At 42.4% G+C, this 70,929-nt stretch overlaps 4 protein-coding genes across 6 annotated transcripts; 2 read left to right on the top strand and 2 right to left on the bottom strand.

The window, feature by feature from the left end:
• The first annotated feature begins 14,111 nt into the window (after positions 1–14,111).
• pif1 (PIF1 5'-to-3' DNA helicase homolog (S. cerevisiae)) lies at positions 14,112–33,290 on the top strand. Of its 3 annotated transcripts, XM_028593183.1 has the most exons (13): positions 14,112–14,243; positions 14,512–15,101; positions 17,097–17,220; positions 17,521–17,646; positions 18,233–18,386; positions 20,699–20,813; positions 21,155–21,261; positions 21,496–21,635; positions 22,265–22,371; positions 22,541–22,628; positions 26,573–26,718; positions 32,549–32,718; positions 32,993–33,290. In XM_028593183.1, exons 2-13 carry the CDS (start codon positions 14,550–14,552, stop codon positions 33,132–33,134), a joined length of 1,971 nt encoding a protein of 656 aa, XP_028448984.1. In that variant the 5' UTR covers positions 14,112–14,243; positions 14,512–14,549; the 3' UTR covers positions 33,135–33,290. The 3 variants fall into 3 exon arrangements, with proteins under 3 accessions (XP_028448984.1, XP_028448983.1, XP_028448986.1); XM_028593182.1 differs by having other exon boundaries at positions 14,112–15,101; XM_028593185.1 differs by having other exon boundaries at positions 14,112–15,101; positions 32,549–32,740; positions 32,993–33,124.
• Positions 33,291–33,909: 619 nt separating this feature from the next.
• LOC114565203 (cytochrome b-c1 complex subunit 6, mitochondrial) lies at positions 33,910–35,928 on the bottom strand. Its single transcript, XM_028593107.1, has 4 exons — positions 35,761–35,928; positions 35,460–35,510; positions 34,464–34,625; positions 33,910–34,303 (listed from the first exon to the last, which is right to left on the bottom strand). The coding sequence occupies exons 1-4, from the start codon at positions 35,806–35,808 to the stop codon at positions 34,271–34,273; spliced, it is 294 nt and encodes a 97-aa protein (XP_028448908.1). The 5' UTR covers positions 35,809–35,928; the 3' UTR covers positions 33,910–34,270.
• An 80-nt stretch (positions 35,929–36,008) lies between these two features.
• On the top strand, positions 36,009–41,338 carry nsun4 (NOP2/Sun RNA methyltransferase 4). The gene is made up of 8 exons (XM_028593105.1): positions 36,009–36,189; positions 37,034–37,253; positions 37,749–37,914; positions 38,671–38,825; positions 38,931–39,091; positions 39,193–39,317; positions 40,078–40,210; positions 40,850–41,338. Exons 1-8 carry the CDS (start codon positions 36,097–36,099, stop codon positions 40,991–40,993), a joined length of 1,197 nt encoding a protein of 398 aa, XP_028448906.1. The 5' UTR covers positions 36,009–36,096; the 3' UTR covers positions 40,994–41,338.
• Positions 41,339–53,957: 12,619 nt separating this feature from the next.
• Positions 53,958–63,678, bottom strand: dmbx1a (diencephalon/mesencephalon homeobox 1a). Its single transcript, XM_028593757.1, has 5 exons — positions 63,448–63,678; positions 59,383–59,552; positions 58,832–59,010; positions 57,037–57,430; positions 53,958–56,146 (listed from the first exon to the last, which is right to left on the bottom strand). The coding sequence occupies exons 2-5, from the start codon at positions 59,534–59,536 to the stop codon at positions 55,689–55,691; spliced, it is 1,185 nt and encodes a 394-aa protein (XP_028449558.1). The 5' UTR covers positions 59,537–59,552; positions 63,448–63,678; the 3' UTR covers positions 53,958–55,688.
• Positions 63,679–70,929: the final 7,251 nt, after the last annotated feature.

The raw sequence follows: 70,929 nt of genomic DNA, 5'->3' as shown, positions 1-70,929 counted from the left end.
ATTCTTTGTTGATGACTTTGTAATATCTGTCCAGGTATGCTACCACAGATAATTAACAGAAAATAGTCAAACTCTGGTGCTTTTAAAGCAACGCTTATGAATGTGCACTGTCCCAAAATAACCAATTACTTTTGCAGTTGAGGGATGTCATTTTTCCGTTTTTTTTCCAGCGATATATGAGTAATTGATTAGATTTTTTTCAAGTTACAACCCAACACTGCTCCACAGCTGATGAACTCTGGGATGATTTCATCAACATTTCAGTGCAAAGACTCAAACATGAAGTAGGCTAGTCTCAAAAGAAAATCACAGAAGAAAGGAAAAAATGAGTTCATTAGAAAGTGTTCTTATCCACATATTGAAAAGTTCAAGGCAGGTAATGACGTGAACAATAGTCAGGCAACAACACAGTTTTCTTTTTACCTTGATAGTCTCAGACAATGAGACTGTCTGAAACCTACAATAGCCTTCACAAATGCACAATACAAAAGTCTGAAATGTGTGACTGTGTCTTGGGTATGATAAGGAGTTGTTCTTGGAAACTTAAGTTAGTTGACTGCAGCTTTTCCTCTTCATACACACAGAGAGGACCGCCCACTGCTCACTCGGGTATTATCAAAGTGACAATCATTGGTATCATTAACAGTCATCGCATCGTCTTTCATTGTGGAATCCCCAAACAACATTAACTCTACCTCCACAGTCCAGTCTGCAATTTACAGGCATTTAATGTTAAGCCGTCGTAAAGGATCCGTTTCAAACTAGTGAGCCAGTGAGAGGAAGAAATCACATTATCCACAGAATTGTGACAAGTTCGATGAAACTAGATGGTTTAATAAAACTGCCACATGAGTAGTGAGTGTTAGATTTCATATCTCTGTAATATGGCAAGTGGAAAACAGTCACATCATCTTTCACGGTGTGTAATGAAAACAAGATGATATTTGATATTTGTAAGGGCATATCGACACTATGGAGGTTATTGCTAAAATATATGTACAAACCAAATACAAAACACACACACACACACTAGGGGTGTTGAAATTAATCATTGCATCGATGCATCGTGATGCGGACGCCGGCGATTCTGCATCGATGCAGTGACAGACCATAATCGATTATTTCCTACAGGTGTTGCTGGTTGATTTTCCGCTCGCTGCTTTTTTTAGTTTTTGCCTTTTGTCCGTTGTCTGCAGTGTTCCGACTCCTATTCATTCAGGAAGTGGCTTTTTTTAAATGTAAGAGCAGCAGAGACTGCTTGAATTTGTTGTTGAAAACCATATGCTGTGGGGGGGCGCCCTCTAGCTCACCCAGTAAGAGCGTTCGCCCCAGGGTGGCTTTGCAGCGGCCCGGGTTCGAATCCGACCTGCAGCCTTTCGCTACGTGTCATCCCCGATCTCTCATTGGATCAAATCATGAGACCAGTAAATAATTCACACTAAGGCATGGATACCCGACCCGAGGCCGACGGGTCCTGACGGTACCCGACGGGCCAGGCCGGGTTCGGACAGATATTTAGAAATTATGGTCGGGGTCGGGTCGGGCTCGGTCACATCAGCGCGATAAGGCAACAGCTTATTAACGTGCGCTTGTTGCCCCGTGTCGGCCGACCTCGGACAGAAAAATTCGGCCCGATCCGGACTCTAATTCACACCTGTTACACCATCCTCACAGTTTACTGTAAAAAAGGTTAAGTTACATACACAGGAAGTGTGTGGGATGTCAGCATTAATAGGTACAACATCCAACGTTCAATGAAAAACAGACTTGGAGGCTGCAAGAGTTGAACTTTTGAACAAAAGATTTGTGAAGGTGTGTGTGTAGGATTACAATGTAAAACAGAATCTGGCAGCTCCAAAAAAGACGCTAAGTGTGAACATGGCCTTAGGCAGTGTCCTCATTCAGAATCCTAGCCTGAGGGTAGAAGCTCCCCCTGAGCCTCTCAGTGCTGGCCTGCTAGTACAGTAGTTGGTTTTTGTACGTTAGTCACATCTCTCCCTGTGGTGGCCTCTCACCTTCTCTCTATCCATCCTAATTAAGCACCTGTCATCCCTTTCAGCTTTCCCTCAGAGGATCTAATTGCCAGAGATGGTCTGAGATGTAAAGGATTGGGTAGTTACTAAAATGTCACAGTCTGCATTTGCTCAGATATAGCAGGGTGAGTCATTAGCCAAATTGTTCTTGTTCTAAAATAATGAGCCACTATTCTTCTTCTATTTGTTTCACCCAGTTTCCATTCTTTATGCTAAGCTACGGTAACAGGCTGCTGGCTCCAGCTACATTTGTAACATACAGTCATGCCAGTGGTTTCAATTTTTGAACTCTCGTCAACAAATCCCTGACAAAGCAGCAACCATCACGTCATACCCAAACTAAGGCATGGATACCCGACCCGAGGCCGACGGGTCCCGACGGGTCCCGACGGGTCCCGACGGTACCCGACGGGCCAGGCCAGGTTCGGACAGATATTTAGAAATTATGGTCGGGGTCGGGTCGGGCTCGGTCACATCAGCGCTATAAGGCAACAGCTTATTAACGTGCGCTTGTTGCCCCGTGTGCGCTGATGCGCTCATCTGTTGACATTTCCAAATGCCTTCCTAAAGCTGCTTAATAAAAGCGAGCTTTCCACACAAACCAACGTAGCCTACATGTGTCATTAGTATGAGGAAAAAAAATTAGATTTTAGCTGTGTCGGGCTCGGGCCGGGCTCGGACACAAATTTCTTAATACCTGTCGGGCTAATTTTTCTGTCTGAGGCCGGCCCGCGTCTGACAGAGCCTTGACCGAACGCGGGCCGGCCTCGGACAGAAAAATTCGGCCCGATCCGGACTCTAACCCAAACGCCCGAATAGGTCAATTGTCAAGACTCCCAAAAACAACATACAGTATATGACTGTTAGCAGCTCATATCCATCCATCCATCCATCTTCGTCCGCTTATCCGGTGTCGGGTCGCGGGGGGAGCAGCTCATAACGACCCATAATTGCGTTTCTTGTTAGGCGGCGAGCTCTCGTATTGTGAGAGCAAATGAGGCCCCTCTGCGTTTTTAAACATGTGACCGTAACACGTGACCGGAGTGGGCATTTTAATCATGTGACTATCCTATTTTACATAACGAGTGCAGTGTCAAACATGTAGTTAACGTTGTAGTTAAGTTTAGGCAACAAAAGTCTTTGACTTAAAATGAGTCATGTAAAAGCTACTAAAATGATGCAAACCTGGCATCACAAACGTCATTGCATCACAGACTAATGTCCGTAAAACTCAGGACGGTCTGGCTGCAGCATACGTAATTTGTTAGAGGGAGAAGGATTTGGCCAAACTTCATTATCAATGCCTTCACAGACTAGATCACAGACGGGCTCTTGTCCCCCCTTATACTATTCAGTAGATATACATTATGTCTTGAAGGTATTTAACGGACTCCCTAATTGCAAGGAAGAGATGTGAGCTGCAATTAAAAGCAGTTTGAGACATCCATTAAACGGAGAGAGTAGCGGCAGAGCGATGGTGCTACATGCAAACCAATTAATTGATAGAAGGATGAGTTGCTTATCTGCATTCATTATCTTGGCCATGAAAGTGCCTTTTCACTCCACTAATTGAAATATTTCAACCGAGACACAAACCACAGACGCTGCAGTTGTGTATTGACTTCTATTTTCTGCGGGTTGGTTACTATCATTGTCTTGCTGCCGCAGTTGAGCAGAATATAATGCCTATATATTCCTAAAATGGTTTTAAATGTCTCGTCACCATTGTTCTCCAGTAGTTTTTCTGCCTGAGTGCTTGACAACTTGTCTTATTACTGCAGACAGACTGTCAGCTCTCTGGCAGCACCTGACGTCCTACTGGCTGCTGAACATGTGATGTCACTGCAGTCATTGTTCATTAAGGGAAAAGAAATCACTCCTTAATGCTGTCGCAACACTTAAGAAGTTCAATAAAGTGATCTGAATTCCCAGTTTTGAGGTAATGAACATGACGCAAAATGAGAAAAACTGAGCTGGTATGCAATTTATACTAAAATGATATCACTGAAATACAATTTCACAAACTGTAGTATGTTATTTACCTGTAGAGAATAAGTCATATTTTTTATATGTGGAATATAAAGAAACGTTATCCTTCTGTTAAGTACAGTACTTTGTATTAGGCTATATCTTGCAGATTTTTAAATTAAGCCCTGCAAGTATAAATTGCCAAATGAAAAGAGCTGCTATTATCACACTGGATGTGACTATTCCCTGGCAATCTTTTAAATGAATTGTTTTTAAAGATAGAGTTCCTTTGTGAGACATAATTATCAGGGACAGACTGGTAGGACTTAATAGCAAGACTGGAACACAGTAGTTTGAAATCAAAGTCTTGACTTGTAGGCGGGGTTCGATGCAAGGGTAAGAAGTCCAAAATCTGGTTTCCAAAAACACTAGTCGCAATCTAAAGATACAAAGGAATGGTCTAATAACCACTAGAAAAACACAAGGAACTTAAAGCATAACTCTCACCAAAATGCAAACTAGGGTCTTTTTGTGAATGTACCCGAGTCAAACTTTAGTTTAAAAGCATAATTAGGACGGAAACATCACTTTTAAGATTGACCGTATTCTCGTTTTTCGGTCAAATGGCCTTTTGAATGGGAGTGGGGGGGCACTAATATGATCGCATCAAAATCACTATTCACACTAGTATCACCAGGGGCTCTAGTCTAGTCACAAGTCCAGAGAATAGCGTCTCGAGTCCTGGACTACACAGTGTACTACATTTAAATGTACTCACGGAAGTATCTGAATCGAGAGACACCTAAAGATGAGTGCCAAAGAAAACAGGACACACTAGGAAAACCATCACCTTGTAGAAGAGCGGAAGTGACAAAATGAAGAAATAATAATATAAAAGCAGATTATTATTGACATGTTCCCAATGGAGATTTGAAATTGGTTCATGAAGTCAGGGATTAATACATTTTAACAAACCCCAGAGGAATATGAACGTTTCATACTGACCTTGGGTTGACACAAAAAAATCTTAACTCGAGGTCCACTTACTTGTTTTAACTTGAAACTGAGTCGAGATTTTTCTTGTCAAATAAAGGCACACTTTCATTTTTAATTACAGTTCTATCTGAATCCAAAACTGGAGGTGCAAGGTTCTCACATATATCTTGTACAATATGACCTTTAAAATCACAGTCTGTCCACAATTATATGGACAAGAGGTGGGAGGGGAAATCGGATGTATGTATCATGATTTTCTTTTCTTTTCCACCTTTCATTGATAGGACAGCAAGGTGAGAAAGGGGATAGAGAGGGTGAAGACATGCTGGAAATCGTCACAGGTCGGACTCAAAACCCTGGACCTCTGCGTTGAGGCATAAGCCTCTCAGTATATGTACACCTGCTCTACCCACTGAGCCAACCCGGCCACGTATCATGATTTAGTTTTTTATTTCTTTGATTCTTTTCCCAAGAGTTTTTCTTTTTCTTTTTATGTTACCAATGATTCACCCAAATATTTCATGTTTACACGGTACCACCGACGGCGACTACAGACCAAAGCAGAAAATGTGGAAAACACATGTTATGTACGTCTTAACAAATTTATGAAATGTCTCGAAAGAGAAATGCCTCATGATATATTGTCCCCAGAAGTGTATTATTCAACTTTTGTTTTAGTGAAGAAAATCGCAATACTCAATACTATCGAATCACAATACTTACTAAAATTGCAATAATTGTAAATCGCGATACAAATCGAATCGGCGCCCTTGTCTCGTGAAAGAATTGACTCGGGACAAAAAGCATGTCATCCCAGCCCTCACATGTACTGTCAATTTAAGCGTTTACTGAACATATCTGGTGCTCTCGGTCTTTGCTATTCTTTGTTGATATTTTTGGATTCTTTACCCAAACGTTTGAACCTCCTGCAGCCACTTCATTGGCATGTCAGCGTGAATGAGAACCCGTCCCACCCATAGGCTGTTAATATTAATGGACAACGCATCCAGTTCGGCAAAGTGCTGCAAATGCGGAAGTGCCTTAAACCTGCATTCTATCTGAATTCCAGCAGAGGGCGACACGTGCAGTTTCTGTAGAAGTCTATGAGAAAGTGACCCACTTCTCACTTGATTTATTACCTCAGTAAACATTTTCATAATGAATTTATGGTCTCTCACCTGCAACACAGAATGATGTTAATTTTTTTAATTATGGTCGATGATAAAGCACCCACACATGCAGCCTTGTCTTCAAAAACAAAGTGGTTGGGGATCATTTGTTTTACTTAATTAAATTCACATGGTTCATTTTGGTTTCAGTCTGGTCTGGACCCCATTTCTTTTACTTTTTGCCCTTAGTCACATCGCTCTCTCTCTGGTGGCCTCTCATCCTTAATATCTCTATCCATCCTAATGTACGTACCTTCCATCCATTTCAAGATACAGCCCTTCCCTCGGAGGATCTAATTGCCAGAGATGGTCTGACATGTTTAAGTAAAGGATTGGGTTATTACTGCTCCAGGCTCAATGTCACAGTCTGCATACTCAGCAGGGTGAGTCATATGCCATAATGTTCCTGTCCTGAATATAATGAGCCACTATTCTTCGGAAGAAGATTCTTCTTCAGGGCCCTACTATATATGCTTTAATATATTGTAGCAGCAGGACAAAACGTGAATTAATATTACAATCAATGTTGTACTATTTTTTATAAAAGCTAAGATATTTGACTTCTATTTATTCAGACTGTATCAATGCTATTTGGGATATTATTTAAGCCATCAACACTTTATGATAACCGTGAGCAGTCCTCCAGCAATCGGAGGGTTGGTGGTTCGATCCCTGGCCCCTGCAGTCTAAATGTCGAAGTGTCCTGGGGCAAGATACTGAACCCCAAATTGTGTGAGTAAATGTTTATTGCCTTGTGTGTGAATGGTTGTTGTGTTTAAAGCGCTTTGAGTCGGATGTTTTAGTGTCAGGAGAAAGGTTGCAGATCGTGTCTGAATACAGATATTTGGGGGTATCAATTGATTCTAAGTTGTCATTTACATCACATGTTAAACAGGTCTGTAATCGAATCAAATTCAACCTCAGTAATTTTAGATACATTCGCCATCAAATGTCTACACAGGCAGCAAAAATGTACATGCACTCGATGATCTTGTCACATATCACTTACTGTTTACCCATTTGGTCACAAGCTAGTGTAACATCTCTGAAACCTCTGCAATCACTTTACAAACAAACTGTTAAAATCCTGGACAAAAAAACAAGCATTTCTCATCATTGTCCAATATTACAAAAATACAGATTACTTAAAGGTGCAATATGTAATATTGTGTATAATACACACCCTCCTCCCCAGACTCGAAGTTCACGGAGGTTGCCAGGCTGAGACCGCAGCATTCACAACAATGTTGATAGACGCTTTTCTCACATATCCAGACATTACTCCACAGCACAGCGGAGTAGCTAACGGTAGATGCTGGCTATATTGACAGTCATAAAAGCCCGTGCTCACGCGGAGCTCTGTAACCAACTGACAGACACACTTTTTCGGCTTAAAATTACAGTATGAACCGCTAAAGACACAACAACCTCACCGGCCTCTTCACACGCCAGTCAGGCACACTTCCTTGGCTTAGAATTACAATACGAAACGCTAAAAGTACCACTACCTTGCCGACGGAACACACTTCATTGGCTTAGAATTACGGCAACAATCGCTAAACACACTGCAAACTCACAGTCCTCTCTTTCCGATTTACAGCCCCCCTCTCGTGGCTTAAAATAACTCACCGTTGTCGGCTCCAGCCGCTGAAGAGGCTACACGCTGTAAACAGCCATGGGCTGCTTGCCTGGTCCTCCCAGTAACGTTAACAGTTAGCAGGGTTAGCATGGCGGTGTTAGCCAGGACCAGTCGGGATCACTTTACTGGCTATGTCTCAATTGTTTTTGCGAGTAACCAACTCGGGTACTGTAGCTATATAATTCAATGTGAGTACACAAATGTTGAAATGACAAAAAATGCCCGTCCCTAGTAGCTGTGATAAATTAGCATGAAGCTAATGCTTACCTGTTCAGAAGAAAATAAGCCAACTCTGCGTCCTTTTGGGATCTAAGCTGTCTCCATCACCAATACATCTCCAATATTTACCAGGGGGTTGTTACGTCTCTGGTCACGCAACTGTTAGAAACATGCTGTTTTCTTTTTTTTAATGTCATGTAGAATCTATCTCCGATGATCCTGTTCGTTTGTTTGCTGCTTTCATGGCTGTACTACCGTGACAGCTGTAGCGTGCTGGGTTTACGTTTTTACCGGCCTGCCTGTCAAACATAAATTCCGTCACGGAATGTAAATTTCAAAAAGAAAAAATACTGACATTATCATTGTTGTCAGAAAAGATAGTATTTCAGTTTAACATGTTTCCTTAATTTCTGATGAGGCATTGGTGTCATTTTTGGATTTATTACAGTACAAATATTACATATTGGACCTTTAACTGGGAAAATATGGTTAAATATTCAAAACTATGTCTTGTCTATAAAATTATTCACGGTTTATCATCCCCTCCTCTCCACCAGTTTGTCAACATCAGAACAGCCGATCACAGCAGAACCAGAGGTGCAGCGAGGGGAGATTGTATTATTCCATTTAGGAAAAGTGTATTTGGCCATACTTCCTTCTCTGTTCGAGCTGCTACAGAGTGGAACCTTACCCCCATAACCATCAGAAATCTAAACACTTACAGTACATTCAAGATCCAGTTAAAGAAATGGCTCACTGATAATCAGAACTGTCAACATTACCATTAACTCCTTGACCTGCTCACGCTGCCCCCTGTTGGCTTTTTGACCCTGTGTATGTATATGTGTTTGTGTCTTTGTCTAATGTTTGTCTGATTGTGGTCTGTTGTGCTCCTATTGTACATTTTTGCCTTAATAGTACCTTTTATCAAATGTATTTAAAATTTTATACTGTTATGTAAATGCGTAATTTTACATTCTTTTAGGGTGACTTTTTTACCATCTGTCTAGAGACAGATGAAAAATAGCCTTCTGGCTAACTCTGGCATATTGACAGAAATGTTTATTAATATGCACTGTCTCTGTAATAAACTAAATAAAATAAATAAATAAATAAAAAAAAGTAGAAAAGCACTATAGCTTTATCTTTATTTTATTTGGCAGGGACAGTGCAAAATAATAAACATTTCTGTAAATATGTCAGATTTAGACAAAATGCTACTTTACTGTATATTAAAGTGAAGTGAAGGATTTTACTGCATACAGAAAAAGATCCTGCTTCATGTTCAGAAATAGCAAAGTCTTGCATGCATAGGCAAAGTGGACGTCCAGGGTGGACTGTATTAAATATGCAGAACCCAGTTGAATTTTCATTTTCTGGGTTATGCAACACTTTGTCTGCAAATTGGAAAATGCAGAGTCCTTTCACATTTAGTCTCATTTTAGATTATGCTAAAATTATACAATACATTTTAATAAGATGGGAAATGGAAATGGGAAAGAAAATGTTTTATTTAATTGTGAACTTGTCAAACATTTGAGGAAATGGGTTTTCAATTTGACTTAATGACTTCATCTTAGTATAGACAAACCTTCCATAATGCATTATGCCTTATTGATAAACGCTCAGGTTCTAATACTGAAGCCACCAGACTCCATTGACAAAATCAATCGTTTGCCTCTCGGGAACACAGGAGTTGCTGGTCTAGCGCTGCCTTATTCAGTTAGTTAGTTTGTGTTATTGTTTGACTTTGGTCTTTTAATGGGTTAGTGACAAACAAATCTAATAAGCAAACTAACCAATCGAGCCAGCAGTAGACCAACAATTCCTGTGTTCTGTGGGGTAAAATGAATGTTTTTTCGTCAATACAGTATGGTGGTTTTGAAGAGCACAAAGATACCGGCTTCAGTTCCTTCACCCTAAAGTTAGGACTTCTGACGGCAAGGTAAAGTGTGGAAAATATTCTAAATATCGTTTTTACTTTTTCATGTATTTGCTGGTATGCTTCTCTTAGTTTAAAACAGAAGAACACATTAGCAATGGTAAATAAAGTTAAATGAACTGTACTGAAAAACATGTCTTGTAGTCCTCACCCCCTGCAGGCAGAATTTAAGATGTTGCCTTCTGGTTCCCGCCTTAATCAGCCATACGTCAAAACAAATAGATATACATTTTCCTTTGTATATCCTGCATATCTCTTTGATAAATTCTGAAAAAAGAGGTAACATCTGCACTGAACTGAAATTTGAATTGAAATGTTAGTGGTATTAATAAATCAATTTGTCAGATGTGTATTGTAAATTTTAATGATGTTGAATGTTTTTGTTGTCATGTATTGTTTGGGTACTACTTTGCTACTGCAGCAAAATTAATTGCCCCTCGGGGACAAATAAAGGTCTTGACTGAAATATTGCGTACAGTTAAACCAAGCCTGCCCAATTTGGGGCCCGCGGGCCAAGTTTGGCCCGTGCTCCCTCTGTTTTGGCCCGCCATGGTATTTGACATGCTTATTCTCCTCGTATTTTGAACATGCTGTAAAATCCTAACTGTAAAGGTTACTAAGCGTACGTTTTGTGCAGCTAAAAAGTACTTAAACGGTAATGTAAAGCACGGTGCTGTTAAACTTTCCCTATTAAATTACGTATGTGAGTTTTATTTACAACGAATTGCAGTATTCTTTATCTTTCCCGCTCCCCCTAACGTGCTGTGCATCTTATGTCACGCGTTATTATTTAAAAATTTTATTTTACATTTAGAATGTTTCTATAAAATATAATACATTTTAATGTAATGCAATTTCACATGACCTTGAAACGCGGACTCAAATTTCACAATTTATTTTTGGTCCTCCACCTGAAAGAATGGGCACTGGTTTATTGGCATTTCTTTAAACCAATCACAATCGTCTTGGGCGGACGGAGTGATGGTGCCGCTGCCAAACAGCCTCGGGAAGGAACTTCTTTTGGTGGAATGTGTGTACGTTCAAAAGTTGTTTTAGTCGTGCAACAGAAAACTCAAGATTGGACAGATAGTCTAGCTAGCTGTCTGGATTTACCCTGGAGGGATCTGAGGAGCAGTTAACCATAGTCCTCAGAAATCCACCGGAGTTTAGAATGCCAACACAAAGAAAGCGGAAGTTGACGGACATCTGGCCAAAAATGAGGGACATCTGGCGGATCTTCCAGTGGCATGGGAGCAATCATCAAAATGAAACGTCATCGACATAGACTATTCTTCTCTTTACGCTCTTCTGGAACATGAAGGGTTTGCTAAGATGAGCTGTGTAACAGTTAGCTCACAACTTGTTTCTCCTGATCCCATCCCTCTGCATAAATTATTAAAAATAAATCAACCACACACACACACACACACACACACACACACACATTACCCACCTTAGAGTGCATATTAAAGAGTGGCACATAATTAACAGCTGGGAAGCAGCTCTGCAGCCATAGTCAGCGGCCATGTGTGTGGGTGGATGGATAGGTATTTACCTATCCATATACCTATCCATCCACCCACACACATGGCCTTGGGTGAGTTGGGTGGATGTGCCCTTTCATTCAACAGGGTTTACAAAAGGTGTTTCTGTCTGTAGCTCTGCAAAGAAACACATCATGGAACAGGCACTGCGAGAGAGATGAAGAGAAGGAAAGACAAAAGCAAAGAAGAAAACTAAAGAAAGGTAATAATGTAAATGTTGCTCTCGTATGTCACCCTCGCAGCACCCCTGCTCTGTGTTTTATGTGTTCAGGGCCACAATGAAACCTTCATTAGCTTATGCCAGATGGGTCACCAGAGTTACTCACACTGTGTGAAATTGCATTCAGCCTCAGAATTATGTCAAGATCAGCGCAATATTTAGAAAACACACATTTATCTTGTGATTTCCCTCAGGTCATCAATAAGGTGGCTGTAAAGGATGTAGGAGGCGAAAGACACCAACATTCACCATTCATCCACATGATGATGAGAGTGTTAAAGGGCAGGGGAAAAAATTGCAAAATAGTGTTCTTCTGTGCCATCTTGCTATCTAAAAACACTCAATACACAACCCTAATGAAAATGTATTTGCATATTACTGCTGAGAGGCTTGTTAGCTCCACGTGCATTTAAAAGATCATGGTGCACTTATCACTTAAAGCTTTCAAATATCCCTGTAATGCACTAGATTAATCTTTTCAGGTTCCCATAATGCTGGGAAATCTATGTTGCTGCTGTGTGATGTGTTGCGCTTACCGCATGGTCCGGAGTATCTGCGGTAACATCAGAGGCTAGTGTTTACTATAAATGTACCTTCTGTTCAGTTTACACAAGCAACTTGAAACCACAGCCCGCAGAGGAACAAACCACCTCAGATTACAACTCACTTGTTAACCAATTGAACTGTTGACGACGGCAGCCTGATGCAGAATGGGTTGCTTTTCATAACAGTGAAATAATCCTCACGAATTGTCTTCAAGATGGAACAATTTTAATGTCACAGTTTTATATAAAAGGTGCTACATGCGATTTAGAGTCCATACCGGGATTGCCTTCACACGGCAAACATGGAGGTGGCTGAGCTAAAATGGTGGCAGCTAGCAGTGCTTGCTGCGTTAATGATGCTAACAGCAGTAACAATGGCAACAGTGCTGACAGAGCTAACAGTGTTAATGGAGGTTAACTCACACTCATCGAGTCGACCGGGTGAGTGTGTATATATAATAGCATATGTAGCCCCTTTCAAATAGAGGAACACGGACTGATTCTACATGGCTGCTTGAGCTGACAAGCTCGGAATGTGGCGTCTAATTAGGAAATTACTCATGACTGCATGTCACCCACCGAAACCTTTATAAATATCAAAGTAGTGACGATATTTTAAAAAGTATAAAGTGTGAGGTAGGTCGTGATGACATTTTGCTTTATATATCAACTTGCCCCATTACCTCTTCTTCCTCCTCACCTTTTGGATTCAAGAGACATCTGCTAGAACCTAGCAGATGATTAATGTGTATCAGTGTGAGACTCATTTCTCCAGACTGTCACTGATCAAACGCCCTCACCCTGCCCCCCTCAGCTGAAAGATCGGGGTGTTTAGTCACTTTAAAATGTTTTGGGTTTAGTCAACCTTGTCTAATGACAGAGACTCGACTGTGAACGTACGTTCTCCCCTCTCGTCAAGCTCAGGGAAGCTTCACACAGTCACACAGAAAGTAGCTTGAAATATGTGAAAATGATAAATGGTTTGTTGCTTTTGTAACAGTGTAAAGAATCCCACCCTATGTGGGATGCATTTGGGTATTATTGTATGATTAAAAGATAATTAGGGCATCATAACTTCTAGAATTGATAGATAAAAGAGCTGGATAGTTCCTTTCTTTGATGTTCAGTATTTTTTTTAAGGATTTACTGCAACTGCACCACTAATTACAAATGATTGACGACCAGAGCCGGTTTGATTTTTCAAACCATTATAATGTATAATATTATCATCTCCCTCCATCAGCCATCCATTGGTTCTTTCCACATGGGTAGATTACTACTCTGACTTCTCAGTTATTAAACCATTCACTCATCCTGTGTTTTATACATAACATGTCCACCAGTTCAAATCACAATCCAGTATATTGAACAATAAGCAGTTTCACAGTGAGGACATGACTCACATTTGTTCAGACAATAGAGAAAATAAAATAGTGTCTGTATTTCATATTGAAAATTGAAGACGTTCTCAGTGTGTATATGCACTACAAAACGAACTTTCTATGCTAAAAAAAAAAGGTATAAAAAGGTCAATAGCGCCTAAGCCAGGAAACTATGTATTGTACACTATGTCTGAATGTAACTGTTTCTATGGTCATCATTCACTGACGTGTTATTTTCAATAGTGGATACTTATGAACATTGTTAAAATGAAAATATTCTGTTTAGAAGGAAAAAAAAACATTTTTATTTCTGGATAGCCATGTGTATTTCACACAAATATCATAGCCAGTCATAACAACACCGATTGGTCGGTGCAGCCAGGGGGCGTCCCTTCTCTTTCTTTCATTGGCTGCTTTGTTAAACCCCCTCTTCCTGATTGGTCCACAGCGTCGCTCGGCTATTGGCTGAATTCACGCAGCGACAATTTGAAAATCGGTGCTCGCGTTCCCGGAGTGGGGCAGCAGCTGCACGGAAAAACGGAACGGAGACAAAGATTCTAAACTGTTCTAAAAAACAAAAACAAAGGTAAGAGCTGAAGTAAAAGTCTTCCCGTGACTACATTTTTAGTTGATTTCGATCACTCGGTTATGTTTAAATGCAATGATGAAGCGAGGTCACGAGGCTTGATGTTTGAATTGATTGAACGGAGCACAACAGCTGCGACGACATTACATTGTTGCAGACTTTTAAAACCCCAAAACATGGTTCTGTTTCATTCACCATGGTGAAATCTTTACCTAAAACTACCTGAGCAAACTGTTCAGTAACAGCCTTTACACGTGAACTCTCGTAGCTTATTTGACAAACAAAAAAAAAAAAAAAGTTGCTGCGATGTTCTCCGGGGAGGACGGCGGCCAGCTGCAGTGCTGTGTGACGGTGGAGCAGCTCAACGCCTCCGGCCAGGCCACCCGGAGGCAGCTCATCCGGAAAGCCTCGGTCATCCTGGGCCGGAATGAGTTCCACGAGATTATCCTCCGCGTCCACGACGGGAAAGTGCCGCAAAATTACCATTTGAAAGAATTCAAACTTTTCACCAAGTTCGCCAGAGAAGGGAAGTGCACCGTCAAACTGCTGCCCGAAAACACGCAGGTGCTCATCTCCAACTGCCCCCCAGACCGGCTCAACCTCTTCCTCAAAACCCTGAGCATCAAACACCAGGCCCGGCAGAGCAGCAAGCCTCTGAGCGGCCGAGAGAAGCTCAAAGCCGGTCTGCCCCGCAGCTTCGAGGCCATCAGCCCCCTGCAGCAAAAGGACATCCAGAAGGTGAATGAGCTGAGGGGTAAAGTGGCCCCCACAGGGCTGGCGGAGCGCACCAATAAGATGACCCGAGCAGGAACAGGACAGCAGGTCAAAAGGTCCAGGAGTGACACGAACTTCAGCCCAGTGAGTTGAACACGCACGGAACACTTCATTAAATCAGAATCCGTTTTATTGGCAAAGTATACTTGCATACACAAGGAATTTGACTTCGGTAGGTGTTACATTCAGCAAATAGACATGTAGACAATATAGACACATACTGTACAATACAGACAACCATATGCACATATCAACATAATATACAAAAATACAAATAAGACATATCAAGATGAGTACACATGTAAAGTGCAAAAGGTAATGGTGCCAAGTAGTGTGCAAGATGCATATTTGAATGATAAGTATGTGATTATTAGTAGAAGACTACCAGGGGTAATAAGTGCATTTACTCAAGTACTGTGCTTAAGTTCAAATGTGAAGTACTTGAGACTTTTTCTTTTCTTTTTTTTTCATGCCACTTTTTTCTTTTACTCCTACATTCCAGAGGAAAGTATTGTACTTTTTACTCTAGTACATTAATCTGACAGCTTTGGTTACTTTACAAATTAAGATTTTTGCACACAAAACGCATGCAGCTTATAATATACCATGTTTTATTACAACTTGAACTACCTACTAATGTCCTACAAGTCCAGCTGAAATGATTAGACCATTAAACACTTGGTTGATTGTAGTCCATTTTCCTGATTATACCTACAAACTTTTACTTTAACATTTTCAATGCAGTACTTCTACTTGTAAAAGACTATTCTAACAGTGTGGTATTAGTACTTTTTATTAAGTAAAGCATCTGAATACTTCCACCACTGTCAAAGCAGACTACTGCACCAACATTTTCCCCTTCTGGATATCATCATCATCATCATCATCCTCATCAACTTTATTGCCAGACTCCAGGTCCATTCAGAAGAAACAGACATGACATACAATATATGTTAAAAAGACAAAGAAACATATACAGAAAAATAAAAACAAAAGAAACTACAATACTGCATTTCAGTAAAAGACACTTGTACCAGTGTTTCCATAGTGATGATTGGTATCGTATGGCACTAAACCTAGGATTTTGCCAGCAGCAGAACAATGCTGTTCTGGGAGACGTTCAGGCGACAAATTTATTTTGTAGACCTGACTCCTCAATAATGCCTGGAAGGTGCTTACCCCTGCATTACAAAACAGGTCACTTGCACTAGAGCACCTGGGTAGGGCTGTCCTCGACTAAAGAAGTTCTTAGTCGACTAACACTTGTTGACTAATCGATTAGTTGATTTTAATTGACAGAGCTGTGCGCCTTGAGAGGTGGTTAAGACTAGAAAAGCACAATATAAATGTAGTTAATTAACCATCTGTAAAACTGAGTTTCTCTACAATTAATCCTGCAAAAGCACCACTTTAAATCTTGTGTTTACCATAAAAGTGCTCAGAAGTTTCTTGGAAGTAAGTAATTAAGCATGAATAAGCATAACAAATGACTAATCGACTAAAGAAATCTTAGTCGACTAAGACCAAAACGACCGATTAGTCGACTAATCGACTAAGAGGTGGCAGCCCTACACCTGGGTTTGTTGAGCATTATCCTCTTACAGTCATAAGCAACCTTAAAGGTCCCATGACATGCTGCTTTTTGGATGCTTTTATATAGGCCTCAGTGGTCCCCTAATACTGTATCTGAAGTTTCTTTTATATAGACCTTAGTGGTCCCCTAATACTGTATCTGAAGTTTCTTTTATATAGACCTTAGTGGTCCCCTAATACTGTATCTGAAGTTTCTTTTATATAGACCTCAGTGGTCCCCTAATACTGTATCTGAAGTTTCTTTTATATAGACCTCAGTGGTCCCCTAATACTGTATCTGAAGTTTCTTTCCCGAAGCTTCTGCATGCTTGCCTTTTTGGCTTGGCCCATAAGGGAGCAGTAGACAAAGGAGTGCAATATGCTTTAAACGGGATGATTTTGATCTGTGGATAAGATTTTTTTTTTTTTTTTTTTTTTTTTTTTTTTTTTTTTTTATAAAAACATGCTCTTATATTTTCTGTAAAATGTGCATGTTGATTGTTTCAGGTAAAGGCCAACCCGAGCAAGAAGCCCATCCTGTCTCTGCCAACACGTAAGCTGAATAAAGAACAGGCGGCTGTCCTCGGTGCAGTGCTGAGTGGCAAGAACATCTTCTTCACTGGAAGTGCAGGTGTGTGTGAGACAACACATTTTAAATTCCATTGTCACAAGTTTGTCATAACTAGATGTCTAGAATAAAAAAAGAAAAGGGTATGCATGTTACATTCTGCATAATGGTCTTACTGAATGACATTGTCTTACTGATTATGCCTGTTAGTAACAAGTTTTAGGCATTTTGGCTTTGACATTTCCGCAAGAGAATCGGATGTAAATCTCCTTTCATGACCCATTTATGGTGTTTTTCTTTTGGCAATTTTAAAGAATAGTGTTTTTGTTTTTTTTAAGCTCTTTTTGAATGTTTGATTTTCAGGTACAGGAAAGTCGTTCCTCCTGAAGAGAATCATGGGCTCTCTTCCTCCAAAGAGCACATTTGCCACAGCCAGCACAGGAGTGGCTGCATGCCACATTGGAGGAACAACCTTACACAACTTTGCTGGTGAGTCGTCGTGTCTCTGGGGGCCAATGAACTTGATTTAAAGACTGTCTCTGGAAATAACACATTAGTGGGGAGAGATGCGCAGAGTTTAGTTCCCCCACCACCACCACCATCAACACCTTACTGTTTATTGCATGTTATCCAAATAATTGTTCATTTTGCTGGTATCAATGAAAGGCCTATCCTGAATTTACGCTGTACTATTAATGGGCACAAGGCAGACTCCTTATTAATATAAACTATAACAAAAAAATTGATTTAATTGGCTGATTATCTTGATTTATCATTTAGTAACATTTAACTTTCAGCACTACTTATCAGTGTCTTCTGTCCCTCTTAATATAAAGACAAAAGGTCTTTACATCTATTTCTTTTGTGCTAGTAAAGCTGCAGCCTTTGACTCCATTACAATGTCTGTGTGAAGGCGCCTGTCGGACTATAAATCTTGAATATAATCGAGGAGGGGGTGTCGGATGTCTCTCCACGTTAACGGATGCTTCTAATTAAATCTCAATATACAGCAGGCAGTGTGAATGGAGCATTTGCACTGTTATTCATTTGCGTCTGACCACCTGTCTCCGTCCAGGCATCGGCTCCGGCTCGGCCCCGCTGGAGCAGTGCATCGAGCTGGCTCAGAGGCCCGGCGTGCTGCAGCACTGGACCAGCTGTCGACACCTCATCATCGACGAGATCTCCATGGTGGAGGCCCAGTTCTTTGACAAGCTCGAGGCGGTGGCAAGGTGAGACGTCTGCCTTAAAGAAACAATCTCCTTATGATGCCACAGCAAATCGTTATAGACATCTTTTAGTAAAGATGTTTTCTGTTGGTAGAGCTTTCACGTGTTCACCCGCTATACGTCATTCAAGGCAGGTGCTCATTTGCTTCCTAAGTGGCTGCTGCAGCTGTCAAATTACATTTACATATTTGAGATGTACAGTAGTGTAGACATAACTCATAGACTGTCCAAAACCATGAATTATGGTAATATTCTTTTAAGTAAAGCTTTCCTGAAAGTGTTTGATATCACGTTCAGGATACTGTGCTATAATTGGCTCCAATTACCCCCCCCCCCCCTCCCCCCCACAGTAGAGCTGTCAGTCTTCCTCTATAATACCATTCAAATTTGTTTTTTAAATATTAGAATATTTAATGCTCAAATGCAGCCTGTTATATGTACTACACTACTCAGGCTTATACCTTGTCAATGCCACTGTAAGCATGTGGATGTTGTTACACTTTATGTCCACTAGAGGGACTTCCAACATCAGCCTGGCCTTGAAGGGGATCTACGACATGGCGCGTTGCATTTCTGGCACGCCGCTCTCTGTTTGCATTATATTCACCACGCACACAGCGATAAAACACAAATCAACAGCGAACACTGTAATGAAACATTATCTAACAAGTGTAGTGAAGCGGCTCTGTTGTTAAGGCTAACGGTGCTCTGTTAGCACAATGACATCATGTTGGAAAGCCCAGCCTAAACGATTTGTCGTAAAATAACACTTGTTTTAGTCACGATGCTAACGACCTTAATAACTAACTGTGCTGCCACTACTATTTTAGTGATTTATAAGCAACCTGTTTCTTGCAGGTTGTCACGTTACTGAGAATCCAGCTGTTAGAAGGTAATATATGAAGTCGAAGCTAACGCTGACAGCTGTAGGGCAGCTAACATTAACTTCAGCTGTCTCCATGAAGTGCCCAGCTAAGCTGCTATAACTCGCGACGCAGTTGGAGAACAAGAATAAGCTAACTATTGATAACACTATTGATTACCATTGATTCACTTTGGCTCGGTGGATGTCGATTTTTAAAGGCATGTTAAAACTATTTCCCATCTTCCGATTTCCAGCCGCAACCTGTCACTCCTAGCCTCGTGAGACTGTCCTGATCTCGTAAACTCCAGTTTTCTACTCTGAGATCAGTCTGGCATCTTGAGATAGAGAAAATTTGGAGCCGTTTGCCAAACGACCGACCAATCAGCGTTGGTTTTAAGGCGGGTTTAGGTGTGACGCAACGAGAAGCGACGGTTAGTCTAAACAACATGGCAGCGTCCACGGATGAGATGAGCGTAGCTATCGCGCAAGTTTTATCCAAAAGAAAGTATTCCTTCATTTTAAAGAAGAGCAAGAAACGTCACTGGAGGCTTTTCTCGGAGGAAAAGATGGGTTTGCTCTTCTCCCGACTGGTTTCGGCAAGAGTTTGATCTGATTGGTTGATTTGGCCTGTCTATCACCAACATAGGTGGTGATAGAAAGATGGTTTATCCAATCAGCTAACCAGTATTTTCGCCCCTTCCCAAAAGTTCTCCAAATCCTGTACTATACTCGGTACGTAACGTAAGCTCACAATGAGAACATGAGAAGAGGGAGATTAGCTAACGTTAGTTAACCTATTTATAAAAATAATCCCATTAGAATGGTATTGATTTTTTTTTTTTTTTTTACTATTTGACTTTTTGAATTCGTTCCAACAGCCCTAACCCACAGTGCTCAGTGATGCATTTGACTAATTTGAATCATCCTTGACAACTTTACACAAATTGTACAAATGGAACGACTTGGTCACCAGTAAATGATAGGACTTCATTAAAGCTTTTTCACACAGGCAGCATTTATAATTCATAAAACTGAAACTTTTGTTTTGAAAGGTGAAAATTATTAAATGTCTGTAATAACCCAAGTCATACTCCTAATGTTTACCGTTTTTGTAAATTTCAATTTCAATTCCCTTTTTCCTAACACACCTTGGGGACACTTTTAGATTTTACACTCCTTTCAGAGACTTATATCTCCCCTCTCCTCCTTCACATTATGGTGTTCCTCAGAGTTTTGCTGACAGTATTTGAGCAGCAGACTTTTTGTCTCTATGGTTGCAGTTAGATCAGATCATTCCCTAGGTTTTAAACGTTAGCAGCACTCTGATGTGAGCAATACTGTGTGATGCATTGCAAGTTTGATGTGAGATAGTGTGTGAGATCCTGCATCCATATAGAAGATGGAATCACTGATCTTCAGTGACGCTCAACTTCTCGCTACACTCTTGTAGGTCGGTGCGGAGGTCTACGGCGCCGTTTGGAGGCATCCAGCTGATCGTGTGTGGCGACTTCCTCCAGCTGCCTCCTGTTTCCAAGGGAAAGGAAAGAGCCAGCTTCTGCTTCCAGGTCAGACCACCGTGGGTCTTACAACTATCACCAGACCACAGGGCGAAACCACGTTGCAGGGCGAAATCAAATGGCCGGCCAATCTGTCCAGTTGCATCCCACTTCCATCAAATTACACCCCCAGCTCCTCCACTTGCTTTCCTTCCTCGCGTCTTAAGTCTGATTTATGGTTGTGCATAGACTTTCGATACAGTATTAGGGGACCACTCGGGTCTATATAAAAGCATCCAAAGAGCACCATGTCATGGGACCTTTTAATTAGCATAGTCATACAGAATAACTGCTTACTTCCTGAAAAGCATGCATGGATATTTAAAAACAAACCTTTTCCCTTCCTGCAGGCCAGGAGTTGGCGTAAGGTCATCCAGGTGAATATGGAGCTAATGGAGGTGCGGAGGCAAACTGACCAGTCCTTCATCTCCCTCCTGCAGTCTGTGCGGGTCGGGAGGTAAAGTCACGGGCACGTTTTTTTTTTTTTTTTTTTTTTTTTTTTTTTTTTTTTTTTTTTTTTCCCAAGCAATTTATTGCCAGAATGGGTTTATTATTTTATATACAGTTAATGTGGGCTATGTAAGTGCATTACATGCATGCAATTAGCGCTGTGGCAGGTCATTTTGTGTTCTACAGAACATTTGTGCTATGCTGCAAAAATTGTCTTTCTGTCTTAATAAACCCCATCCAGGGTGACAGAGGACGTCACCGCGACGCTGTTGGGAAGCGCCTACCATCACATCGAGAGGGATGGTATCCTAGCGACCAGGCTGTGCACACACAAGGACGACGTGGAGCTCACAAACGACAAGAAACTCCAGCAGCTGCCTGGTCTGAAGTGTTCATTAGATGTTTGTTTTTCCAGCTTGAAACGGGTGTTTCTTTGGTTGGCTTGTGTGGGGGTGAAAATGACAAAGGAGATGGCTTGAGTCATGTTCTGGGAACTTGTTGAAACCGGTTTCCTCCAGATATTTTCAGTCTCAGCCAGACGCCACTTTATTTTCTGTTGTATCCAATTTTTAAAGCCATTTTCTTGTTCATGGTTTCATACTTTTAGGGCTGCTCGATTATGGACAAAATCATAATCGCAATTATTTTGGTCAATATTGAAATCCTGATTATCTAACACGATTACTCAGTGACTTGTGGGAAGATGTGGCATTTATTGAACTTCAAAAGACAGTGAAAACAACTTTTAATTAAATACTTTTCTCGTTGACCTTTCAGTTCCCCTTAAAATAAATAATATATTCAAATATTGGCTGAGTAGAGTTATTGTTTTTTCTTGATTGTTAGGAGCTGAAATCATGATCCAAATTTGATTAGTTGCCCAGCCCTACATACTCTTATATCTTTAGGTTCTTTACACGACTGTTTGGCCGTGTCCCATCATATTTTCTATATAAAACTCCCTTTTTATTTTTATTATCCTATGTAATGAATGTCTCCTGGTCCCTTAGGGTCAGTGCGTGTGTTCGAGGCTCTGGACAGCGACCCAGCCCTGGTGAACGCCATCGATGCTCACAGCCCCGTCAGCAAAGTGATCCACCTCAAAGTGGGGGCTCAGGTGAGCGTGTGTGTGCAGCGTGTGTGTGTGTGCAGCGTGTGCTCTTTATGCTCCATACCCTCAGCAATTTGGCGCACAACATTGTACTTTTGATATGTGTCGAGGATACGGCGCTCGGTTTTGAGTCGAGGCGACTCTCTGTGATGTAATGCCGCTTGTTCTTTTAAAGGTCATGCTGACGAAGAACCAGGATGTCTCTCGAGGTCTGGTGAACGGAGCGCGGGGGGTTGTCGTGGCCTTTGAGTCTGGAAAAAATGGTATGTGATTTTATTTATTCCCCTTGAAACGTATTGCGGAAATATTTTCTCCGAAAAGCCAGAGTTTGATTACCTCATCTCTATATTTTAGTTGTAATTATACTCTTGGTGGCAATTATGGACTTTAAGGAATAGTCACTGGAGGATATCTAAACAGAAGAACGATAGTTACGTTATTGTAACTCCAGATTCTATGAGTATAGGCGTAGCCCTCTAAGCCACGCTATGGGTTTATCCCTTCGCGCATGCGTAGTCGTGAATATTTTCTTTCCCGCCCTTGCGTGCCGTGCGGGCTTCAGCTACGTCCGCAATTACTGTATAACAACAGGGCGGACCCGTTGCGCTGCTCCCAACATCAGCTTTTTCTTCAGCTAATGCAATAGGAGCAGGTGGCCCGAATCTTAGAGGGCTACGCCTATACTCATAGAATCTGGAGTTACAACAACGTAACTATCGTTCTATTTCGTATAGGCTTCGCCCTCTAAGCCACGATATGGGTTAGGGCGAAGCTGATGTAGTCAATGCCACCTGCGACAGATCCCACAAGTGGAACATAGACTGTTTTCCCTTACTGTCACTTTATGTGCCGCCATGGCAACGACCTGTTAGCTGGCTGAAAGCCCAAGCTGAGAATGCAGGCGTGCATGATTGATGAGGGAAATACATGATTGATAATTATGGGACGCCCGAGTTCCTCCCAGACACCCAGAGTAGGGGGGAGGGGAGGGGGCAAGATGCCCAAGAGGCCGCAGCACAGATTTCGGCCACTGACATGCCTCTGAACAGGGCTGTCGATGTAGACCGAGCCCGTGTAGAATGTGCCCGAATGCCCTGGGGGGGCACCGCCCCCTCCGCGTTATAGGCCTGGGTGATAGCCTCGCACAGCCAGTGGGACAGGCGTTGTTTCGACAGGGCCGCCCCTTGGGAGTGTTCCCTGTAGTGAACAAACAGCTGCTGTGTCCGCCTTATGTCCGCCGTGCGTAAAACATACTGTGATAACGCACGCACCGGGCACAATATGTGAGAGGCCTCCTCCGCGTCGTTGTTATGAGGTGGGGGGAAAAAACCCTGGAGGGAAAAAACCGAAAGGAATTTGTTAAACTTTTTGGTGTGAAGGAAGGATTGGGCTGTAGGGTGGCTGCGCTCCCGTCCCCTTTGATTGAGAGACAGGACGGCGAGACTGACAGCGCAATTGCCAGGGGGGAGCCGCCAGCAGCTGGACCAGCGTCGGGAACCAGGATGCGTTTGTGCGCTCCGGATGACCATGGCGTCTGCTCCCGCTGTCATGTTTGTGCTTGTGTGGGGAACATCGGTCATATCATCAGCGTAATGTTCAGTGGGAACAAGGGCTGCTAGGTTGAGGGAACCTGCTCTATAGAAAGACTTGAGCGGCCCTTAAAAGGGCCGTTGTGTTTCCGATTCTCAACCGTGGAGGGACAGACGTTCCCCTCGCCCCGTCATTGCCATTGCCCCGCCTCTTCGGCTGCCTGGTGGAGGTGGGATGTGGGATGTGGCTGTCTGTAGACGAGGTCCGAATAGTCAATCGGGAGCTATGGGACCGTACAGAAGCTCGCGCCTGACCTCCGTGGGTAGCTGTGACCTCCGTGGGTAGCTGTGACCTCTGTGGGTAGCTGTGACATGTGGAGCCAGATATTTCGCTGGGCCACAGTCTGCCACGCCTGGATCCTCGACAACGCCACCGTGGTCGCCGTGCTGAGGGTGAGGATGGTGGTCATAGCCTTGCCGATCTCCGTAGCTAGCTCCGGAGGAAGCGCCTCCGGGTTGGTGGCCATGGCGGAGACGGCGGAGGCTAGCAAGGATATGTTGTTTTGCGCCGCTAAGCCCTGGGCCGCACACTGGTGAGACCGGTCAGTGACTTGGACGCAAACCTGGTCCTGGGGGGACGGGGGGGGGACGGCTTCCGGTGATCGAAGAAGGTAGCCTTCGGAAGCAGAATCGACGCCAGGCTCTGCTCCAGAGGGGGGACCGAAGGAAAACCTGCCTCTGTGTCGCCATGAACCCGTGTGAACGGGGCATAGCGCGAAACTGGCGCCCTCAGTTTCCCTGGCTGAGAGGGAGCCTCCTCCACGAACGGCCGAAGCTCCGTGAAGCGCGGCCAGAGTGGGGCTCGTTTGGACGGCGGCTCCTGAGAGTAGATGTCACCGCTCGAGAGGGGGCTGGAGGCTCCGCTGGAAGCGCTATGCCCCTCTGGTCCGCCGCCCTTTTTATGATCTCCGGCAGGTCCATAAAAAGAGCCTTGGTGGTGGAGGGTAGAGCCACCTGCGGCAGAGGGGAAGACCGCTGAGGCGGTGCCCCTGGCCGTTCTGGAGACGGGGAGAGCCGTAGCGGAAAGGCATCGATCCCTGTCTCCAGATCCAGTCCTCCCAGTGGTGAGCGAGTCGTTCGGGGGAGACGAGTCATCGGACTCGTGCCCGTCGGCGACGCCCTCTTCCAGCGGTTCCAGGGCGTCGACGCTGTCGCCGTCCCCCTCTCCGTCGACCTCAAAGGCCAGAAAAGCGTCCGCCCGCCGTTTGCGCCAGCTCTTTAGAAGGCAAGCGGGCGCAGAACGGGCAGGAGGCGTCGGAGGTGGGAGCCTTGCCGGCATGAGAGGCGCCGAGGCAGGTCTCGCAGCGGGGGTGGAGGTCCGGCGAGAAGATGTAGCCGGCCTCGCAGGAGGGGCAGAGGCGGACGCCGCTGGAGCTGGTAGTTTTCGTTACCTTCTTCATAACTGCCCTTGCTTGAAGAAAAAGTGGGAGCAGAGCAACGGGTCCGCCCTGTTTTTATACAGTAATTGCGGACGTAGCTGAAGCCCGTGCGGCACGCAAGGGCGGGAAAGAAAATCTTCACGACTGCGCATGCGCGAAGGGATAAACCCATATCGTGGCTTAGAGGGCGAAGCCTATACGAAATAGAACTTAAAGGGACAGTTTGGATACTTTCGAATTATGTACTTTTCCATAGTCGGTGTATTAGCTACAAAAACGGCCCGGTTAAAAAAAATCATTTTTAAGTGTAAGATACAGTATATTAAGAATATTTTCACCGCTTTATCTTGCCATCAGACAGTCCTTTCCTATAGAGAACTGAGGCCCTTCTATCATCTCTACTCAGTTCAAAGCCACCAGAAACCCCTTGACAAAAAAACCTTTTGACCTCCCAGAACACGGGAGTTGCTTGTCTACCGCTGCCTCATTCGTAGAGTTTGTGTTATTGTGTGACTTTGGTGAATCCAAAACTAAGCCACCGAAGTCACACTAACTCAGACTAACCCATCAAGGCAACCGTAGACAAGCAACTCCTGTGTTCTGTGAGGTAAAATCACCGTTTCTGTCAAAGGAGTCTGGTGGCGTTGAAGAGAGCCAAGAGGGCTGTTTTGTTGGCAAGGTAGAGCGGTGAATACATTCCAAATATTGTGTGGACATAAACCCATATTGACTATGTAGGCCTCTTATTTTAGGTGGCTGAAATACGTCTTGCTGCTGCCACGTCCGTTAGCTTAGCCTCTGTGTCGGTACGCCTTTCCGGTTCTCCAAACTGGGGGCGTGCTGACCGCCATCTACTGTAGAGAAGTACCTCCATATAACCCCGCTTAAAAAAACATCCCAACTAGAAAGCCTTAGGTCCTTCATGTTGTATCAGCAGGTCAGGCATTAGTGAAATGAAAATACCACATTGTGTATTTTTTTTTTTTTTTATATTAAAAGGCATCTTTTGTTTCTTCTGTGATAATATGATATTGTAAAGTAGGGGCAGCACTATCTTTCTGCCTGCTCCCTCTCTAACTCATCCTTTTGTTTTTTTGATGGAAATCTGATTGATTTAGTTTTTATCTTTTTGTTTTGTGTTTTTATCATACATATTAAACAGTGTTGATTGTTTGAAAAAAAAATCCATATTTTAGATTCTCATCCTTCCATGTGCTGAATCTTTGCCGGTCTCCTCAGGACTCCCACATGTGCGTTTCCTGTGTGGCGTCACAGAGGTGCTGAAGCCGGAGCGCTGGGTGTTTAAGTCCGGCGGGGGGGTCCACCTGAGTCGACAGCAGCTGCCCCTCAAACTGGCCTGGGCCATCTCCATCCACAAGAGCCAGGTCTGTACGCGCTCAGACATCACAAACATGCACACACATCCTGAGGCAAATGCTCACCAAATCATTAGCATGGCATTACTTTCTATTCGAGGAAGCTACTGTTCGGTGTTGCCATGGAACACCAGTCTTTTGTGTGTTTTATTTTGAATGCGTGACTCACTTGATGGATGGCAATTCAAACTCAATTAGCCTGAAAGAAGTTTTTATCTTTTTTTTGTATTGCATTTGGTATTATTGCTAGAGTGCTAGAAATAGCTCAAGGTTTGATTGCGGTGTGTGAACCGGCCTCGGAGCTCAATCATTGTACAGATTGTGTCATTAAGGTCGACAATCCATTCATCAGGTGATGGATGTTGAAAGCGATCTCAGAAATATAGATTTTGTTCAGATGAAAAGAAAACGGCTCTTTTATAACGTCTTACAAAAGGAAACTTTTCTATGAATTCACTACTAGTAGTTCATTATCAGTCTTTTATTTCTAGCAGAGTAGTGGAGAACATTTAAAAACTTGCAGCGCTAGGTAACTCTTCATCTTTTAGCTTTTGTCATGAAACTGACAATGGCTAGACATGATCACTGCACACTTTTTGTATAGACGTTCATGATGCACAGAGAGTACATCCTCAATTAGTTTTTTAAACCTTTTTCTCGGCCCCAGCAGCCCCGAGTTTCCCGGTGTCCAGTGAAATATCCCAACATCCTCCGGATAGACTGGCACAAAATGTAGCACTGCCGTTATTGGTCGTGATGGCCAAATGAAGCTTCGGGAAGCCTTTTTCTTTATGTTCTGAGGCCACTCGACAGCGCTCTCTGGTCAACAAAGGGTTGAAAGCACACTGACTAGCCATTCCTTGAGCCTTTTTTCTTTAGACAAAGAGCGCCATTTAGTGAGATTTAAAAAGTAAAATGCTTAATTAAGCTTAATTTGGCCATAACTAGATATCGGTTCCCAGATGATGAATCTGTGAGTTTGATTCCTGACTATTCCAGCGATGTTAAGGGATTTTGAGTGAAATGTGTGAACAACTAGGGCGGTGTGGTGGTGCAGTGGTTGGCACAGTCTCCCCACAGGCCGCCTGTGGTCCTTTTTTTTTTTTTTTTTTTTTTTTTTTTTTTAAGGGTTTTCCAATTAGTATGATACAAAGATTAGGAGTAACAAATATGCCAATATGAAAAGAAAAGAGATGAGGAAAAAAAAAAACTTGGGCGTATTACTTTTTTTTTTTTTTTTTTTTTTTTTTAAGATACCATATCGAATGTTCTCCATATGTAATACAGAGCTAAGTTCTGTTAGCCACGTCTTGAAGAGTGGCGCCTGCGGCCCTTCTGTGTAGAGTTTGCATGTTCTCCCCGTGTCAGCCTCTGTCTCCCTCCCGCAGTCCAAAGACTGGTTAGGCAGGTTAGGTTAGCTGGTTATCTATATCCACTATAATCCACATCCACTATAATCCACTTCCTGGATAGCTATGTTGCCACCTGAAATTCCGCCGGATGTCACTGTTTTCAGCCGGATGTCCGTTACTTTCCTCTTTTTGTGATGTCATTTTAAACTCCGGTGGATTTCTGAGGACTATGGTTAACTCGAGGTGGTAAGCTTTGCTTCAGAACTCGAGCCATCATGGCGCCATTTTGTTGCTAACTGGCCATCACCTCCTGTTAGCATTCCGCTGACCGCCATTTTTTTTTTTACGTCACTTGACTGCGAATAACTTCACATCTGAAGCGTTTAAAGACTCTATTTGTCCGTTGTTTAGTTCCAAAGAAACACGACAATGTATAAAAGACTTCATTACCTTGTACCTCACGTTATGGCTCCGTAGCAGACGTTTTTGTAAAAATAAGCTAACGATTGTGTCATAACCAAGTGACTTACTGTCGCATAGTAGAGGAATTACCGTATAGTACAGGAGAAGCTCGCAGGCAGTTTCGACTTACATGAGATGTTTAGGTTTAATTACTAATGTTAACTAGCATGTTGGTGATCAATAATTAGCCTGTGCCCATGTTATCTCCTTACATACACCTACAGTCTCCGTATCTGTAAGATTGGGAATGATTGAGATTTCTCTTGGCACAGCTACCAGAAGACTTACAACTTTCAGACACGTTGCTCACGTCTTATTCTCTCAGTTGGAGGCTGCGCAGTAAAGCTGGCCATCACTGGAAAAGTGCTTCTAATAGCCTTCACTGGTCTCCGTTCAGAGCAACGGGGTCTATTGGTCCATTATATACTGTCTATGGGTTAACTGCTCCTCAGATCTCTGCAGGGTAAATCCAGACAGCTAGCTAGACTATCTGTCCAATCTGAGTTTTCTGTCGCACGACTAATTTTGACGACTTTTGAATGTACACGTGTTCCACCAAAACGAGTTCCTTCCCGAGGCTGTTTTGCAGCGGCTCCGTCCAGCGTTTAGCACCGCCCAAGACAATTGTGATTGGTTTAAAGAAATACCAATAAACCAGAGCACGTTTTACTCCCATCCCGAAATGCTGTGTGGACTCACCAGACCCTCCACCGCAGAGCTGTGGAGGAAGGTCTGGCAATGCGAGACTACAGTGAGAGTAGACCAATAATTCTGTTCACTCATCTAACAACATTGGCAAATCCCCAAACAGTGTGGCCTGGAGGAAGGTCTGGCAATATGAGACAAATTAATTGGTGACTCTCAGTTGCCCGTAGGTGTGAATGGGAGCATCAATGGTTGTCTCTCAGCCCCTTGATTGACTGGAAAGACGGGGTGTACCCCAGCTCTCGCACAATTTCAGCTGGGATCTGGTTCAGTCCCCCTCTTTAAGCTTTTTATCTAGCGCCATCATCAGCCAACATTTTTAAATGGGTTTTTGTACCTGCAAAACTGACATTTCTATCTGCTTCACCTGTACTTTCTTTAGTGCTAATTGGCAAATGCTAGCATGCTAATGCCACGTTCACGTCATATGTGATGGATGGTAAAGATCTCCATATTCATTCAGTTTGGTGGTGAAACTGATTTCACCACCAAACTGATTCAGAATACTTTGTTGATCCCCCTCAGGGAAATCTAATTAAAAGCTCATAGTGAGAAATAAGAGTAAGGAAAAAAGGCCAATGGGTAAGTAACACGGCTAAAAGTGCAAGAAATCAAAACTTATGTTAAGGTAAGTTGAGGTTAAAAGGAGAAATGTTGCTATACAATGGATTGTATAAATGCTATTGGAGTACAGTGTAAACATGATTGGCTGTAGATTTCCAAAATTGCTGTTAGTTTGACATCTGTCATACGTTGTATCATTTTCTCTCACTAGTATGTTTGGTGATTTTCCGTGATATTATTATTTTTTTTTTTTTTCTTTCTGTATACTAATTGCTAAAATGGTTTCCTATGCCAAGTAGGTATGTAGTGTAAACACTGTATAGAACTGGTATGCTTCAGTCTAGTTTCAACTAGGGCTGCACGATATGTGGAAAATGTCAAATTGCAATTATTTTTGACTGATGTTGCGATATGATTAACGATATTGGAGGGACGGATACATTTTTTGGATCATCATTTTCATTGACATACAAATTCTTGCAAAACGATTTTTGCAACAATCTGTACCAAACAAAGATGTTTTCTGTAGTCTGTAGGATAGGATCTGTAGGCCCAGGATGTCTCTGCAGCACCACAATACTACACAAGTACTATTTTAGAATGGTTTGACACATATTTTGCCTTTTAACATTTTAAATATATTTACTATATTTATCTGGATAAATAAAGGTTAAAAAAACAAAATGATGAGGCAGCGTGCTCTGATGAGAATGAGACTGTTGGGGCTTGTTGTTGTCTCCCAACCACCTGCAGATTCTGTACTCTCGGTCTCCAAGAGTGGACACGTTGCCTTCCAAAAATGGAAAGTTGTTCTAGTCCCTCTGCCCACATTGAAGTGTATGGGGACAGTTGGAAAGACTTGGATATGATCCACTGTATCAGGAGTGTCAAAAGTCCAAAGGTGAAGAAACGGCAAGCCTTTGGAATAGGGCAGAAACTAACGACTATCGTGATAATCCACAATCCACTCTACTAGACACATTCAGTTTACTGTCACAGAGGAGTGAAGAAACTAAAAAATTTTCATATTCAAGAAGCTGTAATCCAAATTTTTACATGAAGTGACTCAAACCGATGAATCGATTTATCAAAATAGTTTGCATTTTGATTTAATAGTTGACAACTAATCGATTAATCTTTGCAGCGCTACTTTTGAATGCTGCCACTGGAAGTGCATTGTATTCCGCCACCATGTTTCTGAAGACCTTCCCGGTTTTCTCCTGTGTCATACACTTTATAGTATTTTAGCAATACCGGATTTATGGGACAAGTGGGTGCAGCGATTACCCTCTCTTTACAGTTGCATTGCGTTGGGACTGTCCCTTCAGGCAATACACACCAGACAAACGGACAAATACGGTATCAAAATATGGGCAGCATGCACAGTCCAGCTATGCCAAAGAGTATGCAGGTGTACACTGGGAAAGCATCTAAAGAGAATCAGGGCTCGAGGGCGATCCTAGACATGGCAGCAGGACTAAATGGTCCATAGAATAACTAGACTATATTGCGTTTACTGTGCTTTTTTTTTTTTTTTTTTTTTTTTTTTTTTTTTTTTTTTTTTTTTTAGAATTTCAGTAAATGGATCTGCATTCAAATTTCAGTAAGTAGTTAATTTCATTTCTAAAATGGTATGTTTTTGTCGAGTTGTTATTACACGATACTTTTTCTGAACTTTTTGAATCTTGCCCCTGACAAATGACCCATATTACAAAAAAAACTAAAACTAAGCATTTTCAAAAAATAAACTAAACTAGCAAGCTCTCTTTTAAAACTAAATTTGAAAACAAAGTCAAAATGAAAAAAAATAAAAGTGCAAATAAAAATATAAATAAATATAACCTTGCGTATGAAGCCAATAAAAAGCACCAAAATAGGGTTATGTTTTATCAAGGACATTTAGGTAGTCAAAGACTTTTTTTTTTTTTTTTTTTTTTTTTGTTGAGGTTTAAATTGCTGGGTTCAAATTGACCCCAGGAAAAAAGAAGGTCAATTTGGGGAAATGGTTCATCTGTTCAGTATGCACACTATTTATACCACTATTTATACTTATCACTGTGATGGATGGAAGGACAGACAGTCACTCACTGTGCCATATAGCGATTAAATAACAGTGGCACAATTATGCTCTGAGCATGAAATTGGAGCTGTATGCTGTATTTCTTTTATTAAACTTGGCTCGCTCTCAAAATCTTATCGGAAGTTCCTACTCTCGGTTTCCAAAGGACTCTGCAGGCAGAGAGAGAAACTGTTTAGGCGAGTGAGCCCTGACACAACAATGCCATTTCATGTGGGAAATTGCTACAGCGTGGTCAGACACCCTGAACACCGACCCAGTATTACTGCTCCCCACAAATGAGCTGTAACTGTGTAATCGTCAATCCCCACCAGGCCTCCGCAGCAAACTCATATCCTCGCCTCGCGCTCTGAAATTGGCTGGAGGGGAAAAAGGGTCCCTCTGGGTAATTGAGTTCATTGGTCACGACCAACGTGTCACCGATGTTTGATCTACAGCAGAGGGGCTAAAGCATGGTGGGAAATGATGGAAATCCCACACCTGCGTATCCCTTCAAATAGAAAATATTGGAAACGAAAGCAATCCAATCCCTGAGAATCAGTGTTGGGGGCGGAGATGTTGCCCATGATGCTCTTTAAATCTTGTATTTTGACACCTTTTTATTTCAAATACTGGAATATCTATCTAATCAATGCTAATTTTTTTTTTCTGACCTGTAACCAATGTTTTTTTGTTTTAGGGAATGACCCTTGACTGTGTGGAGATCTCGCTGGCGCGCGTGTTTGAGAGCGGCCAGGCCTACGTGGCGTTGTCTCGGGCTCGGAGCCTGCAGGGTCTGAGGGTCATGGACTTTGACCCCCGTGTGGTCAGGGCAGATCCAGACGTTCTGGTCTTCTACAAGAAACTGAGGAAAGAGAGGCTGCTCATGCAGGTGCGTGTAGACCTTGTCCTCATTACCTGTAGACGGTGTTGACTGATGGCTCAGCTTTTCATTAAATAAAATACAATTCCTGTAGTAGTGTCACAGTAATAACCAGTAGAAACACGATTGAGGTATAACACCATATTATATTTAGTATCAGTCGCATTACACTGGAGTGCTGCACAACATCTCTTTTAAAATATGTTTTCACCCACTGTTCAAGCTTGTAAAATAATTTCCTGTCTCCACTGCCCTCTGCAGGCCTCCATGGATGACTTTTTCGGCAACCACAACAAAGAAAACTCTTGAAGATGACTTCATCTTCATCCTCTGTGACATTATGCACCGTGTGCATGAGTTAGAATCCTGTTTTATTTCTCTTGGGACAATTTGCTTTTCTTAATGACTGCAACCAGACAACCTCACGGTTTCTTTTAACCGGCAGCACTTACTGCCACCTTCTGGTCATCTTATTTTTAAGAGCTTATTTTTATGCTTTATTTTTAATTTATTATCATGATTGTTGGTATGTTTCCAATAAAGTTCTAGTCAACCTATATCTCTGCATGGAGCCTTCTTAGTGCCCTGCCATTAGGACTTAGTCATAAGGTAATAGGTGTTTTTTTTTTTTTTTTTTTATCAAATGGGTCTAATTCTGCAAATATTTTTCAGTTATACACTACCGGTCGAAAGTTTGGGGTCACTTAGAATGGTCCACTCCATTACAGACCTATTACCAGCTGAGATCAGTTGCAGTTTTTTTTTTTTTTTAATCCGCAGCAGTTTCCGGATGACATTATGTGCTTAAATAAATGCAAAAGGTTTGTCGACTGTTGTAGAAACTGTTGATCTTTTAATGCAATATCTACATTGCCCATGATCGGCAACCACTCAGCCAATGTTCCAAAGGCACATTCTGTTTACTAATCTGATATTTTAAAAGGCTAACTGAGAAAACATTGGAGAACCCTTTTGCAATTATGTAAGCACAATGTAATCTGAAAACTGCTGGTATTCTGTCTGTAATGGAGTGGAATGGAAATTTGAGCGACTCCAAACTTTTGACCGGTAGTGTACATCAAACCCACAAGAGCCTTCAGAGCTTAATAAATGCTTGTACTGAATATACAGTTAGACAATCCCATTCAATTGTAACACAGAAGAATCCAATGCACTGGAACTGACCACCAAAAACACATTTATTTTCAAGTTAGTGATGAGTCCATGACCAAACCTGAGGTAAACTGCATTGCCAGAGCAGCATGTTTGCTCTTGCTTATTAACTGACCAGTGAGAATTGATAGTTTGATTCCCTTCGTTGCACATCCTTTAACATTGACTCATATTCTACATACTGCTCCTGACCCAGTCAACACAAGTATGCACAGTATACAGGAAAAGTGGCATGTATTTAGTCAAGGAACCCAATACACTTAATTTACACTAATACACAGAAGAACAGAATAGTCCTGATTATTTTACAATTTTAGCAGTTAAATAGAGTCTACAGCTGCAAGTGGAGGGAGCTGAGCAGGCAGGTTATTTCACATGGTGGAACAGCTTGTGCGCAACCTATGAAGAGAAGCAGAAAACAATTAGCATCTTTACTGGAAGACAAAGGCACAGAAGAAGAGCTTTCAAAAATCAAGTCACACAGTCTGGTTTCGTATGCCATTTGGGCACTGAAAGGGAAAGACCCCTCCATATTGTCTACACTTTCATACACACTCACACAATGGTCCCGTGCATGCAGGAAGTCAAAGAGTTCTTCCGTGCATTCTTCAGCAGTGTTGGATCGGGAGCCGACTCGGGCTTCACATGTTTCCAGACGCTCCTTGGTGTGCACACAGTGTTCAGTCTGCTCACACTTGGCTCGTATTGTTTCTAGAGGGTCCTGAGAGGGACAAAAAGCAAATGTGCTATATCAAGAAAACAAAAGACTGTTACAATACATTAACTATCAAATCAACTTAATCACATAACTGGTAATTTCCACGTATGTGTTAAATGCTACAGCCGGCAACATTGCACCGACATAATTCCTTGTCTCCACCTTTGATATCAAAGCCCGATTCTTCAGATTGACACTAAACATTGAACCACTGACAAATTAAAAACAATGCTCAAACTGATGCATTGAAGCATGGTAGTATTGATGGATTACTTTACTAACTTTTACATTACTTTACATACTATTGGGTAGCTTGTGAATTTCCCATGACGACAAATAAAGTCCTATCTAAACCTATGCATCATAATTTGTTGATTATATTAATCTGCAAAGTAACTAGAAACTGAAGCTTTCAAATGAACGTAGCGGTGTAAAAAGTACAATGTTCGGATCTTAACTGTAGAAGTATTCATGGAAAATTGCTGACTTTGTACGGTCTCGTAATTGTATCCAAACCAAATTAATGTGGCCTCATAACCTTGGCCTTTTTTCTGTTTTTTAGGTCTGTCCTTTATATCTTTTTAAAATATTTTTTATTGTTTTTATTGATTCCCATTGGGGAAATTGCAATGTATACTCTGTTAGAAATCACACAGGCCTGAAATACATACACATGCTCAGGACCTATTCATGCACTAATGGGCTGCTAGTGGGGGGGTATGGTGCCTCCTGGTGCCACTTTGGCAGTGCCCAGTAGGTGAACTGGCCTCTCTCCAGCTGACAATCCACACTCCGTACTTTGGTCCGTATGGGGACTTGAACCAGCAACAAACTCACCACCATGTCTTGCTCTTCTTCTTCCTCCTCTTCCTCCTCAGCATTTTCCTCCTGGTCAATGACAATAATAAAAGTGAATTACTTTGGCCTGAAAATTATAACTTTTTAAAAAGTTGGGTTGTATTAAAACTTCAGCTCAAACCAATACCAGCGGGCACTCAAGTCACAGTACATTAACGTTGCACCGCTTAACTGACCAGCAGAGTAGGGCTACTACGCTGCATGAGTTGGGTAACGTTAACTTGGCCAAACACACGTTCAAAAAGCGACTAAAAAGACAAATATTGGTATTTTTCAGTACCTCCTCTTCGGGGTCGTCGTACGTGATCATCTTCCTCTCGAAAACCATGATTGCGGCTCTGAAAATTGCCCAAACACCCGCACAGAGGACAGAAGTCCAAGCTCCTCAGCAGCACTGCTTTTTCGAGGACGTGAGGTCGTTCACGCGCAGGAAACGACGAGAAGTTTCACAGGATAACGTTTCCTATTGGTTAAAAGTGATGACTGAAGTTGCTCTGGTCCAATCATTGACTTAGATTTGGCGTGCAAGTTCCGCCCATACAAATGATGCGTGCGGAACTTTTGTTTTTTTGCTGTCGGGGAAGACGGACCGACAAACTGTCGCACGGCAGCAGTGATGGCGCTGCTCTTGGATTCTAGGATTATACTCAGAAAAGTTAAAGATTTAAGGTGTTTAACGCCAAGGAGAAACCGAGTGAAGGAAAAATGGGTATGTTGCCAATGCATAAATAAATAAAGCCGTTGATAATGGTCGTTATCTGTAAAACAATGTGCTCCCTCAGAGATGTAACATATATTTGTGTTTGCAGATGTCCAGCATAACTAGCCACATAGATTAGCCTACATAAAAGATTTTTTTGACAAAAACTATGTATACCTTGGCGAATTTAACCAATGAGAGTTATGTTAGCTCCTGAATTTAAAAAGTGATTTAAATAGAGCCAATATATTATCAGTTATGACTTCTGTAGCTACAGTAATCAATGAAATTGTCTAGTAAGACATACATTAACTTAATGATGATTCTGTTCTCTCATAAAGTGTAATGCAATGTATATCCTTTTAATTAGATTTTCATTGAAGAATAAGTGTACACTAGATTAGGGCTGGGTAATATCACAATATTTTTGACCAAATACCTCGATATCGATCCCGCAGCGATATTGTAGGTTTGACTATTGGTGCTTTCACAAAATATTTACACAATGAGATTTTAGATAAATAATCATCAGTAATGTGGATATAATGTCTAAGTGGGTAAAGGCAAATAATAGAACAGTTACAACAGTCTGGTAAGTTCAGAAAATGACATCACTTTACTGTAATGCAGCCTTTAAAACCAAGAAAAGACAACACTTATGCCATATTACGATATCCAAAATCCAAGACGACATCTAGTCTCATATCACGATATCCATATAATATCGATATATATTGCCCAGCTTTACACTAGATGGTCTTCCAGTTACCCATGCCCTTTAAAATGTTACATAGCAAAAAGAGAACATCAGAGGAAGTTAACGTTTGAAATGTGTGTTTCTGCTCTCTGATAGGCTGTCACACGTACCAAGCACCCTCCCACCAGTCTGGCCCTGCAGCACTTTGACGCCACCTACAGTGTCCAGCTGGGTCAGCTGTGGCCATCAGTCCGGGCCGCTTTGCTGTCCGAGAGGAAATACGGAGCCCTGCTCAATCATTTCTCCCACGATGCTGTTCTGGCAGACCTCGAAGCCCAGGGATGCAGGGACTTCCTCGGTGTCACAGCTACAGAAAGTAGGTGTGCATTTCCCAAGGCTTACTCTACTTTCCAATTCCGATTCTTATCTATTCTCCATTCCGATTCTTTTGAGGGGTGGAGTTGAAACGGATCACATGCTTTTTTCATAGATATGAGGAACATTTTATTTAGATTAAATCATTTTTTAGCTTTAGCCAAATTTTGGACCGCTGCTTACTGTGCTCCACGGCTGAAACACAAGAAGCGCCTGGAAGTATGGTGGCCGCTATGGAAACTAAAACTTTTGCGTGTTAAATTTGGAACTGATGAACCGATTCGAAACCAAATTTTTCCAAACGATTTCAAATAAAAAAACCATTCCATTGGAATAGTCATTTGTGAAACGATTCCAAGTTGGAACCGGTCCTCGACGCCCAATCCTACTTCTCTGAAAGCCTTAATATTGAACTCCCTTTTTTTTTCATCTCATTAAAAAGCACAATCTCTCTGCTCCATATGATCAAAATCTGCATTCTTCATCGTTTCTGCAGCTCAGCCATGCTTGGAGCAAAAACCCGAGGTTGCAACGGAGGAGGAATCCGTTTCTATGAAGAAATGTGACGGCGATAGTGAGCAGCTACCTCCTCTACAGCTCAGTCCTAACATCAAGTGTCTAGTGTTTCCTAGAGGGGATATCACGAGATTCAAGCCTGCTAGGTGAGCCTAGATATGTTACTTATCGGACAATAATTTGAGTCAAAGTGGTTGAACATTTAGACTCGAGGACCATTTTCTCTTCCAAATGAACCAAGAATGTGGCCATTATTAACAGAATTTCTAGAGTTTTTACTAGAGCCCGACCGATGAAGGATTTTTTTAGGCCGATATGGATACAAATATTTGGTGATTTAGAAATCTGATATATCGGCCGATGTATATAATAATAATAATTTTTTTAAATCCAGAAACGCGTAACAAAACATAAACAGATGAGTCTAAAATATGATAATGTAGTTTAAAAATAAACGTGTTTGTTTTATTGTCACAACAGAACACCGGAACATCAAAATATATTAAAGTTCTGATAAAGTGTGTAAAAATACAAACTTAAGATATGAAACTTAAAGTCCTTTTGAACAAAAACACATAAAAAAATCAAAAATCAAAGCGTATCTATGGTTGCCAACAGGGACATTGTAGTGGTGGACAAACTATGCAACGCCAACACTTATAACATGGTTGAAGGGTGTTTCGTCCAATTTTTAAATATTCATTTATCACAATCATTTATTTGTCATTATGAATTATTCAGATGAATTAATTTTTTTTTTTTTTTAAAAAGGGGGGAAAAAAATTTATTTATCGGCCATTATAAACGCTGATACCCATAGTTTGGAAAATGACTAATATCGGCCGATAATATCTAATTTTCGAAGTGCAGTCTGATATCGCCTTGTCCTTTGTCCTCTAAAGACCAGACATGTGTGGCTTGTTGGGTTACTATCTGATGGACGCAGCGTCTGTGTTGCCGTGTCTCGCGCTGGACGTCCAAGAAGGACACAATGTGCTCGACCTGTGTGCCGCTCCCGGAGGCAAGACCCTGGCTTTACTTCAGAGCCAGGCTATAGGTAAGAGGAGCGCGCTCATCTCTTTGTTTTTTTTCCCTCACTCAGTGCTGTCGTCATGTCTGTCGGTTCAGTTGCAGTTAACCCCGCCAATCGTCTGCGTTAAAGGTTTTTTGTGCGTAAACGACGCCTCGGTGTCTCGGACGCTGCGACTGAGGAAAGTCCTCCACAACTACGTTCCTAAGCCGCTTTTGACGGACGAGAAGCTGCGCATCACCTCTTTTGATGGCACCAAGTGGGGGGAAATCGAAAGGAACACATTCGACAGAGTAAGGCATTGTCATGTAATCGTGTTTCCAGCGACCCAAATTAGTTGCACGTTCATCCAAATACCACCACTTTGTCAACCTCCCCTTTTTTCTTTCTTCAGGTCCTTGTTGACGTCCCCTGCAACACAGACAGACATTCGCTCGTGGAGGACGACAACAATATATTCAGTAAGAGCAGGACCGGTGAGAGACGGAAGCTGCCAGAGCTGCAGCTGGAGCTGCTGCTGTAAGTTTTGGTGAAAACGTAAAGATAATGTGCTCATAATGTGGTTAAAACATTAGTTAGGATCGACGACCGTTCACTCCCAGAATAATTGGTGATGTGCGTTGCCGTTGTCTAACCCCGTTCTCTTCGGGAGACAACAACAAACTTCGAGCTAGCAACCTACACGCTGAAAATGGCAAGTTTTGAGGAAAATTTGGATCGTGCAACAAGGCAGGCCTGCCTGGTTTTTTGGGGAATGATTGTAAAGATTTACAAAAAATTTTTTTTTACGACATTTCCTCTCTAACTGGGAAGTTTTGAGACCGACTGGTGGTATTGCTGTGGACGAAGTACACACGGCGATACACTGGTGAGAGTAAATTAGGTTTAACCTTGTATCCATCTAATTGAAATAGCTCCTGTTACTGTATTGTGTGAACAGTTAACTTCATTTAATATTGTATGGGGCGTTTTTTTTTTTTTTTTTTTTTGGGGGCAAAAAACCAAAACAAGTTCCTTCCAGAGACTATTCTGCAGAGCCACCGTCGCTGCCTCCGGAGCTTAGCGCCGCCCAAGTCGATTGTGACTGGTTTAAAGAAATGCAAACAACCCAGACTGTTTTTTTTTTTTTTTTTTTTTTTTTTTACTCCTATCCCAGAATGTATATGTGGTGTAGCCAGACCTTACTCCACAGTGCTGTGGAGATAGGTCTGGCAATGCAAAACCAGGCGGGACGTGATTATTTTATATGAAGTAAACAAAGCCTCTCTCCGTCCTGCAGGGCGGGAATCGAAGCAGCTTGTCCAGGTGGGGAGATCCTTTACTCCACCTGCACACTCTCTCAAATCCAGAACCTGGGTGTGGTGGAACAGGCCGTCTACTTGGCTCAAGAGAACCACGGCATCCAGCTTCAGGTCAGTCAAACACACTCCCACTCACTCAGTGTCAGTGTCAACAAAAAACTGTATACTAGAGATTCAATGGGCCTTTCCCAATTCCCAAATTTGTACCTCCTCAATCCTCTGGCTTGTGACCCGCGCCATGTTGAAGGACGTCCCAATTCCCAAAATGCACATCAAAGAGTGAGGATCGAGGATGCACGTTCAATTAAAACTAAATATAGAAGTTGCCATCGACGTGTTGCTCATGTGACAGAGATCATAAAATACAGCGTATGACTAGCATGGAACAGCTGATGCAGCCCTTGCTGCACGTAATATTTAATTGAAGTCACTTTTAAATGACTGCTGCGAGGCGAAGATGTCTCATGTTTGTTAAATGCCTTGTCTCCTCGGCTCCTATCTCCTATGGGCGGGACTAAGACGCAAAGGAAAGGAATTGAGGAGAGGAATCGGGGATGCACAAACTGTGAATTGGGAAAGGGCTAATGACGCAACTCAGAAATAGTGGAAGATAAGCTATCATTAGGGTTTGGATTGTCAGGACTTCCTGATTTATGAAAACCGGAACCAAATCACAACAAATAATTTGACCTTTTTTTTTTTTTTTTTTTTTTTTTTTTCTCTCCTTGTCCTGATCATATCTACATTCAGGTTGTCGATCTGCGACCCCTCACACACATGTTTAGGAAAACCTTTCACTTTGTGCCCGACCTCCCCCTGGGTGAGATGGTCCTCCCACACTTAGCCGCTAACTTTGGCCCCATCTACATGTGCAAGCTGCGGCGGCTCACATAGACGGTGGAGCGGTGCTGAAGCTCGCGGACGTTTGAACGACGGCGTTGCAGCTTTCATGGACTGACGAGATGACCCTCTCTCCACCGCAGCTGTTGGAGCACAGCTGAAGGAGAGCTTTTAATCGCGGTGGTGGAGTGCCGAATCACTGGACAGAAAACGCAAAGAATCCAGTTCAAGGACCTGGAACGTGACGTTAATGGGGACGTATCCCCACGGTATTTTGCGGAGGCCAACCCACCTCCGCAAAAAATAACAAACTCCAACTGTTTCCTTAATGATTTTTATTTAAAAGTCCCATGGCATGAAAATTTCACTTTTATGAGTTTTTTTTAACATTAATATGAGTTCCCCCAGCCTGCCTATGGTCCCCCAGTGGCTAGAAATGGCAATAGGTGTAAACCGAGCCCTGGGTATCCTGCTCTGCCTTTGAGAAAATGAAAGCTCAGATGGGCCAATCTGGAATCTTCTCCTTATGAGGTCATAAGGATGGCACATCCTAAGGAAAGCTCATTGTGGGACTGGCTCTAGTGGCTGTAATTCTGCACCAAGGCTGAATTTCGGGAAAGAGACTTCGGATACAGTATTAGGGGACCACTAAGGTCTATATAAAAGAGACTTCAGATACAGTATTAGGGGACCACTAAGGTCTATATAAAAGAGACTTCAGATACAGTATTAGGGGACCACTAAGGTCTATATAAAAGAGACTTCAGATACAGTATTAGGGGACCACTAAGGTCTATATAAAAGCATCCAAAGAGGACCATGTCATGGGACCTTTAAATACTGTAGAGCAGGGATCTTCAACAGGGGGTCCGGGACCCCTGGGGGGGGTGGTCCTCAGAGTCAGTGCAGGGGGGACCTCAAAATTATTGTTAATTTAAGTAAAGAAACAAAACAAAAAAAGAACATCCGTAAGCACGACACAGCAGTCACTAAGCCCATCCACAGATCCAGTTACTCCTAAGAATTCACTGTGCCACATGTATGTTTAACATTAAAACATGATTCATAAAATCATGCAAACAATTATTAGGCCATTTTAAAAGCTTAGTTTTCTATGCACAAAAAAAGCTATGTATAAAGGCTTTAGGCCGCCCACACGTTATTGTAGGCCCAGTTTAATATGCAACATGTTATACATAATATTCAGTAGGTTGTCCCTGCTCCGTCTCTCTTTCAGTTAAGGGGTCCTTGGCTTGAAAAAATGTTGAAGACCCCTGCTGTAGAGTAACAGAATAAACAGCCTCTAATTAGGGCTGGGCAATATATCAATATTATATCGATATCGTGATGTGAGACTAGATATCGTCTTAGATTTTGGGCATTGTAATATCGTAACATGACATACTTTTCTGAACTTACCAGCCTGTTCGAGCTGTCCTATTATTTGCCTTAGACACCATGTCCACGTTACTGATGCTTATTTATCTAAAATCTAAGTGTGAAGATATTTTGTTAAAGCACCAATTGTCAACCCCAGAATATCTCCTCAATATCGATATCGAGGTATTTGGTCAAGAATATCGTGATATCTGATTTTCTCCCTATCGCCCAGCCCTACCTCTAAAAACTAAAACTAAACGACATATGTTCCATTTCAGCTCAGTGTGAGACTCTTGACTGTGTTTTGTCGTCCGTTACGGCCGTCGCTGCTTTCTCTCCTCGCCTTTTGATCGGCCTTTTGACACTGCAACAAAACGCCGTCCATCTCAGCTGAGAACAGAGAAATGTCTGGCTGAGTCCTTCCCCTTCCGGGAGCACTTAAAGGACAAATCCGGCGCAACCAGTCGAACGACGAACGCCATGCAACCCAGTAACCAGTAACATAGTTCAAGCACAGCGTTCGTGGTTCGACTAGTCCTGACTGTTTTCCCAAGATGGCTCCCGCATGTATAGGTGAACGGTACTGTCTTTTTATCTTTTTAATAAACTGTCTGTACTGTAAATCCCCCATATATTTAATGGACTGTCAAAGCGTGTGCAAAAACGGAAGTGACTAACAACTTCAGTTTTTTTAATCTCTTGAATGTAATAGCATAGAAGAAAGCCAGTGATGATAACTTAACAATGATGAAGGTGTTCATTAAATGTCATATCACATGGCATATGCACTCCTGTAACTTTTCACCAGCAAAACTTTTTTTTTATTTCAAATCACTATATTGCGGGTGATCTGGTTATCATCACACAGCCCCATGGGCAGCATTGAACTGCAGGACTTTTGGACTCAACCTAAAGGAGTGCCATATTTAATTTAGGGGATTCTTGGTTCAACATTTCTGTTTTTTCGGACTAAACCAGCTTTGCAATGTCTTTTTTTGAATGTAGTTTTATTTTGGCCCTGTAGGTGGCATCAGTAGCTAAAGATCAAAGGTATCCTGTATATTCTGTGCCCACTAGAGGACAATAAGGATATGTCTGCAAAGGTTCTAAGTTGACAGGAGCTCCAGTGTGTGTGTGTGTGTGTGTGTGTGTGTGTGTGTGTGTGTGTATATATGACTTTAGAGATCACATTACTGAAACACCCATTTCCATCAGAATTACCTGCTCTCTTTAACTCTCCAATGAAAATGAGTTTGGCTTGTTCTATGGTTATTCATCAGGTTTGATGGCTTTGCCTAATAACTCGGTATGTGGCTATGTGGAAGGAAGGCATAATGAACAGGCAGGTAATGACTTATTTGACCATTTGGCATTCTCACATCAGAATCTGTGCAACTTTCATTATTACATCTGGATCGACTCTGTTTTGCATTGACATCAGCCAGCGGTGAAATGGTTCCCCCTATCACTGCCTAATGTGAGCAGAGAGGTGCCTCTTTTTCCATCACACCGCCGATGACCCTTTATGTTGTCCTGTCCAGGCAATGTAGCGTGAAAAAGGTGTGTGTGTGTGTGTGTGTGTGTGTGTCTAACGAGTCCACCATCCACATCCCACCGTCATTAAGCTGCTCCAAGTGCAGGAGCCAGCTCCCATCCCCACGCAGGGATGGACGGCAGCCATGCGGCTCCCAGATGAACATTAAAGAGGCAGCAGAGAGCTAAAATGGGACGTCTAGCCCTGTTTTTGCGCCTCCGCCTTTTTTTTTTTTTTTTTTTTTTTTATTCCACAGATGAGTGCAGATAATTTTCTGTGGGATTGTGAGTGATTACTGTATTACTGCGGTAAAAGGGGGATGTATCTGGGAATGCAGAGGGAATTAATGACACATAAAAACTATTTTTGTATTGACTGCTTTCGTCTCCAGGGCCTCGGATGCCTCCTCGCACATCTTGTGATTACCTAAACGTATTGTAAATATGTGTTTCCTATGGGCTCTTCCATAAATTTACATGTTTTAACACTCAGGAGACAGCAGACTGTTAGAGATGAGTTACTCTCTCTTCTGCCTATCTATAGACTCGACCGGCTGTCTGCCTTTTTATTATTGAATTAGCCAATGAAGCGCTGTGCATTTGTGTCCCTGCGTGTAAAGCCCTGTGTTAGGGAGACGCATGCTGTGTATTAGAAAGATGAATATTATGGATTTAACTACACAACCGTGCTTCTGTTGCCTTTTCAAATACAATTTAAATGTTGCATTTCTTCGCTAATGAACACTCAAAACGCTGTAATGGTGTTGTGTTCTCACCTAGTACCACACAAGCTAATACTGAGTGAATGAGCTTGTGCACATTAGAAATGGCCGCCATATATTGAAAACTGAGCACCTACAGTAGGTTGTAATATGACAGCAGAAGGGAGAAAGCAGCTGAAACCTAAACCTCTGAAGAGAAATGGGTGTTACAGACCTTTTTATGTGTCTGAATGGGTTGATTACCTGCCAAGACGGCACCGGCGATGTGGATGGGAACATTGTCCGATGTCTTGGAGGAAGTAAACGCATAACACAGTAGACCCATTTTGTCTGTGCTGAGATATTTGGGCGCCCGCGATATCTTTGTTTGCATTAAACGTTCAGCTAAACTTAAAGGAACATGCCGACTTATTCACCGTGTCGCCCAGAGTTGGATAAGTCCATACATACCCTTCTCATCTCCATGCGTGTCATTACTCTGTCTGACGCACCCACCGCTAGCCTAGCTTAGCACAGATCCTGGAGGTAACCGGCTCCAACTAGCCTACTGCTCCCAGTAAGTGACAAAATAACGGCAACATTTTCCTATTTACATGTTGTGATTTGTATTATAGTCACAGCGTGTACAAAAAACAAGGTCCCATGAGACACAGCCATCTTCTAACCACATACTGGGAACTATATTCTCAGAAGGCGAAGCACTGCTACTTGGGCGGAGTGATTAGCACAACACCTGAAAAGCACCGTTGTTACTCTCTGCTCCTCACCACGGGGCTTCTCAGGCGCTGTGAGCAAATCACTCCGCCCAAGTAGCAGAAGTAGCAGTGCTTCGCCTTCTGAGAATATAGTTCCCAGTATGTATACGGTTAGAAGATGGCTGTGTCTCATGTGACCTTGTTATTTGTACATGCTGTGACTATAATACAAATCACAACATGTAAATAGTCACTTATTGGGAGCAGTAGGCTAGTTGGAGCCGGTTACCTCCAGGATCTGTGCTAAGCTAGGCTAGCGGTGGGTGCGTCAGACAGAGTTAGGACACTCACAGAGATGAGAAAGGTATGTATGGACTTATCTAACTCTGGGGGACACGGGGAATAAGACAAAGTCCCAATAAGCCGGTTTGCAGCTGCCGGTTACAGCATTCTTGCTCAATACTGGACCAATTTCAAAGATCAGTCTATGGACCTTTTTTCACAGCAGACATTTTGACTTGTCATAGTAGGAAAAGCACAACTGAGATTGATAACCTTAACGATGGCTCAATTCCATCAAGTATCCCAGTGAGCTATTTCAGTGAGTCAGCATGCACAATACCAGGGCCTCTCCTAAGTGGAATGCAGCCATCATTAATGGTTTTGAATACACCTGTGCTTTTCCTACTATGATATGTCAACATGTCTGCCATGAAAAAGGTCTATTAGACACAAATGCATGGGGAAATCCATGGGTCCAGGGTTGAAAAACATAGACATTTCCCTTTTTAAGGTGCCTTTCGTAAAGAGACGCATGGTGACTTTTCACACCTACAGCGTAGGCTTTGCGTACAACCATAAATCAGCCTTAAGTTGTACTTTGTGTACGTAAAGCAGATGCTGCTGATGCTGCGGGTTTCCAGCCCAGAGATGGAGATCAGACGTGTGTCCCAGGTGGCGGAGGCAGAGGGGATTTCACCGCTGGGGGCGGGGGGCGGGGGGGTGTCTTTGTCGCAGACGCACTGTGTAGACTGAGCCCAGCAGGATGCTGCTGCTCTCAGCCACAGGGCGGGTACAAAATGCTGTAGTTTGTTTTTTTACCTCTTTTCTAGGCATTTGTGAAAAGATCTTTTGTCTCACGTTTCACTGAAACTCCTGTTACAGTACCTTCATTCTCTTCAGTTTTTTGCAACTAGTTTTTATTTATTTTTTTATTCCATAATTCACAGTTAATGGCTGTTTTTCGAGGAAATTGAACTCCAACAAATAGATCTACGTCCACGACTGTGACGAGTGACGCTCCCAAAATAGATTTGCAGACTTACTGGATCTCAAACTCTGGAACGTTAAACATTCTGTCATGATTGCATTTGTACTTTTCAATAGATACTTGTGTTCATAATATGGTTGGGCCGGGCTGTATAATATTAGATAATATGTCAACTGTCAGAGATTTTGTCTGTACCATTAATACAGAGGTAACAATCTTTTTAACAACTCCGTTAAAGTTGCTAATCAATCCACAGGCGCTCTTTTTGGGAAGTATTTAATTTGCAGAATAACTCATTACAGTCTGTTTTTTTTTTCCATTAACAGTTTCTAAATTGATTTTCCAGTAAATTTGTTGTATTACAATATATATTGATATGGGGATTATAATAACATCTATTACCTACCTAATGTGTGTTGTAGAGTACAATCTGGTGGCACAGGCCTGAGAAGATCTAGTACGTTCCCTATTGTAGCCTTGTCATGCTTTCATGTCACATTTGCTAATGTCACAACCCGTTCTCACTCCGAACTCGTAAAATACGGACGTTTGGGCAGTGGCTGTCAGCGTCTGATACGACCCAAAAAGCGCCCTTCATTGTGTGTGTGTGTGTGTAGAACGCACCGGGGAGAGCAGCAGCTACACGCCGCTTGGAGATGACGTAGCATTAAGAGCGACAACGGTAGCGAGTAGTAACGACACAGGACTTTCACCCCGGAGACCGGGGATCGTGTCCCGCGTGTCACGTTTCCTAAACCCAACTGTCCCGTTCTTCTTTACCTAAACCCAACTGTCCCGTTCTTCTTTTCCTAAACCATCCATCCATCTTCGTCCGCTTATCCGGTGTCGGGTCGCGGGGGGAGCAGCTCCAGCAGGGGACCCCAAACTTCCCTTTCCCGAGCCACATTAACCAGCTCCGACTGGGGGATCCCGAGGCGTTCCCAGGCCAGGTTGGAGATGTAATCCCTCCACCTAGTCCTGGGTCTTCCCCGAGGCCTCCTCCCAGCTGGACGTGCCTGGAACACCTCCCTAGGGAGGCGCCCAGGGGGCATCCTTACCAGATGTCCGAACCACCTCAACTGGCTCCTTTCGACGCGAAGGAGCAGCGGCTCTACTCCGAGCTCCTCACGGATGACTGAGCTTCTCACCCTATCTCTAAGGGAGACGCCAGCCACCCTCCTGAGGAAACCCATTTTGGCCGCTTGTACCCTGGATCTCGTTCTTTCGGTCATGACCCAGCCTTCATGACCATAGGTGAGGGTAGGAACGAAAACTGACCGGTAGATCGAGAGCTTTGCCTTCTGGCTCAGCTCTCTTTTCGTTACAACGGTGTGATAAATTGAATGTAATACCGCACCCACTGCGCCGATTCTCCGACCAATCTCCCGCTCCATTGTCCCATCACTCGCGAACAAAACCCCAAGGTACTTGAACTCCTTCACTTGGGGTAAGGACTCATTCCCTACCTTGAGGAGGCATTCCATCGGTTTCCTGCTGAGAACCATGACCTCAGATTTCGAGGTGCTGATCCTCATCCCAACCGCTTCACACTAGGTTGCGAACCGATCCAGTGAGTGTTGAAGGTCACAGGCCGATGATGCCATCAGGACCACATCATCTGCAAAGAGCAGCGATGAGATCCCCAGCCCACCAAACTGCAACCCCTCCCCACCCCGACTACGCCTCGATATCCTGTCCATAATGTTACAAACAGGATTGGTGACAAAGCGCAGCCCTGGCGGAGGCCAACCCTCACCTGAAACAAGTCCAATTTACTGCCGAGAACCCGGATACAGCTCTCACTTTGGTCGTACAGAGATTGGATGGCCCTGAGAAGAGACCCCCTCCCCCCATACTCCCGCAGCACCTCCCACAGTATCTCCTGGGGGACCCGGTCATACGCCTTCTCCAGATCCACAAAACACATGTAGACCGGTTGGGCATACTCCCAGGCTCCCTCCAGGATCCTTGCGAGAGTGAAGAGCTGGTCCTAAACCCAACTGTCGTGTTCTCCTTTTCCTAAACCCAACTGTCCCGTTCTTTTCCTAAACCCAACTGTCCCATTCTTTACCTAATCCCAACTGTCCTGTTCTTCTTTACCTAATCCCAACTGTCCTGTTCTTCTTTTCCTAAACCCAACTGTCCCGTTCTTCTTTACCTAAACCCAAATGTCCCGTTCTTCTTTTCCTGAACCCAACAGTCCCTTTCTTGTCCCGTGTGTCATGGAAACGTACCTTTTTTATAAGCCCACCCACGACCTTTTCCTTAACCTAACTGCGTCAAAAGTGACGCCAGTAGACCCAGCGTGTTTAGATATGACGCTAAAGGAGACTTTTACTAACAACGCCAAAGGCACCTGACCAAGCGTCCGTATCTTACGCGATGGGAGTGAGAATGTGTTGGATGTCACGTGAGGTATTTACACACTTTTAGTTGCTGCCATTTTTCCCCTTCAGAGCTACAGACTGCGCTTTAAGTTGCTCCAAACGAGCTTTGCACACAAGCCATACACTCAAAATGTGATCTAAGCTTTCTGCGATAGACCCAGTCCTCCCAAGAGGTGGCTGAGAAGCACTGGTGTTTGGTTCACTGAGGCCCACGTTGGGAAATGCAACCGTAGGTTTAGGCTGCAGCCAGATTAAGAAGAGAGAGAATGGGGGTTTTCTTCTCTCTAAGAAGATTACCCAGGGAGGGGCGAGATGGCAGTCAGAGTGTTTAAGAAAAAAAAAAAGGACAAGAAGAAAATGGAAGATGAAGTGGAACTAAAGGAGGGTGGCCCAGGATACACAGTTTAGCCACCTGTTGTCTGCCTCTTGATATCACTCCTGTCGTTTCTCTGTCTCTATAACCATCTATCTTTGCTCCGACTCTGCCCTATTCATTATTTAACCTATTACGGTAAAAGGGAGAAAAAAAAAAAAAAGGCCAAGCATTATTGCCATGTTACATTTCTTTAGAGAAGTTTCACCCTTTCACCATGTAGGAGTTGAATTTATTTGAGCATTATGTTTACAGGCGAGCTTTTTTTCTGCATGTGTATGTGCAGCTGTGAGCCTGATCGTACTTGTGCTTCCCCTCTCGGTTAAGTTCCTGCTGGTGGTTTTCCAGGAGGGCTTTGATGTGTATCTGGGAAATGGGCTATTAGAGGGATTTCCCTGGGCCTGACAGCTCAGAGAATATGCGGCGAAATGGCAATGCCAGTGAGCTAAAAGAATGCTGGAAACAGGATTAGGATCATATTCTGGCAGACCCTGTCACCTCCTCAATGGGCCCGAGGTTTCTAACGCTGGCACTTTTCATTCTCGCCATGGTTAAAACCTTTAAGAGAACCATGGAGAAGAGGGAGAGAAAAAAGCACTGATTGAATGGTACACTGTGATTTGTGTGTGTGTGTGTGTGTGTGTGTGTGTGGGGTTGGGGTGTGTGTGTGTGTGTGTGTGTGTGTGTGTGGGGGGGTGTGTGGGGGTGTGTGGGGGGTGTGTGGGTGTGGGGGTGTGTGGGGTGGACATGCATGAGGTTGTATGAATGCAAGCAAATGATCACATGTATATTAGTGAGAGAGAGAGGCCGAAGAAAGGAAAGAAGATAAGAGAGAAGAAATAAACAATAAGAGCGAGATGTGGTAAAAGGAAGTTCATGTTACATATGATTAATAATAACAATAAAACTAATCAAAATATAATCCAAATGAGCCTACATCTTTTCCATTTTACTTTTTTTAGCTATGATGTAGAACTGATTTAATGACCCATTCCCAGTTGGAGAAAGCATGAATTTCCTTCAGTTCTCGTGACATTGAACCACAGAAACTGAACACAGTTTGGGAGATGGCCGCTGTGCAGTAATCGCCTCACATCCAACACTAAAGTGGCGCAAATATTAAGCATTAAACATCACGGCCGTTCCTATTCTGTGTGTTTATGCAGCTACGTACTTGTGAAATATTATACCTGGCCATAACAAAAACAAACGACAACGAAATACTTAAAAACTAAACCTACCTGAAAACAAACTAAAACTAGCAAACACCCTGAAAACTAACTTACACTCAACTAAAATGAAATAATAAAAAAAAAAAATGAAATGACATAAAAACTAACTGAAAATTCTAAACCACTCTAACTTTGGTTAGGATGACTCAAATCTTAAAGTGGAACTGTCAGACACAATTAAACTATTGTGTTCATATCTTCATACTGCTGGCAACTGGGTAAATTTTTTTCAAACTTCACACAGACACACATACACACACGTCGGCACTTGCTTAAAGGAAAGTAGATGGAGATACGTGTGTGCCTATAAATAGGTGGTTATGGGGGTGAAGTGGTGAATATACAGCCCTGAGTGTTAGAGATGGAAGCACCTGATCCAGCATCGAGGGCTCAACACACTTGACCCTGCAGCAGTACAATCTAGCAATCCCTGTTCAACCCCCAGGGGGTGTGTGTGTGTTTGTGTGCACTTGTGTGTGTTTGGGGGATGGTGTTAAGAAAAGAGAGAACATTTGGAACAAGAGTATTGTGTTATGTTCTCTGCTGCAGAGCCCCATGGGAGGAAATCCTGCCGCCGTGTAGCGGGACAGTTTTTCTGGCTAACAAGGACATTGACTCCTGCTGCGTAGCCACACCGCAATCTGATCAGTCAGGCGACGAGGACACACAAACCCGTTATGTGGTTGTGATAAAAATACAACAAGGTTAGGGTTAGGTGTTAGACCCACATTAGCGCTGCTAATCTGCTGAGATCATTATCCCCTTCTACCCGATGGTTGGATAGTGGTCATTCGTAACGGTCAGGAAAATTGCAACATGCATCAGCCGAGGTGCATTTGTTATTTACACCCACTGAAGGGGACATATAATATATGTTAAAGGCTGATTCAATTAACAGCAGAGCAATGCCACACAGCCACGTAAAGTTTAATGTGGGAAGAACAAGGGCACAGTTCTGTGTGTGTGTGTGTGTGTGTGTGTGAGAGAGAGAGAGAGTGTGTGTGTGTGTGTGTGTGTGTGTGTGTGTGTGTGTGTGTGTGTGTGTGTGTGTGTGTGTGTGTGTGTGTGTGTGTGTGTGTGTGTGTGTGTGTGTGTGTGTGTGTGTGAGCAGGGTTGGGGTGGGGGTCTGTGCGTTTTGACAAACCATGCTGTTAAAGATATAATAGCAGCATAATCACCGCCCCAGGCTCTCATTCTTCAGGATAATGGCCTGCTTATTCATTGTGGATGGCTTATGTTTCCATGCAGCCGTTTTTATTTTTCACATTACGTTGTCCTTTTTTCTGTCTCGTTTTCTCCAAGACTCTTTGTGTCCATGCAAATTCTGATAAATATTTTTTACATTTTTTTTTTTTTTATTTCAATTTCACCTTCTTTCCATCCCTTCACCTACCGTACTCTAATTTTTAAGCCTTAAATGTATAACCTGCATTATATTCTACTTGCTTTTACACATATATTTTACTTTGGCCAAAGTAGGAATTTTAAACCAACTCCACCAGTGTTCTTTTTTTGTTGATGAATAGGTTTTAAAGTTTGTGTACTCATTGGAAGGTGAATTAGCAACACACACACACACACACACACACACACACACACACACACACATTCAAACATAAGATCCTAAAGCTTATCTACAGTGGGGGAAATAAGTATTTGACCCCTTGCTGATTTTGCAGGTTTGCCCACTTACAAAGAATGCAAAAATCTACAATTTTAATCATATGTACATTCTAACAGTGAAAGACAGAATCCCAAAGAAAATTCCAGAAAATCACATCATATGAATTAATTAAAATTGATAACCATCTGATGAGGAAAAACAAGTATTTGACCCCCTGGACAAACAGCAAGTATTCTGGCTCCTACAAGCCAGTTAGTCTTTCTTTAAGACACAGCCCCAATCCGAACCAATTATCTACATCAAATATACCTGCCTCACCTCGTTACCTGTATAAAAGACACCTGTGAACACCCAAACAACCAGCATCCAACATCACTACCATGGGCAAGACCAAAGAGCTTTCTCACGGACATCAGGGACAAGATTGTTGATCTGCACAAGGCTGGGATGGGCTACAAGAGAATCGGAAAGCAACTTGGAGAGAAAAGATCAACTGTCGGTGCAGTTATCAGGAAATGGAAGAAGCACCACACAACCGCCAACCTCCCTCGGTCTGGGCCTCCATACAAGATCTTGCCTCGTGGGGTGTCCCTGATCATGCGAACGGTGAGGAATCATCCCAAAACCACAAGGGGGAACTGATGAATCAACTGAAGGCAGCTGGGACCACAGTTACAAAAGAAACGGTTGGTAACACACTACGCCGTCATGGATTGAAATCCTGCAGCGCACGCAAGGTCCCCCTGCTCAAGAAGAAACATGTACAGGCCCGCATGAAGTTCGCCATTCACCACCTGGACGACTCAGAAGAGGCCTGGAAGAAGGTGATGTGGTCAGATGAGACCAAAATAGAACTTTTTGGCCTCAACTCAACTCGTCGTGTTTTGGAGGGCAAAGAACACCGAGTACAACCCAAAGAACACCATCCCCACCGTCAAGCATGGTGGTGGCAACATCATGCTTTGGGGGTGCTTTTCAGCCAAGGGGACGGGACAACTCCATCGTATTGAGGGGAGGATGGACGGGGCCATGTATCGTGGAATTCTGGACCGACATCTCCTTCCCTCAGTGAGAGAGCTGAAGATGGGTCGAGGATGGGTGTTTCAGCACGACAACGACCCTAAGCACACGGCCAAAGCAACAAAAGAGTGGCTGAAGAAGAAGCACATCAAGGTTCTGGAGTGGCCTAGCCAGTCTCCAGACCTGAATCCGATTGAAAATCTTTGGAGGGAGCTTAAAATTCGAGTTGCCAGGCGACAACCTCGGAACCTGAATGATTTGGAGGCTGTCTGCAGGGAGGAGAGGGCCAACATCCCTGCCGAAATGTGCACAAACCTTGTCACCAACTATAAAAACCATTTGACATCTGTGCTGGCCAATAATGGCTTTTCTACAAAATATTAACATGCTGTTTGTCCAGGGGGTCAAATACTTGTTTTTCCTCATCAGATGGTTATCAATTTTAATAAATTCATATGATGTGATTTTCTGGAATTTTCTTTGGGATTCTGTCTTTCACTGTTAGAATGTACATATGATTAAAATTGTAGATTTTTGCATTCTTTGTAAGTGGGCAAACCTGCAAAATCAGCAAGGGGTCAAATACTTATTTCCCCCACTGTATAATATCTCCTTGTTCCTTGTGACCCTGCACAACACCCTCGTCTGTGTTTGGCCATTACCACAATTTGACCGTGTAAATATGCAGTACATTTAAGTTTAAAGATCGCCAAGCAATATTTTTATTTGCGATTTATTTTACAACAACACTAGTTCAAGTCTACATTGTTAGGGAGGGGTAAAGGAAACAACACTGCTGATGGTCCGCTCACTCTCTCCTCCACCATAATACATCTATCTACCACTGGACTAAGTAGTTTGACAGAGACAGTGGGGGGGGGGGAACAGCATTAGAATAATAGCAACAACAGAACTTAAATAGAGTCAAGACAGCAGTACACAGAGGAGGTAAGTTCACTGAAATCTGTTCAACTTTCTTTGACTTCAGGAGTTCCTGTCTGGATTGCAACACACAGAAGGTGACGGTTTCCCAGCAATCCATATTTGTTAAATTGCTTCTTTGTAGCCAAATCCCGCGAAGAAACTGAACATATTGAAAATAGGAATCCAACCCAGCAGCGTTAACACAGACAACCAAGAGAGGAGGGGTAGACGGGGCTGCCGGTGAGCTCAGCAAATACAATCTTACAATCTGACAGCTAAAGGAAATTTCATCTGAGACAGAGTCCATTATCAATTACACAACATAATAGGGACTTTACAATTACCTTACCAGTAAACATTAATAGATAGACTTTTTTTTGTATTTTAAATATTAAAATAATGTGCTTTTTTTTTTTTCCCATTAGCTTCCAGAACACATTAACAGAAAACATCCGAGATGTGTGTGATTCTCCTCAAGTGCTAACAGTCGGTCTGACTTTCGGTGAAAAGCTGCATGTTTCCTCAAGAGAATATTAAAGCGAGAATAACTGCTGACAAAATATGGGTCGAGACGGGGTTTTTTTTTTTTTTTTTTTTTTTTCAAAACTGTCCAAATGTGTTTACCATATCATTTTGTATTCAAAGGGAATTGATCGATGGTAGAGTGATTCCAATCATGTTGCTACCTTAATTGAGCGTTTTAGTGCGCGGACCTTTTGGAATTCATAAAGACGGTCTTAAATGGTATGCATGTTCATAATTGCATTTGCCCCAGCTCCCTCAGCCCAGGGCAAAATGTAATTAAAAGCTTTGAGAATTTAGTCACTGAAATCATTTTCTCATTATCAAGCCAGCCTCTGTACAAAGTGGCATATTACTGGCCACTAAACTGGTAAATTAGTCACTTTTAATTATGCTGTTGAGGACAACATCGTTTGAAGTTTTTATTTATGCGCTGTTATGTAGTACATGCTATGTACATAACCATGTTGCTTAATTGAAATGTCAATGGTCCCGTGACTGAAATGCTCTCTTTGCTGCACAAGCGATTCCCTTTTTCCCCTCCTGGCCAACGGGCCTAATTCCTTCAAAAGTGCCTCATTATTCACATTATTCTTGTAAACATTATTTGCATTGTCTTTTAAACCGAGTGCATCCATCGTCAGCTGTGTACATTGTTGATTTTTTTGGAATTATTTCTGATGTGAAGAAGGTCCAGCATTATGTGTTGGAAACATCGTCATCAAATGACGTTCTCTGTCCTCTTGAGTCGGGACATTCCTTCTCTTTTCCAGAGGGTTTATGTGTTTGGACCTTGAGCTGCAACGGAAGCTAGGAGAAGTCAGACCAGCTGTTGGAAGTTGTGGTCTGCCTTGAAAAGCTGTTAAATGGAGTTCTGTAGGTCCAGTGCATGATGGCATGTTTTTTTTATTTATTTTTGGACATCTCTGCATGTCCTCTGCCCATCTACTTGAGAAGGGCTTCAGTATACGGCTCCTAAAGAACTATCACAGTCACACATGCAGACACGCAGTGGGATGGGCTGATGTGTAGGCCTAGTTTACATTGTCCTCCATACGATCGGATTCTCAGTTAGACATTGTGTCCAGTCCCAGCGAGGCGGCGTGCTGCTTGGCCCTCAGACGCAGGTTCTCGATGCTGGTGGTCTTGCTGTTGTGGCTGGCGAGGCCGCCTGCAGCCGACGCCTGCAGCAGCGGGCTGTTCCACACCTGCTGGGCGTGATGGGACAGGGACTGGTAATAAGACTGGCAGGGCAGAGAGCCCAGCGGCGCGGGGGGCATGTTGACATTCATCCCAAGGTAGGGAAGGGAAGATGGGGCGGTGAGGTCAAAGGCAGGGTAGTGCACCAGGTTGTTGGTGGCAGCCATGTGCTGGCGGAACTGCTCCTGCAGACGAAACAGGCTGAGGGGGGAGGAGGAGTAAGAGTGGCTCTGAGAGAGGGGGGCGCTGCTGGCCAGGCCGCCGCTGGAGGAGGAGGAGGAGGAGGAGGAGGGGGGGGTCACGGACGGAGAAACCAGGGGAGAGTCTGGACAGAGAGAAGAGGGTGGGGGGGGGGAGGAAAGTTTCAGTTGTGAGTCAGCTGATGAGTACAGTCAGGCAGTCATTGCAGATGAGGGATGCCATAGGGCTGGGCAATATATCGATATTATATCGATATCGTGATGTGAGACTAGATATCGTCTTAGATTTTGGATATTGTAATATCGGGATGTGACATAAGTGTTGTCTTTTCCTGGTTTCCTGGTAAAGTGATGTCATGTTCTGAACTTACCAGACTGTTGTAACTGTTCTTGCTGTTCTGTTATTTGCCTTTTCCTCACTTAGACATGATGTCCACATTACTGATGATTATTTATCTAAAATCTAAGTGTGAAGATATTTTGTTAAAGCACCAACTGTCAACCCTAGAATATCGCCGCAATATCGATATCGAGGTATTTGGTCAAGAATATCGTGATATTTGGTCTTCTCCCTATCGCCCAGCCCTAGGATGCCATGAAGTAAGTTTGTGAAGGATAAAAAAGAGAATTGATGGAATGAATGGTTTATTTTGAACAACATACGAAAGAATAAACAAAAAACAAAAGACACAAAAGTAGTCTACTATGAAAAAAAGATAACGCAAGAATAAGCTATATAAAAAAAAATACTTTAATCCGAAAGGGAGTAGGAGGAAGCAAAATGCTTTTCGGGTACTACACTGTTTTGAAATGTCCATAACTTTACAGCTTTAATTACAAAAATAAACCATATCTGAGTGTTTTCAATATATAATTTTTCAAAATGCAACTATAAACATTCTTTTTTTTAAATTGCCGAACAATCAACCGATTAAGTCCATAATTTCCTTATTGAAATAAATTGAATTGAGGTCCTTGTCAGAGTGACAATAAAAATATAGAAATATCTTCTTACCTGGTTTAGGGCTGAGTCTTTTGCAACCTGGAGAAACGTCGCCGGGAGTCGCTGCTCTCTCACACTTCATCTCCTCTCTCTGGGATTTCCTCTCGTCCTCCTTATCGGTGGCGTTGTCCTCGGTCGCCGACTCGCTGCCAGAGTGTTCTGCGGACGTGACGTTGAGCTCCATGTCCAGCGGTACAACACGGACTACAGGACCCTCTGTCTCCAGAGACGAGGAGGAGGAGGATGGAGGAGGGAGCTGGGTGTCGGGAAGGATAGTTGTGGAGGGAGGTGCGTCCTCCTTCTCGCTCCTTCCTTCCCCTGACGCCTCCTTCTGCTTCTGGAGCTGCTCCTTCTGGAGGCTGCGCTGCTTCTTGCGGAACTTGGCTCTGCGGTTTTTGAACCAAACCTGATGGCGGAGGGGAGAAGAGGGCGAGTTAGATGGAGAACATCCACAACAGTGGATGAAAACTGCAGTAGGGACTTTAACGCACACTAAATGGTTGATTTCAGTCAGCCTCGAGGGATTGAGTGGCAAATGAAAAGCCCAGAAAGTCAATAAGTAGCAGCAATAACAAGCATGTCCAGAAGGCCGTAAAATAATTCACTTTTAGTTTAAAAGCAAATGATCATAATCAGACTTAGATCAGTTGAATCAATCAATACTAATAGTAGTTTAACTGGCGCTGTATTTCAGAATTTATTGTCTCCAGTTGGATAAGCTACATTTTCTTTTGTGCAGTCGTAAGTGTAAAGCTTCATTTGTGTGTGAGCAAGGCTTAAGAAGTACTTCCTAAATCTACGTTTACATTTTTTCTCCTTTATTGATAATATTGCACAGTCACTGTTTTTAAATCAAACTTTGGAAAGCTGTGTTTTGATTAACGTAGCAGACATTTTAAGTAGACCTGTCATATTCTTTTCTTTTTCTATTACTTTAATTTATCTCATTACTTCTTCACATCCAACCAAAAAAAGTTGCCATCCACAAAAAAAGTAGGCTAGTAAACCCCCACAAATTTAGGTTGATACTGTACAAACACTAGGCCAGGGGTCTTCAATGTGTTTTAGGCCAAGGGCCCCTTAACTGAAACAGAGACTGAGCAGGGACCCCTTACTATACAGTATATTGTATAACATTTTGCGTATTAAGCTGGGCCCACAATAACGTGTAGGGCGACCTAACGCCTTTTTACATACCTTTTTAGTGCATAATCTATTAAAATAATAATTGTTGGCATGATTTTATAAAGCATGTTTTTTGGCGTTTTTTTGGTTCAACATTGGTGGTGGGGGTTGAGATCTTGAGCATATCAAACACTCCTGCATTCTGGTGAATGTGTCTGCAACAATTTGTCCATTTTCTGCATCAATTTATGATGCAAATGTATTTATTTATTTATGTATAGGAAATTAAAATAGTTTTTTGAGGGGTTGCACTGGCCAGTTTGGATTATTATATTACAGGGGGGTTACAACCCCCCTGTAATATTATAATATTATTACCCCTATGGGCACAGTGAAGCCTCATTACCTGTATCTGTGGATGGCTACCTTAGTGACCTATAGGCCAGTGTCAATATTTATTTTTCCACAAATAAGCCGATTTATATTTACTAATAATATGTTGGATTCATGTTAATACATTTGCATTTATATTTTAAACTTTCAAAAAAATTGCACTATAATGATACGAGGAAAACACGTGATAAAACCACAATTAAGCATTAAAAGCCCGTCTAAACTCACTATCAGTAGGCTATATTTTTAGTCGACAGTGTTTTTTTCTTCTTCTTCCCTATAGCAGTACCTGTACACGGGCCTCGGGCAGGTTGGTGCACATGGCCAGCCGCTCCCTCATCACCACATCCGGGTAGTGGGTCTTTTGGAAAGTCTTCTCCAGAGCTTCCAGCTGCTGCGCGGTGAAGGCCGTGCGGCTCCGGCGCTGTTTGCGGTGCTGAGAGCCGTAGCGAGCCTCCAGGATGATGTCTTGAAATGCGCAGCCGTTGGAAAGGAAACACACACACGGCAAGTTTATTTTAGTGGCCACGGTGGGAATAATGTCTAGCTACTTACTTTATTTGCATGCATTGTTTCAATCATTCGGCTGTTTCTGAAGCAGACGAAATAGCTTCGACTGATTATTAGCCTAATATTACAAAGATATGTCGCGTATAGGCTACTGAACAAGTGAAATACAAAACGATGGCTTCTGTTTTCAGTAAAAGCTAATTGAAGGTAATTTGTCTGGAGGCAGGACAACAACATGGAAAGTGTGTGTGTGTGTGTGTGTGTGTGTGTGTGTGTGTGTGTGTGTGTGTGTGTGTGCGCGCGCGTGTGCGCACGTGTGCACTCAATTACCAGCTAGTCTCTCTGCCAGTGTGAGCGCGTGCACGGAGGGCCGGTAGTCTGGCGCGTGCTGCGCCTGTTGCGCGGCCTGCTGGTGCAGGTTGTACATGGCGCTGAGGGAGTTCATGGCGTGCAGAGAGTAGCCGTTCACCCCGTAGTGCTGCATGCTGAGAGGCTGCTACCTGCGGGAAGGGAACACAGGATGGTCGGGCTTGATCAGAAAGAGGGGGAGCTCACTCATGGACACGTTGGCATTAGGAGCGCGTGGTTATAGTATGGATGAACATGCGATCTCAAACCCACCCTCCGTTTTGATCAGAAGAACGCAGTCATATGTCATATATATAGGTCACAGTGAGTCTATATGACCCTTAACCCCCCCCCAACCCATAGACACTACACTTTGCATTAAGCTCCATCCTGGACTACACCTGCCCATTCATTGCACATATATATTTTTGCACATGCTGCACTCAATGCATTCAGACTCTTTTTTTTTTTTTTTTTCTTGTTATCTAATGTTATATAGTTATTTTGTATTTATTTGTTTCTGTAGGCCTATTTATTGTTTATTTCGTATTCATGTTTGTTTATGTACCAACCACCAAGTGTTATTTACTTGGCAATAAATCCTATTCGATTCTGATAGGCTATTTTTGCACTGAGAGGCCTATGACACACGCGAGCTTTTTTTCTTTCTTTTTTTTATTAGTAGCCTAAATGACAGCAGATCCTCGCGCTCAAGGGCCAATAGATTTTAATGTGCGCACTCAGACCAAAGTGTTATCCATTAACATCCAATTATCGCTGTGTTCAATCCATTAATTATACAAAAGACTTTTAATTGGGGTAATTATCACTCGTTGCCGTAATGAACCGTGACGGATGCCTTATTCATGATTTTATACACGCGGTTTCTGTGATCCCGGAGAAGCCGAATCCCCAGTGAAAACGCTGCTTCGACAGATCAAGGCGTTGATGATGAAATGTGTTGTTGGAAAATGAAATAAGGAGATCTGTTCCGGGTCTCGGTGGCAAAACTTGCAACCGGATAGCAGGATTATTTTTTTAATAGACCGTGTTGTATGATTACGGAAATGCTGTTCTCACTAAGTGCTCCTTCAGTTTTAGTGACGGACGTCTTCATAAATTCTTCTAAAAGCTTGTACTTTATTTGAGGGTAGGCCTAGGCTACTTGTGTTTTATTTGTAATTAACAATGAAGCCTACATATAGTTGCAGCTTTTACTGATACGAACCGATTCATTTCTTGAAGTAAAACATCCATGTTCTTTCGCATGGCAGCAATTTTCCAAACTGTTTTGTAGTTCTCCTTCACGGCCGAGATTTAGATGAAGCGCTCGAGGACACGATTAGATATGTATTAGCACGGAGGAGGCTGACAGGAGGGAATATCTCCGAGGCCCAAGCAGTTCTTCTAACTATCACATAGAGACCACAGGGAAAAGATCTACATCTGTCTGCTGTAGGACAGCTATACAGTACCCAGGGAACTGGTGCAGTTCTTAGACTTATGTGTACAGATGGGCCGCTTCTAAATATTTCTGGCAAAACGTTTAGGGTTATCATTTGACTTATTTTCGTTTTGGTTGTATTTCATTTGACTAATTCACAACCCTTTAGGCCTACATGCCAACAATTGAATAACAAGAAATCAGCATTTGCGGTTACAAGTATTTTCTAAGTAATTCCAATGTATTTTAGAACCGTTTAAATAGCCCATGCATACTCTAATAATTCGTAGCCTAATTGATGTTCATTTGACCAAGGTCATACTCGTTTATGTAACCTTATCACTGGCTGACATCTTTTGATTATGACTTGATCCTTTTTATTATTATTATTATTATTAATAATAATAATAATAATAATAATAATAATAATAATAATAATAATAATAATAATAATATTGGATTAAAATAGACCAATTACGCAATTGTAAGCTATACCTATTTTATAAAAAGGAAAACACTGGGTGGTCGTTCTTCTGAAAGGCAGTTTTTCTACCCATTTTCTTGTGTGTGTGTGTGTGTGTGTGTGTGTGTGTGTGTGTGTGTGTGTGTGCGTGCGTGCGTGCGCGTGCGTGTGATGCCCGCAGTGCCTATTCCCAGCCTATTAAGTGGCTGCGGCGGCTGATGAATGTGATCAGAGGGCATTGGGGAATAGTTTAATTCGCCGGGACAGAAGGTGCTTCGCTAAACATTTACTTTACTCCCCCAAGTATTTGAGTTGAATGGGCCCCCCCTACCTCCCCGTATCTCCCCCCCTCCCCTTCCCCTCTCTGGCGGCCTCTTATCCCATCGCCCCGGGGCAACGTTTTGGCTGAGATGTATGGCCTCTCCGCGGGTAAAAATATGCATGTTGATCCCCATTTGGCTCCCCGTCTAATGGAAGTGCAAATAGGTTTCGACTGTGAGGCCCTCCATTCATCATCAACGCTGACACGGACGGACGTACAGTGGGGACTGGCTGGTTAGCTCTTGGTTGGAGTTCCCGCGTGTGCGTTTGTGTGGGCAAATGTGCGTGCGTGTTCTAGTCGGCGAATAGGCCAACGATTCTCCACAGTTTTTTTTTCTCCCTTTTCTGTATTCTCTGAAAATGAAGGCGTAGGATATACATTTCAATCGAATTACGCTTTAAATCACTCCAAATGCAGGCCTATAAAGGACCGAAATACACCATGTGTAAACATGTCTCCAAATTGTGTAGCCCACACCTGCAAGCACTGATGGAAGTTTGAGGGACTTTAAAACGTCCGCCATCACGTTTTACAAAATGCAATCATCTGCAAATAAAAAGTAACTTATCCCGATCGCAGCTGAATGCTTTTAGACTTTTTTGGCCCCCTCTATTTTGTGTCCAAGTACACTTTTTTGGTTTAAAGCCATGCCTTCTCATGTTTGCCTGCTTTGCCTACCTTTTTCTATTTACCACTACGTCTCCGCTTATAGCCTGTATCCTCCTGCCCAGATCAAATGCAGCACAATAGCTCATCCCTGTGAGCCTGTCATTGCCGTTATTGTCATTCATAAGCTTCTCTCTCTCTCTCTCTCTCTCTCTCTCTCTCTCTCTCTCTCTCTCTCTCTCTCTCTCTCTCTCTCTCTCTGCTCCAGGCACTGCATGGGCCCTCCTGGCAGCCCTGCGCAATGCTTCGATTATCAAACCGTCATTATGTAAATTGGCGTGTACAGTGCAACTCTTTGATCCGACTAAATTAGGAAAAATGTTATTTGCTAACAGCCCTCAGGGGCATGAGTCGACCTGACTCTCGTCTGCTCTTGTGTGCTGCTGTGTCACAGTGTGAACTGTCAGAGGGCCAGCGACGTGTCTGGTATTTTCTCTCAGTTGTTATTATGAAGGATATTTATTACGCAGAAGCCAGATTGAAATTTAAATGTAGCCTATGATAGGCTATTATATTATTTTGTATAACGAAAAAAAGCATACAAGACATACCCGTAACATTTTGAGGGGGAAAAAACAGTATAGACAAACTTCACATTACTTTGTCGTGCTTCTGTAATTTTGTTTCACTTGAGGCTAATTCAGATGTGTTAAAAGGAGGGTCGAACAGGAGTCCCTTTTATTTTGGCGATGTCATTTTTTGGGCTCGTGCATTTAAAAAAGAAAAAAAAAGTCAGGCAGCCTTTTTCATTTTTTGTTTTGTATTAATTAGGCTATTTGTAAAGTGACCGGTGTGAATTTTAGTTCTCACACAGGTTATATTTTGGGTTGCACCCTGAAACTTAAAAATATTAGATATTTCATAACAAACACAATATTTCCATTGGTGGAACTGATTTCGTCTCCACTAAATTGAAAGAAAAAAAAAATCTAGGTACATTTGATACAGGCTTATCGTAGCCTACGTATTTTTTAGGATACTTAACAAACACGTATTTAGGGTCAATTTAGCTGAAGTTAGCCCACTTTAGAGGCTGATAAAAATGGGAACCAGCTTAACATGAACATTAAAGCATGTTTGAACACAAAAAACACAACGTGTGAGAAAGAAACTGAATGAAGAGATAGTAAAAAAAAAAAAAAAAGTGTTTACCTCTTGTAGAGACAGTTGTCTTTTCCGTCACTTCTTCTTACACAGACGGCGGAGAATCCGAGCTCGTCAACTTCCAGCAGCCGTGTGTTGCTTTCCCCAGTGCCCACCTTTCCCGTCCTTTTTGTCCGACAGAGAGATAACAAATGTAAAAGTCCTCCAGTCTGTTGCTTCACTTCAAGTCCGCCCGCTCGCGCTCCACCTGCTCCTCTCCGTTGTGTCTCGCGCAGAGGTGAGAAGCCGCCATCTGCTGGTGCGCGAGAGCCCGGCGGAGGGATTTTAAGGAGAGCTTCGCGGGGGTCATGCCGGCTTTCTATTGGCTCCCCGTGCTGTCAGTCAAGTCAATCAGCCAGCTGAACATCCAGCGGCAGACTGGCGCGCTGACATCTGGAGTTATTTCCATATGTGATCAATTTAAGCACCTTATGTCCACTTAATCTCTCCGCATCTGTGTACACGATGTTTACTGTTTTTTTTTTTCTTTTTTTGTTTATTGAAATTGATAAACATTCTCCAAACGGGGAGATTTAAGCTTCTTAATGGATACATTTTGGTAAAATGTGTAGATTTTGTTGATATTTGTGATCGACATAAGAATAGAATGAATCTTTTTTTTTTTTTTTTTTTTTGGCAAATCTGCTGTAATTTAGTCTAAATAGCCAGATTCTGATATATATATTTCTAAAACTCAAACTTGTAACAATGAGTAAAATGTTCCTGAGGCATTTCTCTGTAATGTAAATGATACATACAAAACCATGTAGGCTATAGGCTATAAAACACACGTTGTAAACACATTTCAAACATTCACAATACGAGGTGAACCTATTGCATACATTTTTTTTTTTTTCAAATCTATATCCTCAAACAGCTTGAATGCACTTCGATCATGAATCCAATTGCCTTAACCTTAGTTTTTGTGAGTAAAAGCAACCAACCTTTAGTTTGTTTGCTTTTCGGCTTTTTCCCTTCATGAGAGAGAGAGACTTTAGAGAGATGGCTAATAGATGCCAGGGTGCTGCCTTTAGACTCTCTCTCCCTGCCTGGAAGGATTTGGGATGGGATAGGAAAGACAAGACGCCATCTCAGCCTCCAAAAACCCCTGTCTTAAAATGACTGCGGGTAAGAGGATTAGGGCAATAATGCCCTTCTCTTCTTGAAGGGTTGTTATAGAGAAGATTTCTTCTCCCGGAGAAAAACCGTTTAGGTAGGGAATTAAGGGCAGCGCAAAGTAGCCTTTTAATGTAAAGCTTGCATATTTTGTTGGGAGATATTTTTTGGGGAAAGTGCTTGGCCTGTAACGCGGTTTTATCTCTGACCATGTTTCTCACTCTGAACACATCTGAACAGTAGACAGAAAGTTTTCATGGAATAGGAAAAATATGTATGTGCATGCGCTTTGACGCACACTAAAACACAACTGTAACCAAATGCGCAATAAGTGGTGTGCGTGTGCGTGTGCGTGTGTGTGTGTGTGTGTGTGTGTGTGTGTGTGTGTGTGTGTGTGTGTGTGTGTGTGTGTGGTCTCGTCACAAAAAAACCTCTTGTAGCCAGCTAAACACAAGTCATATATTCTAGTTGTAAACTATTACATTGATTTGGAATGTTACAAAATACACAGCATGGAATTAAATGACGAGTGAAAGAAGAACATGATAGTAACTCCAATAATGTAACCAATAACGCGAGTAGGCCTACTCGCTGTTATACAGATTAAATATTCCATGTTTATTGCATAAACGTTGAATGAAGTACAACAATATGAATCTATCCGTGTAGTTTCAACTGTGGTTCTACGTATTTAACGAGACAAAGTGTAGGCCTATTTTAATTTTATTTGCGTCCTTAAAAAAAACGTTATTAGGCCTATTATTAATTTCAGAATTATTATTATTATTATTATTATTATTATTATTATTAGGCTATTATTATTAGGCCTATCAATTGTAATAATTGGTGTAAATGATGTAGTCGAAATGTCATCTCCTTGGCATTCCTTCTAAATCTGTTTGTGTCCTACAACCTGGAACTTTTCCCCCTGTGTGCCTCAAAGTCTTTCCCTCTCCTCGCCTGGAAAAGCTCGTGTGCCTCTCCGCTTTCTGTCGCCTTGGTAGGCTCCTATCACTCGGGCTTTTTTTTTTTTTTTTTTCTCCGAGGTCTGAGAAAGAAAGAGGATTAACTTGTGAACCAATGGCAATAAGAACTTAAACGGGAGGTAAATCTGGCCACTGTCTCTTTGTGAGGACCGTCTCTAAAGCAATTAAAGCGAGAAAGAGTTTCTCCTCAGCGCCTCTCCACCTAAAAGCTCCTTAGAGCGACTAGAGCTGTCCAGCGCATCTGAAGGGCTTAGACGGCCCCAAAACTGCTCCCCTTACACCCCCACCCCCCAGCACCCTACCCAGCCATGCACTGTTCAATACAAGCTGGCTAAACAATGACCTCCAGTTGACGATCAACCCAAAATAAAAAAAATTAAAATTAAAAAAAAATGTTACTTTGGCAAAGGAACTTGGCTTATGGTTTTATTTTTTACCACTCATAAGTAGCCGTCTAATTTACACGTTTTTACCACAATACGATATTATATCGATTCTTTGGACAACAATACAATATTTACTGATAGGCTATCACAAAGTCTGCATGATACATAGATATAGATATATCTATATAGATATAGAGATAGATATAGAGAGTTAGATAGATATATATATATATATATATATATATATATATATATATATATATATATATATAGATAGATAGATAGATAGATAGATAGATAGATAGATAGATACAGTATGTATAATGCAGACTTTGTGATATATATATCATGCATATATATATACAGTGTATATATAGGCCTATATATATTAACAAAAAGCAACTAAAATATGATTTGACAGTTTTATTTCTGAGCTCTTACATATATTTAAATAAAAAACAAACTACTCTTTTTTTTTTTAAAAATCAATAAATATAAAGTGGGAATTTCAAAATGAGGGCGCATCTTAAAGATGCCGATATGTAGGCCTATCGACGTTATCACTTTGTGTCGATAATATTGAGTCGTTGGGGATTGAATCAAGATCAATGTATCGCTACGCCCCTACTCAAAAGTCCTGTAACCTCATTCTGATTTTAACACCCGAAAAGTGAGTAAACTCTTACGTTGTCTGGTCCAGAGCAGATTCCTGTTGTTTCTTCATTGATTTCCTGTCAGGTTTAAGCCTTTTGAAAACATTTTCTCCCCTATCAGCATCACTCATTCAGATATCCAAAGTGTTTTTTTTTTTCTCTCCTCTCAGCCTGTATGTTTAATAGAGGTGTGAAAAACAAAACCGTCTTTAATGCCGGTGAGTTTTTGCCTTCTAATAGCTAATTAATACTCTTAATGATGTTTCTGCAACTTCATGAATACATTAGGTCTGCAATCCAGCAAAGCCTCCCCAGCACCATTCAAGGGTATTTCAGCATCTGTTCATCCCAGGGCAATTAATCATTTTGATGTGTAGTTTAAAATCGACTTCTTGCAGGAGACCTTTTTTTTGACAAGAATAACAAAGCAATTTGCCAGGAGCCAGCTCTTACACACGCTATTAGCAAGCACGTCCGCCTTAAGAGCCGCTTTCCTATTTATTTAAATAAAAATATATTTGTTAGATAGATGAATTTACAAAGACAGCGACAGTCTTGCGGTTTATTGTCAGCCCCACGCCTCTGAATCCTCCTGAAATCCCTTTTATTGGTGACAAGATCTCAGGATGGCCTCCGCAAATCCCTCCTCTAAAAGTTTCTAACCTGTCAGTTTCCACTAAAAGCTGTATAATTCCCCCCTCTTTTTTCTCTCTCTCCGTCCATCCCCTTCTCTCTTTCTTCTTGCCCTCTTTTCTTCCTTGTCTCAGTCCTTCTGTCTCATTTCTATTCCTTGCCTTCCTTTTCCTCTCTCTCTGGCCCGGATCCCTCTGCACAAGGGGCCCCATTGTATAGTCCTAATCCAGAGGCAACACAGCTTTAGGGACATGCAGGGATAAAAAGCCCATTAAGCCCACAACTTTATGGGGGCAAATCTCTACCTAATCCTTTGCTTTATCTAAACAAAAGCCCCTCTGCCTTAATCCACCTATGTGTTGGAAAAAAAAAGAGAGGAGAAACTGGAGAGAGTGGCAGAGAATGAGAGAGAAAAGGAGAGAGCGAGAACAAGAGAAAAAAATTCTCACACACTGTAGGATTGAACTAGGAGAGATCATATGTTTTCCTGGAAGAGCTAAGTAATACTGACAGGCTTTCACCTGCATGCATGCAACTGTCACACGTGTTAACTCTAGCTGTGGAATGAACCGTGATCCCCCCCTAAAACTTACACAATTCATATTTTGACCACATGAATCCACATACATATTACAAATGCATGAAAACTATTGAAGAAATTATTATTAATGCTATTAAAAATAGGCAAATAGTTCTCTGGTCTTATACGAAAAGAGAGCATGAGGGTCTGTGTCTCAGCAGGAAGCTGTTGGGTGAAGATGACAGGAAGGGTCAAAGAGCACAGATGTATGCAAGAAATGAAACGTCCTCTCACGTATACAAATATATGCACATATATCATTTAACAGATGGAAAAATTTGGAAAAAGTTTCCAATCTGATCATCATATGAAATATAAGTTTGTATTTCTATGAAAAGTTGCTGGCTAAAGTTTATCATATAAGTTTATCTTATTTTTCGACATTTCTTATTTTTTTTTTTGCTTTTTCCAACGTTTTAAATTTTAAAACTTTTCTTCTGCACATTTTCAGCACTTATTTCTACGTCCCATATTTTCTGATATAAAACAAAAATTTAAAATGGGTCAATTTGACCAAAAGTCAACACAAGGGTTAAAGTGGTCATATTATGCTCATTTTCAGGTTCATAATTGTGTTTAGAGGTTGTACCAGAATAGGTTTACGTGGTTACATTTTCAAAAAACACCACATTTTTTGCTGCAGCTCCTCTTTTCACCCTGTGTGTTGAGCTCTCTGTTTTAGCTACAGAGTGAGGCATCTCACTTCTGTTCCATCTTTGTTGGGAGTCGCACATGCGCAGTAGCTAGGTAAGGACTACTAGCCAGTCAGAAGCGGAGTATGATGGCGTGCTATGCTAGCAGCTAGGTGAGCATTATAACGTGTGTTACAATGGTAAGTCCCTTTGGGGTGGACTTTGGGCTTTTTCACTTTGTCAACCTATAATGTGCACAAAAAAGATATATAACACAATAAAGGAAAGGGAAACAGCCAAAAAGCATAATATGAGCACTACACACTGTCATTTAAAAAAAAGATAAAACAAAACTACAGCTCCCATGAGGCTTTTACTGCGTCTCCTGGGACCAGAGGCGTCGGACTGGAGGGGAAAAAGGGGACTGAGTATACATGGCCCTCATGTGAGAAGGGGGCCCACAAAGTACTACTACTAATACTAGAATGAATAGCCTTGGGTGCGGGGAGGGGCCCATAGAGGATGCCTTTTTACAGTGTCTATCATTTTGTGCTACGCCCCCTGCCTGGGATGATGGGATATGTTGTTTTGGAGGATGTCCAATTTTACAGTACTACAGCAGATGCAAAACGGTCCAGTAATGTGTTGCATCATTTTAGATACACACCCCTTGTGAGAAGATTGGGTTACACTTGAAGTTGTATTGAAGGTATCTACATAAGAGGGACATGACACTGTCATGAACGTGTCACAAACATTATAAACAAGTCATAAACGTTTATGACATAACACTTCTGTCATTATTCATGACAAGTTAGGGTTAGGGTTAGGGTTCATGTGTCACGACAGTGTCATGTCACTCTTATGTAGATACCTTCAAGTAAAGGGTTACCGAAAATTGTCTGGCGCATGCCAGTGGACCAGGGGGGGTCATAAAGTGGATGGGACTTCAGCTCATTTTCAGAACACCTTGAACATTTATCCACATTGTGATTATTTTTTTGTTAGGGATACATTTTAAATATTATTATTGTCTTTTTAAAGTGCTCGGATTTGTGTTTCACAGGCAAAATTTGGGTTCATGAGGGCAAATCTTAACAGCGATGACAAAGCCAAAGCTCCTCTTTGCAGCCAGAATCCCTTTACTTCCTCTAAAACATCTGTCTTTACTACAGAAAATCCCACTGTATCTGCTCCACTATACGGACAATCAGACCCTAATCTGGAGCTGGCTTTAGCAGACGCAGTGCTCAGGTCTGAGGGTTTTAGTCAGAGCTCTGAGGGAAAGGTGGTGAGACCAGCCGATACCGGCTGCATTAGGGGTACATACTGACGCTAAAGTTTGAACCAACAGTTGTCGTTGGTAATAGGTAATATTACCTATTATCTATCTATATTATAGATTGGTAGGTTTAGGCTATGATTGATGAAAAGCCTTTCATTTTATCCTTAATGAAATTGAGATGAGATCCTTTCCATACAATTCCCCACCAGTCTGTCAAAGATTTACTTGACTTCTTTTGCTTTTGCTTTCAGCATGGCACTCATCGTGTTGCCTTCATTAACACTCTCAATTACGACTCCTCTCCGGCTCCGTTCCTTCTTAATAGAGCCAACGTGGAGTTAATGAAGCAAATAGTTGGGACAATTTAGTCATTAGAGACAATTAAGACCATCCAATGCAATCCAACTCAGACCAGGAGACATGCAGAGTATAGTCGGGGAGATATCCAACGAGCAGCCACCCAAACCGTGCACAAAGTCCTCTGCCGAGTCAGCCAGTGTAGAGAGAGCTTTCCACTGGATTGAAGGAATTTCCCCTCTGGTGGTATCACTGGTAATACTTGAACCATTATAAGGCTGATCAGCGGTTGGCTGAAGGCGTCTCTGTTTCCTCCATGCAGGGATTACACCTGGCCTCAGGAGGAGGAAAATGTTTCCCAAAGAGGCAGGCAGACGGAGAGGCAGACACAAGGCAGCCTGGATGCATTCCACCACAATAAAGTATAAATCCTCCTCTTCACAGCGTATTACAGGAATGAACATAAGGGATTGTCTCATTGTTGCCCCATAATCTGGCTTTAAACTCCTTGTTTTACAAATGGTCCTCTTTAAAAAGCACTTTCTAGTTGTGTGGGTCTTTTTTTTTCCACTCTCTTCATCCTGTATTAACCTGCTGTTTTCCTCATCAGCACCGTTTTATTAGGGGTCCAAGCCCGAGTCTGGAAGAAACGGCGTGTAGCAATAGCTACGCCGTTCGCACAGCAGGGCTGTGGAACCCTATTGTTTTTCTAAGGATTTTTTTTTTGTTTTTATTATTATTCTTCTTCTCCGCCTAAAACTCTGCAGCCTGAACCGTACGTAGTGGGGAGTTGCCATTTTCAGGACTGATCCAAAACCCCGCAAGGACCTCAGGCGCAAAAATCGACCCATTTCCACCCCTAGGTGGCGCTATAGCAGACAAAAACGCGTTTGGCCCCATAACTCCCAAACCGTACACCCTAC

This window comes from Perca flavescens, chromosome 12 (assembly GCF_004354835.1).
Source record: "Perca flavescens isolate YP-PL-M2 chromosome 12, PFLA_1.0, whole genome shotgun sequence".
NCBI lineage: Eukaryota > Metazoa > Chordata > Actinopteri > Perciformes > Percidae > Perca > Perca flavescens.
The sequence above is the reverse complement of the archived record's forward strand: the minus strand, read 5'-3'. Positions and strand labels throughout refer to the sequence as shown.

What these genes read in the sequence shown, in the direction of transcription:
- LOC114565203 (XM_028593107.1), bottom strand. Translation starts at nt 35,808, where the DNA reads ATGGTTTTCGAGAGGAAGATGATCACGTACGACGACCCCGAAGAGGAG. An exon ending in ACGACGACCCCGAAGAGGAG is followed by an intron (nt 35,511 to 35,760) that starts GTACTGAAAAAT and finishes GTCATTGACCAG; the next exon opens with GAGGAAAATGCTGAGGAGGA. An exon ending in TGCATGCACGGGACCATTGT is followed by an intron (nt 34,304 to 34,463) that starts GTGAGTGTGTAT and finishes TTCTCTTCATAG; the next exon opens with GTTGCGCACAAGCTGTTCCA.
- nsun4 (XM_028593105.1), top strand. Translation starts at nt 36,097, where the DNA reads ATGGCGCTGCTCTTGGATTCTAGGATTATACTCAGAAAAGTTAAAGAT. An exon ending in CGGTGTCACAGCTACAGAAA is followed by an intron (nt 37,254 to 37,748) that starts GTAGGTGTGCAT and finishes TCGTTTCTGCAG; the next exon opens with CTCAGCCATGCTTGGAGCAA. An exon ending in CTGCAGCTGGAGCTGCTGCT is followed by an intron (nt 39,318 to 40,077) that starts GTAAGTTTTGGT and finishes TCCGTCCTGCAG; the next exon opens with GGCGGGAATCGAAGCAGCTT.
- dmbx1a (XM_028593757.1), bottom strand. Translation starts at nt 59,536, where the DNA reads ATGCAGCACTACGGGGTGAACGGCTACTCTCTGCACGCCATGAACTCC. An exon ending in ACTGGCAGAGAGACTAGCTG is followed by an intron (nt 59,011 to 59,382) that starts GTAATTGAGTGC and finishes GCGCATTTCAAG; the next exon opens with ACATCATCCTGGAGGCTCGC. An exon ending in AAGACTCAGCCCTAAACCAG is followed by an intron (nt 56,147 to 57,036) that starts GTAAGAAGATAT and finishes CTCTCTGTCCAG; the next exon opens with ACTCTCCCCTGGTTTCTCCG.
- pif1 (XM_028593183.1), top strand. Translation starts at nt 14,550, where the DNA reads ATGTTCTCCGGGGAGGACGGCGGCCAGCTGCAGTGCTGTGTGACGGTG. An exon ending in GTGACACGAACTTCAGCCCA is followed by an intron (nt 15,102 to 17,096) that starts GTGAGTTGAACA and finishes TGATTGTTTCAG; the next exon opens with GTAAAGGCCAACCCGAGCAA. An exon ending in CTTCTTCACTGGAAGTGCAG is followed by an intron (nt 17,221 to 17,520) that starts GTGTGTGTGAGA and finishes TTTGATTTTCAG; the next exon opens with GTACAGGAAAGTCGTTCCTC.